Source organism: Suricata suricatta, chromosome 12 (genome assembly GCF_006229205.1).
Source record: "Suricata suricatta isolate VVHF042 chromosome 12, meerkat_22Aug2017_6uvM2_HiC, whole genome shotgun sequence".
Classification (NCBI taxonomy): domain Eukaryota; kingdom Metazoa; phylum Chordata; class Mammalia; order Carnivora; family Herpestidae; genus Suricata; species Suricata suricatta.
Genome location: NC_043711.1, coordinates 14554410 through 14625076, shown reverse-complemented (window position 1 = coordinate 14625076; position 70667 = coordinate 14554410). Strand labels below are relative to the sequence as shown.

The window sequence follows — 70667 nt, the reverse complement described above, 5'->3', positions numbered from 1 at the left end:
GAAATGAACTTGAAAAGACACATACAAGGAAGAGTGGCATAGCAGCATTATTCATATGGGCTAAAACTGGAGATAATCCAAATGTCTAGCAATAGAAACATGGAAAATGTGGCATATTCATACAACAACACATACAGCAACGGGATGCAACGATGGAACAGACTAGTACTGCATGCAACCACATGAGCGAAACTTAGAAACTTAATGCTGAGAGGGAGAAGCCAGACACAATAGAATACATACAGTAAAATTTCATCTACATAAGTTTAAAAAGAAGTAAAACGATGATAGAAGTCAGAGTAATACATACTTCAGGGGAAGCAGGTGAGGTAGTTACTGACTGGGAATCGTGATCTAGGTGGTAATTATATGGATTTATAAATATATAAAAAGTCATTAAACCCAATTCAAAAACTGTTTATTAAGCACCTACTGTGTGCTAAGCACTGACTGAGAACATGGCTGCAAACATGGATTGTTATCAGGGAACTCCCAACTTGACAGAAGCCTGGGAAATATCCCTAATTTTAAGAGGTCAACATCATAGACAGAAAGTATGACTTCCCCCAAAATGTACTTGGTGCCTAGGCACTGTCATTTCAGAGTAGATTAAGTAAGCAAATGATAAACTAATTCACTTACCCATCATCGTAAATGTTTTCCCTGAGCCAGTCTGTCCACTGTAAAAACAAATGTTTTATAATACATTATTTTTACAAAAACTTAAAAGACTATCCTCCTGCTTTAAAAAGGTTTACTGATAGATAAATTTTCCACACAAACATTACGGCGCCTGGGTGGCTCAGGTGACTGAGCGTCTGACTCTGATTTCAGCTCATGTCATGATCTCACAGTTCCTGGGATAGAGCCCCGCATCAGGCTCTGACCTGACATTGCAGAGCCTGCTTGGGATTCTCCCTCTCTGACCCTCTCCCATGCACACACACACACATGCTCTCGCTCTCTCTCAAAATAAATAAACAAACATAAAAAACGTTTCTCCACAAAGATCTTATTTTCCTTCTTTATTAAAAATTTTATTAGACGCTAGGTTGGCTCAGTCAGAGTATACAACTCTTGATCTCAGGGTAGTTAAGTTTAAGCCCCTTATTAGGTGTAGAGCTTATTTTTAAAAAATTATATTAAGGGGGTGCCTAGGTGGCTCAGTCAGTGGAGCACCCGACTTCAATTCAGGTCATGATCTCATGATTCGTGGGTTCAAATCCCACATTCCACTAGAGCCTGTTTCAGATTCTGTGTCTCTTTCTCTCTCTGCTCCTCCCCTGTTCATGCTCTGTCTCTGTCTCTCAAAAACAAGTGAATGTAAAAAAAAAAAAATTATATATGGGGTGCCTGGGTGGCTCAGTCGGTTAAGTGTCCAACTTTGGCTCAGGTCATGATCTCACGGTTTGTGGGTTCGAGCCCCGCATCAGGCTCTGTGCTGACAGCTAGCTCAGAGCCTGGAGTCTGATTCAGATTCTGTATCTCCCTCTCTCTTTGACCCTCTCCTGCTCACACTGTCTCTCTCTGTCTCTAAAATAAATAAAAAAGATTTTAAAAAACTTTTTTAACTATATTAAATAAAAAATGAATGATTCATTTTCTTTCTCTACTGTCCTAATACCAAGAGCTACATTGCTAATTGTCTGGTAATTCTTCAGGATTATACAAACATAGCCATCAGAGTTTTTAATATTCCTTTTTTCTTTTTAAGGGAGCTAGAGCACACGAGCTGAGGAGAGGGGCAGAGGAAGAGAGGAGAGAGGAAGAGAATCTTAAGCAGGCTCCAAGCTCAGGATGAGCCCAACATGGGATTCAATCCCATGACCCTGGGATCATGAGCTGAGCCAAAATCAAGAGCTGGACACTTAACAGACTCAGCCTCCTTCTAACGAAAAGCAATTTTCATTAAATTATTAATAAATATGCCACAAATGAAACATAATTAGTATGACTGTAAGGTATTTAAAAATAATGGTTCTAAAGATAATGTATCTCTGGCAATTGTGGCTGTATTTCCAATTCATTTTTTAATTTTACCACTCAAAATACTCTGTGGGGGAAAAAAAAATCTTTCTTCTCTTAAGAAGACAAATGAGAAAATAGGTCTCTGCCTTACTGATGAAGAGAAAATATTCAGCGCTCCTGAACACAGCTGAAAAAAGCAACGGCAAACTTTCAAGTAAGTATATATGTTCATGTGAGCCTAGAGTTCATACTTCTTAATGTGTTTTTTACTTTCTTGTGTTTTGGGCCAATTATAGATTAAACCAAGGGCACATACACAAAAAGCATCAGCTGCTCAAATATATTAAAATATTTTTTGATGTTTGTTTATTTTTGAGAAAGAGAGAGTGCGAGCAGGACAGGGGCTGAGAGAAAAGGAGACAGCATCTGAAACAGGCTCCAGGCTCTGAACCATCAGCACAGGGAGCCTGACACAGGGTTTGAACCCACAAACTGTGAGATCATGACCTGAGCTGAAGTTGGACACTCAACCAACTGAGCTACCTGGCCGCCCCTCAAATGCATTAAATAATTCACTACATTCTATTAAAAAGCTCTAGTTCTAAATAAAATTTGAGTGTCTATTGTTAAAAAAAATTACACTAAAAATATATTCCCATTAATCTATATATCCTATAAATCTTGAATGATACTAAAATTCACTTTGTACAACTGGCAAGGTCATGATGCCTTCACGACCTCCATCTTACATTTCACATTAAATCGACAGCAGTATTTTAAGGCTGCCAATATTTAGAAACTTCAGGATCATGTCTCACTTTAGATATACATTTAGAAAACAATTTGACAAGTTTCTCATAAGGTTAAGTATAGACTTACCATATGACCCAGTAATTGCATTCCTGGGTATTTACCCAAATGATTTGAAAACTTAGGTTCACACAAAAACTAATATTCAAACATTTGTAGCAATTTATTCATAATCACTGAAAACTAAGATACCCTTTCACAGGGAAATGGATAAACAAATCATGATAAATCCATACAGTAAAATACTGAGGAAAAAAAAAGAGTGAGTTATTATTGATGCATGCAACAATACAGGTGAATCCTATATGCATTTTTATTAAGAGAAAGAAGCCAGATCCAAAAGGCTACATATTGTCTGATTCCATTCATGCGACACTCTGGAAAAGGCAGAACTACAGGAATGGAAAATATATTTGTGTACCCTGGAGGTCAGGGGTTGAGGGAAGGGGGAGTGACTGACTACAAGGGGAACACGGGAAATTTCTAAGGTAAAGAAACGGTCCTTTTCAGTGCCAGGGTGCTCTCTGCATTTGCCAAAACACTACACAGGTGTATATCACAAAGGGTGAACTTTAAAGCACGCAAAGTAAAAAAACAAGCAAAACACATCAACCAGGATGTCAGCGGTCCCAAAATGGAATGCACGTAGCCACGTCACAAATGTGTGACATAACTGCACCGAACTCACGGGCAGCAAGGGAGCTGACCAAGTCCTTTAGAAAAGGAGCCTTTGACTGGAGACTATTAAGGCTTAGAAGGAAGGAAGGAAGGAAGGAAAGAAGGGAGGAAGGATGGAAGGAAGGATGCATGGAAGGATGGATAAAGAAAGGAAGGACAGAAGAAAGGAAGAGAACTGTATACAAACACTGTACTGAGTAAATCTGTTTCTCACGGATACAGGGTAACAACTGAAAGTGCCTCATATGCGCACTGGGGCTGAACGAGTATGTAAAGGGACAGAAGGTGGCAGCCAGGTTTCTCAATGCCAGAGAAGTTACAGATAAACCAGGAAAGAAGGTTAGAACAAATACATATGGATTCTAACCTTCTGGATTACAGTCAGAGACATAAGCACGAACTCATGCTGAACTTAATACGTGTACCAACAGATACAGACACAATTACAGATAAGTCCACATACACAACTTAGTATATGCACACATATTACCTAGCTGTCTGCTGAGAAGCCCAGAAGCAATGACACTCCAGCAGCAACAAACACCCCCAGGGCCCGCGCCCCGGTTTCTAAACACCATTCTCCAATAAAAGGAACCGGGGCTCCTTGTCAGGAACAGCTGGGAGCATCATAAAGTAAGAAAGTGCTCAAGCGAAAGGATGGGACATGTCAAAGGGACATAGACACCAGCCTCCAACAGCTCCCAGTGGCCAAGCTGGGACAATATGAACAAGATAAAAATAACGTATTGGATTATAACCGAAAGCATAATTTTAAAAATGGGAGAGAAATCTTCCTCAGAGAAGAATTTCAAATAATATAAACACTCTCCTCTCCACGAGGTAGAGTTTAAGCCCCCACCTTGATTATCCAGGTGAATCCAATCTAATCGCATGCATTAGAGAACCTGTCCCAGCAGTAGTCAGAGGGACATGTGACTAAGGAAGACGAGTTGGAGGGTTGCATGTTGCTGGCTTTGAAAATAAAGGGCCCTGGGGCCAAGTAACATAAGTGGCCTCTAAAAGCTGCAAAAGGCAAGGAAAAGGAATTCTCCCCTAGAACCTCCAGCAAAGAACACAGCCCTGGACACTTACATATTTTAGCTCAGTGAGACATGAGACTCATGTCAGACTTCTGACTTACAGAAATGAAAGGTAATAAAGTTGTGTTGTTTCAAGCAGCCATAAGAATTGACCAGAAGCACTCACTACTGCCCCCTTGTGTAAGGACACAGTCAGCAACTTACTATGCAAAGATGGTACCATTGTAACCGCTCATGCAGGACTCCACAATGCCCTTGGCCACAGTGGAGAACACGGATTCCTACAAACGTAAGCACCAAATATGTTAACATTTCATAAAAATGGACTACTTTCCTAAACTACATTCCAAAATATAACAATAAAAATAGTGTGCTTTTAGACTTTTCAACACTTGTGATAACGTGAAAATTATATCCAGTATAGAAAAACACTAAAACTTCGAAGATGATAAAACATTAAACATAATTATGTCTACTAACTCCCTATACAATTCTAGATTTTAACCTTACATCTAGAATTTACACAGAATTTTGTTGGCACATTGCATACAAATGGTACCTGGGTATTAGCATCAAATACATGGCCCTATATGTGCTTCAGTGCTTTTCCCACAAGTGTGTACTAAATAGTCAATACCTGATTTTTTGCTTTCATTTTTACATACATAAGTAGATGCAATCTTATCAACAGTACAAGAATTCTTAAACCTGCACTAATACAGTAGCCAGGAGCCACATGTGACTATTTATTGAGCACATGTGACTACTGAAACCTGGCCACTCCAACTTAAGATATATTATAAGTGTAAAATATATACTCAGTTTGAAAGACTGAGCATGAATGAAAAGAATGGAAAATACCTCATTAATAATTTGCTTTATATTGATTACACGTTGAAAAGATATTTTGGATATACTGGGTTAAATAAAATACAGGATTAAAATTAGGTGTGGGGCACCTGAGTGGCTCAGTAGGTTGAACGTCTTAATTTCAGCTTAGGTCATGATCCCACTGTTGTGAAATGGAGCCCCGCGTTGGGCTCTCCGCTGGGCATGGAGCCTGCTTAAGATTCTCTCCCCACCCCCCAGCCTCCCTGCATGTCTCCCCCGTTTGCATGCTCGCTCTCTCTCTCTAAAATAAAACAGCAGGGCTGTCTGGGTGGCCAGTCAGCTAAGCATCCAGCTCTTGATTTCACCACAGGTCGTGGTCTCACAGTTGTAACACTGAGCCCTGCATCAGTCTCCATCCACATTGTCAGCACGGAGCCCCACAGGGCTTGAACTCACCAACTGTGAGATCACGACCTGAGCCCAAACCAAGAGCCAAATGCCTAATCCACTCAGCCACCCAGGCGCCCCCTAAATTTTAAATTTTATTTAATCTTAATAAATTCAAACTTAAGTAGCCACATATGGTTAGGGGCTACTGTAATGGACAGTGCAGATACAGAACACTGCCCTCATTACAGAAAGTTCTAAGGCATAGTGCTGACTAGATCCTAACTGTCCTTAATTAGAAAAACAGTTACTGACATCACAGTAATGATTACTCTCTGCTATGGACTGAATGTGTCTTCCCCAAAATCCCTATGTTGAAACCCTAATCCCCAACACCATGGTATTCGGACTTGGGGCTTCAGGGAGATAATCAGATCACGAGGGTGGAGGGCTTGTGAGGTGAGTAGTACCCTTCTAAGAAGACACCAGAGAATTTGCTTTCTCTCTCTCCACAGTGAAAAATCAGCAATCTACAAGCCAGGAAGCAGGGCCTTACCAGACACTAGATCTCCTAGCCTGGATCTGAGAATTCCCAACCTCCAGGGGTGCCTGGGTAGCTCAGTCATTTGAGTGTCCAACTTCGGCTCAGGTCATGATCTCACAGTTTGTGAGTTTGAGCCCCAGGTCAGCCTCTGTGCTGACAGCTCAGAGCCTGGAGCCTGCTTCAGATTCTGTGTCTCCCTCTCTCTCTCCCCCTCCCCCACTTGTGCTCTGTCTCTGTCTCTCTAAAATAAATAAATGTAAAAAAAAAAAAGAATTCCCAACCTCCAGATTGAGAAATAAATGTCTGCTGTTTAAGCCATCCTGTTTTTGATATTTCTGTTATAGCACCACAACCAAGATATTCTCCCTAAACTAGAAAGTTGGATTATACTTATTATCAATCACCCAAGTGGCTCTGAAAAAATACACCTCCACTAACCTCCATCACTGGATGGTGAGAAAAAAGCAAAGCAGGTTTGTCATTCTGGTACAAAGTTTGATGAAAGAAAAAGCAATAACAAAATTAAATTTAAAATATTTTAAAATTTATTACATCTAAAATATTTACATAATGTTTGAGCTTCCTTATGTGAGATCTATCAAACTAAAGAGATCAGAAATGAAATCCTCACAAATAATAGGATTTTATCCAAATGGAAAGTGAAGTTTCCAAAATTATTATTACCTGAGTGGTGTGCATGTCAGCAACATGATCAAATGTGAAGGTCTTGGGCTCAGGGTTGGAGTGCAGCCGAAGAGTGGTAGAGGAGAGCACAGATAAACATAAGTTTTGCTCTCCATCAGCTGATCCAGAACCTTCTGTAGGTGGACGAATTCGCACAAAAACTTTGATGGCATCACCTTCATTACTAAAGACAAGACATGTGCCAGCCTCAGTTTACTGGAGAAAACTAAGAAAGGACCTGAGTTCCATACTGCCTGCGATGTTTCCATACAGAGTTTCCCCAACAAAGCCCCAAACCTACCCACTTACATTCACCTGTTCTAGAAGTGTTGCACGTGACTCACACCCTTTATGATTTGCTTCACCATACTTATTTTCACAAGCTTTTTTTTTTTTTAACCTGAAAGCAACTCAAAGTTGATTCCATGACACCCCAAGCATTGCTTGTCTGTGATTTCCCTCTTAACAGCAATAATAAAATAGTCACCCCAAGGGAGAATTATGTTACTGATTCCATCTTTTAGCCTGGAAGGTAAAAGGACAGGGGGAGAGTTGGGGAGGAAGGGTGATGTTCCCAGATTTCCAGGTAGCTAAGGACTAAGCTTGATGCTGAAACAAGTATCCCTTGCTATGTTACTATATCCTGCCTGGGTGGGGCGCCTGAGTGACTGACTCTTGATTTCGGCTCAGGTTATGATCTCACATTTCATGGGATCGAGCCTCATGTCAGGCTCCTCACTCATAGTGCAGAGCCTGCTTGGGATTTTCTCTCTCTCTCTCTCTCCCTCTCCCTCTCCCTCTCCCTCTCCCTCTCTCTTCTCCTCCCTTGCTCACACACTCCCCCTCCCTTCTCTCAAAAATAAAAAAATCAACTAAAAAAGAAATACTACATCCCTAATTCTTTTGGTCTCAGCAACAAGATTTTTTTCTTACCTTGATTGGTTAGACTGACAGTTTGTCACATTGCGTAACTCAGCTAGAAAAAAAAGACAAGAAGTTATTATAGGCATTTAAAATTGCAATATAGGAGTGCCTGGGCTCAGTTTCAGTTCAGGTCATGATCCCAGGGTCGTGGGATTGAGCCCTGCATGGGACTTGGCACTAAGCGTGGAGCCTGCTTGGAATTCTCTCTGCTGCTCACACCTCCTGCCCCTGCTCGCATTCTCTCTCTCAAAATAAATAAATTTAAAATCCCATCCTTTTTAAAAAGATTTATTTTGAGAGAAAAGGGGAGCACACGCACATGAGCGGGGGAGGGGTACAGAAACAGGGAGAGAGAGAATCCCAAACTGACAATACCGAGCCTGACATAGGACTCAAACTCACGAACCCTAAAATCATGCCCTGAGCTGAAATCAAGAATTGGCCACTTAAAGGGCACGTGGGTAGCTCAGTTGGTTAAGCAACCCACTTTGGCTCAGGTCATGGTCTTGCAGACCTCTGTGCTGACAGCTCAGAGCCTGGAGCTGCTTTGGACTCTGGGTCTCCCTCTCTCTCTTCCCCTCCTCCACTCACGCTGTTTCTCTCTCTTTCTCTTTCAATAATAAATAAACATTAAAAAATTAATTGGCTGCCTAACCGACTGAGCGACCCAGGTGCCCCTAAAAATCCCATTCTTATCGAGACTACTCTTCTGTTGCTAACACTCCTCAGTCTCCTTGGCTCCCTGACCTCTTGACAGCGGGGCACTCTAGGGCTCAGGCCTCTATCTTCCTTCTGTTCTTTCCACATCCACTTCATTGGTGAGGACATCCAGGCTCATGGTTCTAAATGCTAAGTACATGTTGATGAGTCCCAAATTTAAACCTTTTCCCTGGACCACTCTTTTGAGCACCAGACTCTCACATCCAACTGCCTACTTAACATTTCCAATGGGATGCCCAATGTGCAATGTCTCAAATTTTAAGTGTCCAAAACTAAATTCCTGATCACCCCACCCCAAACATGCTTCTCCACCTCAATTAATGACAACTCCATCTTTGCAGTTGATCAGGCCAAAAACCTTGGAGTCATTCTTCACCCCCTTCTTTCTCATGCTTCATATTCAACCTCTTAGCCAATCTTTGGCTCTATCTTCAAAATCCATCAAGAGTCCTACAACTTCCAGTTAAATCCACTGCCGTGACCACCACGGAATCAAGCAGCAACATCCCTTACTTGAACTATTACAACAGCCTCTCTGTTTCTCTTTCCCTCACTCCCTCAGGCCCCAGTTACCACCTATTCTCAATCTAGCAGGCAGAATGATTCTGCTAAAACAGAAGCCAGAGATCAACTTCCAACATAACCGCAAGAGGAACTACACTGACCCACTGCACAGTGAAAACTGGTGAAATAAAAAAGTAAAAGCCACTCACGGCCTCTAGAAACAGCCAGAAAGGTAAACAGCAAATGAAAAAACATCTAGTCAAAAAGATCAATGGAAATTCCACAAGAGAGGTGAGAGTCTATGGTACTTGAACTGATTGCTCTTTCCCTCCCTCCCTCCCTCCCAGCTCAACGAGGTGGGAGTCTCCACTCCTGACTCTGCAGCCTAGAACACAGGGATCCTCCCCCCTCAGCTCCTACTGGGAGGACTTTCTTCCCAGGAGTGGGTTAACAATTTCTCATCCAGCCTCCAGCCAGGTGCCTAAGGCTAAATCCCAGGTAAATATGATCCAGAGCTGGGAGTTCCCTTCTTCCACCCAGCCTCCACTCGTGGAATGAGGTCCTACGTTGGACACAGTGTGCTGACAACACAGGGGCCCTAATCACCCTTATTCTGGCTCGCGAGACAGTGTTTCTCTACAAGGAGAGGCAAGTCAAGAGGGCTCCAGGCTGCTACACACACACACACACACACACACCCCTTCCCAGCAAATACCCAGCAATTAGACCAGAGGTGTCTCTCTCTCTCTCTCTCTCTCTCTCTCTCTCACACACACACACACACACACACACACACACACACACACACACACACACCCCCCTTCCCAGCAAATACCCAGCAATTAGACCAGAGGTGTCACTCTGAAAGAAGACCATCATTGTTCTCACCCCCAGCTCCAGAGCCTAGGCTGAGAGATTTTGCCTCAGGGAAGACGCAGACCACAAAGCTGAGAGTTCAAAGAAGCTGACTCCATTTCCAACAAAGCAAAGAGAAAGAAGTTCAAGCCTAAGGGCACACTCAGGAACAGTGAAGGTTGTGGTGAGAAGCAATTAGAAGACTCAATACACAAACAAAACTGCAGGCCTATTAATTTGTAGGCAAGAACTGGGACCTAAAACAGGTGGCACCAGCTTACTGGGGTGAGAACAAATATCAAACACAGACCTCAGAAACTCTTCCTTTAAAAGGGCAAGAATCCGGGTGCCAGGGTGGCTCAGGCGGTTAAGTGGCCGACTTGGGCTCAGGTCATGATCTCACAGTTTGTGGGTTCAAGCCCCACGTAGGGCTCTGTGCTGACAGCTCAGAGCCTGGAGCCTGCTTCCTCTTCTGTGTGTCCCTCTCTCTCTGCCCCTCTGCAGCTCATGATCTGTCTCTCTCTGTCTCAAAAATAAATAAATGTTAAAAAAAAATTAAATAAAAAAAAAAGAGAACCCAGTTCTATTACCAGCTGACTTCTCAGCATAACCAATGGAGGCCAGACGGCATCTCGGAGAAATCTGCTGCTAGCAGACCCACGGTTTCAGCTCATGTCATGATCTCACAGTTCTTGGGTCATGGTTCTAAATGCTAAGTGTATGTTAATGAGTCCCAAATTTAAACCTTCCTGGGCCACTCTCTTGAGCACCAGACTCTCACCTCTAACTGCCTACCTGACATCTCCACATCAATATCAAAAACGGGAGTGAGAGGAATAGAGCTACATAGGAGTAACGTTTATATCACTGGAATTAAGCTAATATAAGTCTGAAGCTGATTCCGATAAAATGTGCATACTAGGGGCACCCAGGTGGCTCAGTGATCTCACAGTTCATGGGTTCGAGCCCCGCATCGGGCTCTGTGCTGACAGCTCAGAGCCTGGAGCCTGCCTCAGATTCTGTGTCTCCCTATCTCTCTGCCCCTCCCATGCTCACACTCTGTCTCTCTTTCTCTCTCTCTCAAAAATAAACATTTTTTTAATTTAAAAAAAATGTTGAGGGGCACCTGGGTGGCTCAGTCGGTTAAGCCTCCGACTTCGGCTCAGGTCAGATCTCACGTTCGTGGGTTCGAGGCCCGCGTCGGGCTCTGTGCTGACAGCTAGCTCAGAGCCTGGAGCCTGCTTCCGGTTCTGTGTCTCCTTCTCTCTCTGCCCCTCCCCCTCTCATGCTCTGTCTCTCTCTGTATCAAAAATAAATAAAACATTTTTTAAAAATGTTAAAAAACAATAACAGGGGAGACTTCAATATGCCACTCTGAATAATAGAGAGAGAGCAGTTGTTACTTAGGGCTGGCAGGTGACAGGGAGGTGGGAAGGGTGAGGGCTGAAGGTATGACATTTCTTTTGAGGTGATGAAAATGTCCTAATGGACTATGCTGATAGTTCCACATATCTGTGAATATACTAAAAACCATTTTACACTTTATATGGGTGAATTGTATTGTATCTGACTTACATCTCAATCAAGCTGTTAAAAAAATGTCAGGCATAAGTACTAAATGCAATGAAAGATCTGGTTGTGGAGGAAAACTATAATAGTAGATTATTAGGACAATGAATAAAAGTAAAATATGGACTGTGGATCAGACAACAGTGGTATATCAGTGTAAACTTTTTTTTCAATGTTTGTTTATTTTTGAGAGACAGAGAGAGAGCATGAACAGTGGAGGGGCAGAGAGAGAGGGAGACCCAGAATCCGAAGCAGACTCCAGGCTCTGAGCTGTCAGCACAGAGCCAGATGCAGGGCTTGAAACCACAAACTGTGAGATCAAGTCGGACACTTAACCAACTGAGCCACCCAGGAGCCTCCAGTCTAAGCTTTCTTGATTTTGATCATTGCAGTTTAGTGGTAAAGGTACGTGATATCCCTATTTTACTCTCAAATGGCTCATAAAAAATACACACACACACACACAATTGGGAGGGTGAGGGAGGGCGAAAGAATTATAAAGGACATGTGGCAAAATCGAAAGTGGTTAATATGGGTAAAGGACATTACTATACAAGATTTCTTTGCACTACTGTCACAATTTTTCTATAAATTTAAATCATAGCAAAATTAAAAGATATTTTAAAATGTTTATTTATTTTTAATGTTCATTCATTTTTGAGAGATAGAGAGAGAAACAGAGCATAAGTGGGGTTGGGGAAGAGAGAGAGGGAGACACAGAATCCAAAGCAGGCTCCAGGCTCTGAGCTGTCAGCACAGAGCCCGATGTGGGCTCGAACTCACAAACTGCGAGATCATGACCTGAGTCAAAGTCGGATGCTTAACCGACTGAGCCACCCAGGCGCCCCAATGTTTATTTCTTTTTGAGAGAGAAAGAGAGAGGACATGAGCAAGGGAAGGGCAGAGATAGGGAGAAAGAGAATCCTAAACAGGCTCCATACTGTCAGTACAGAGCTCCACGCGGGGCTGCAACTCACGAACCATGAGATCACGAACTGAGCCGAAATCAAGAGTCTGATGCTTAACCAACTGAACCACCCAGGTGCCCCAAAATTAAAAGTTATTAAATAAATATCATAGCAAGTCACTCCTCTTGTTCACGACTGCAGTGCTGGGGCAAGCCCTGCACTGGGCTCTGTGCTGACAACTCAGGGCCTGGAGTCTGCTTTGGATTCTGTGTCTCCCTCTCTCTGCCCTTCTCCTGGTCAGGTTCTCTCTCCCTCTCGCTCTTTCTCTCTCTCTCTCTCTCTCTAAAAAATAAGTAAAACATTAAAAATAATTAAAAATAAAAATACAAAAGTCTGCGGTGGTTGTCCATCTCAGGCAGAATAAAAGGCAAAGTTCTTAAAACAGCCTACGGGACTGGACATGATCTAATATCCCTCCTCCCCCATCACCACCTCCACAGCTCACTTCCTATTATACTCCTTGTTCCACTAAAACCAAACTGGATTTCTTGTTATTTCTTGAACAGACCACACTTGGGGACCTTTACACATGCTCTACCTTCTGCCTGGAACGTCTCTTGGGGGATTTACTCAAGTACTGTCTTCTCAATAAGGCTTTCCATGACCTTGAATTATGGGAAACACCAGCTTATCTCCATCCACACCCACCCAATTATCTATCTAACTCCCCTTCTTGGTCCTCAAAGGACTTAACGGCCATCAAAATATATATTAGTTTACTCTCTTTCTCTTCCAAATTAACTATAAAGCATTATCTAGAGCAGCACCGTACACACTGTGAACACTCAATAAATCTTTGAATTAATGAATACAAGGACATCAGTTTAAAAAAAAAACCCTTAATTTCTATTCTCAATCTCATACCACAGACCTGCAAAGTAAGTATTCACTGCAGAACAACTCTTCTGGAAACTACCCTTTGCAGCTATACCCCCTCAAGCAAATGAATGTGGGAAATGCACCAGATTGCCCAACTCCCCACCTGCCCTTCCTTCACAGCTTCTCCAAGAGTTGGCAGCAAAGAAACAGTCCCTGTTCGTTTTGGCAAAAGCAAAAGTGGCAGAGAGCACTGTCTGGGTCCCCAAGTCCTGCTCCAGGTCCCTGGACTGCTGGGAATGCGAGCGGCATGTGGGACGTCATCAACCTCGAGGCTGCTAAGAGACCTCAAGGATCAGAAGTGCTTGGGGGGCCTGGGTGGCTCAGTCGGTTGAGCATCCGGCTTCGGCTCAGGTCATGGCTCAGGTCATGATCTCACGGTTGGTGGGTTTGAGCCCCACGTCAGGCTCTGTGCTGACAGCTCAGAGCCTGGAGCCTGCTTTGGATTCTGTGTCTCCCTCTCTCTCTGCCCCTTCCCTGTTCACGCTCTGTCTCTGCCCCTTGAAAATAAATAAATGTAAAAAAAATTTTTTAAGGAACAGAAGCGTTTCCCATGGAAATCACCATTTTCACACAGGAATGTTGTGAATTGTGAATACCCTTGTTCCCATTACTTCTAGAAAGTGAAGCATATAGATAGGACAGAGTCCTTTCATAGACAGTGACACGCAAATGTCACTTTCCATTATGTAAACACATTTTATCACAGGTTATCAACTCTCCTGAGTCCAGATTTACAGAATACCGTGGTTGTGCAGAATGCGCACTGAACATTTCAGTCCACAAATGAACCAATGTTTGTGCTAATATTCCCGGAATACTGAAAACGAGAGAAGAGCAACATTTCAGATGGAAAAAGAGAGCACAATGTGATGACCTAAAAAGTTAACGAAAACAACTCCATCAGAAAACAATTACAACCGACAGCAGCAAGTGTTAACGTTGTACGAAGTCTCATCAAAGACCACAAATTCAGGTTCTTCAATCTTCTAACATAGACCTCTCCTCATTACCATTCACCAAGATCCATCGAATTAGCTCAAAATTTAATCCTTGAAGGATTAGGCAGTGTAAGAGACGGGGCATGTACACGCGAACGCCAAAGGACGGAAAAAAAATCAGTGAAAACTGAGGGTTTATCAAAATCGGCAGTGCTCCTGTCCAAAAGAAAAAGGAAGGAACGGAACGGGTCCCCTTGGGAAGAAAATAGGAATTTGTGATAATATAAAGATATCCTGTGCTTATCCGAGGAGACTGGAAGACAAAGCCGTGCTTGAAACATAAAGAGTTCTCGCATTCAGGACGGTCAGTAACGTGGAAACGCGCAGAAGGTGCTGAGAGCCAGGGCCGACCTCAGGCAAGAATACGTAAACAGCCCCGGTGGGGACACGGGAATAGGGCAGCGACGAAACGACAGAACCGAGAACGGGAAGAACCAGCAGGTCGCTGGGCGTCAAGCTCCTGAGGGAGGGCTCTCCGGTTCCCGGCTCAGCCCCAGCGCCTAGAACTGTGCCTGGCTTGTGGCGTGGGCTCAAAACACAAGAGAAAGGCGGATAGTTGCTCGAGCCGCGTATTGTCTGAGGGTCGGAAAGAGGCCCCAAGCCCCCCGCGCCGCTAGGTCCGCTCCTGCCCTTCACTCCCAGCCGGCAACCCTGTGGGCGGCCGGGGGTTGCCTTCTTTCCCTATTGTATTTGGGGGCGGAGACGGGGTCACGAAGCCGGAACTCCTCACTTACTTTTGCAGCCGGGCGCCATGGCGCCCTCCCTCCTCAATCCCGAGACCAACGCTGCGGATACCCACACTTCCAGCGCCGCGGCGCGCCGAGATTCCGCACGCCCAAGATGGCCGCAGATTTGAATTTGGCGCTCGGATCGGACGTTGACGCCATCCAGGAGGCTGCCATGTTGCCCGGTCTCCGTCCAGGGGGCGGGGACTGCGTGACGTCACGAGCAGGCGCCGTAACCAGTGTGCACTCTCCAGCGGGTGGGGGCCTGCATGGGTTTCCCCGCGACAGCCATGAGCAAACGGAACCAGGTTTCGTACGTGCGGCCAGCTGAGCCAGCATTCCTGGCCCGCTTCAAGGAACGGGTCGGCTACAAGGAAGGGCCCACCGTGGAGACCAAGGTGAGCCCAGGCCAGTCGCGTTACCTGAGAAACGGTGCCCGCCCCGCTACTTCCGGCTTCTGCCAAGACTTGGAGGCCTGGCACTGACGGGTCCCTCCTCTCACCTGCACCCAGCACAATATAGATGGGTTTCAGTCCCCAGGCTGGTCCTCTTCAGCCTACTACAGCCTCTTATGTCCAGGAAAATATTTTTTATTTTCCTAGTGCTGTTGTATTCTTGAAAATGACTTGACGCAGGTAAAGCGCCTCGTCCTTGGTAAGATGGTTAAGAAAGATCGCTTTTCTCTCCCTCATTTGCTTATTCCAAAGCCTGTAGTTAGCAGGATGGGTGGTAGCGTAGTCCTGTTTTCCAGATAAAGGAACTGAGGCCGCTGGATCAAATGACCTGATGTCCTAGGCCTGGAGTTTGGATCTTTGGAAGAATGCCCTGGTCTATTGTTATGCTTTATTGTTTAACAACCGCACCCCTTCGGCCCCCCGCCCCGTTCCCCCCGCCAAAAGTATGTTTAAGAATATCTTGGATCTAAATAGAAGAGGAGCTATAAGAAAGAACAGCACCTGAATAATTTAAGGATGGGGATCGGTGGGAATCAACTTCAGAACCCTCCCAGGCTTCAGCCCTAACTGGTTCACGCCAAAACCTGCCCTAGCTCTTTCAATAGGAAGAGACTATTATGCTTAGGGGATGTGTGGAGAACTAAAGAATTTATTTAACACTCTGTGTCTAGCACTTTCACTAATACCCGCCCCTCAAGTCACTTAGAGTTGAGTAAAGGAAACAAGATTGACTTGTAGGAAGTTACCCAATCCGATGAATATGTGCTAAGCCCAGGCATCGTGAAAGAAAATGAAAGAACAAAGAGACGTATCTCCAAAATGCCATATTCTTTTAAAACCTTTTTCCCTGCTTCATCTCTGCCTTCACAGGTCACCACTGTGAACCTCTTCAAAGCTCCTCCAAACAATGACTTTTCCTCTTTCTCTTCACTTTGTCCATATCTGTGATAGTCATCTGTTAGCATTGGAACTACTTGCTTTCTTGTGTATTGTCACCACTAAATCAAACTCTATCTTAATCCTCCTGTATTTTCCCAGCACCTGGCACAGTGCCTGGACCAGGTAGTAGGTGACCAGTTATATTGACTGTGCTTGTCATCAGGCAAGGCTTCACAGAGGAAGGGATACCTAGTTTGAATCTTGAGCATGGGTAGGTCAGCAGGTAGAAGTGGAAAGAAGGGTGGATAAAGGTGTAAAGATGGTGAGTCAGCAGGGCATCAGGCTGGCTCAGTCAGGGGAGCGTGTGACTCTTCATCTCAGGATTGTAGGTTCAAGCCCCGTGCTGGGTGTAGAGATTATTTAAAGTCTTAAAAAAAAAAAAAAGATGGTAAATCATGGACTGTGTGATTGAGGAACTGATGGGAGGGAAAGCCATATGGACTATTCAGACGGCAACAAGGAGCCATTTTTGGTTAGAGAGAATGTGATCAGGGAGTGACTGATCCCCAGGAACAAAAACAGTGATGATGACAAAGAGGATGAGATTTGAGAAAAGAGATATGGATTCAGCAATGAGGAGAACATGAGACCTAATTTTTAGTTTGCTTGAGGTCCTTGCAGTGATCATGTGTGCATCGTTAACACCCTGGAGATTCTAGCTGGAAATGCTGTTTTAGGAGAACTCGGGGCGGGGGAGCGGTAGTTTCCAATTCATAGCGGTGATTTAAACTTAGGCAAGAAGCTTTTCCGTAGACAAATGTCCCCATGTTTCTGTGTTTGAGAAACCAACTGCACTCTTAATCAGGTTGGCAATATAGTCGTCGTTCTAGTAATCTGTTAACAGAAAGAAGTTTCATGGGAAATCATTGTATGATCAAGTTAAATTACCTTATTCACCTTCTTTAGAATTAGTTCAAGAGTAGCTTAGAGCAGCCGCTGTTTCTTTAACCATTTCTCTTATTTTCCAGCCAGTCATGTAAACAAAAAGAGAAGAGAATCAGAATTAATGATTCTTAATCTAATAAACACCGCTAAGTAATATCTACACCCGTTGTGGGGCTTGAACTCACAACCCCAAGATTAAGAGTCGCATGCTCTACTGATTGAACCAGCCAGGCACCTCAGGATTTACTTTATTTCACTGTCCCATTTCCTTGGTTAAAAATACTTATTGGGGCTCCTGGGGGTCTCAATTGGTTAAGCATCCAACTTTGGCTCCAGTCATGATCTCAAAATTCGTGAGTTTGAGCCCCGTATCAGGCTCTGTGCTCAGAGCCTGGAGTCTGCTCCGGATTCTGTGTCTCCTTCTCTCTCTGCCCCTCCCCTGCTCGTGTTCTCTCTCTCTCTCAATATAAATATTAAAATAAGGCTTAATACTTCTTAACTACCTGCTATTTTGTGATCATTTATTGGAAACTTTCAGAAAAAATATGCAAAATTAATGAATAATCAGTAAACTAAATTAAAGAGAATGCACTTGTGAAGTGACGGACCAGACTGGGGAGGTAGACAAAATGAGTGAATTTGCCTTTGAGTAAGTTGCCAGCCAGGGCGTCTAGGTAGTAGTTCATCATTTCTCATCCAATTAGTCATTCACGAAAAGATCAACAAATACTTCTTGAGCTCCTGCTGTCTGCCAGGCTCTGTGCCTCTAGGTACAGAGATGAAACACAGAACCTCAAAAGAGCTCACCTAACAGAACCAGATAGAAAAATATTGGTAACTCAGTCTGATACATGCTCCCTATGAGCCATGCACAGTGTGAGAAGGAAGACAAGGAAAGTACTTCTAAAGAATCTAAGTCTTAGAAGGCGGCTTGAGCAAGTATGCGTCAGGGGCCGTGGGGCTTTCTAGGCACTAGAAACTGGTTCAGAGCCAGGGGTGGCGAAGAAGCTAATATGCTCACGTATCTGCAGTCGTCCAACCTGGAGTCCAGAGGCCATGAGCGTGGTGTAGGAGAGCTGTGTTTCTAAGCCAGCGGCCATTGGGCTTTAGGGCTCGGTCTGGGAGACCAGGCTCTGTGAGAGGTGGAGTGACAAGTTATTGAAATAATGTGTGGTGAGTGTACATACCTTTCAACCCAGCAACTCCACTTCCAGGAATTTATCTTACATAGAACATGACAAAATTGAACAAAAACAAGTGCATAGTAGAAAAAGTAAGCAAAAATGTGTGCATAGTGGAAAAAACTAGAAACAACCAAAATTTTTATGTATGGGGTACTGGTCAAATAAACCATGAGATGACCATATATATAATTAAAAAGTAGGCAGTGATTTTTAAAATCGATAATTTCATACTAATAGACAATTCCAAAGTACTATGCAAAGATATTTTTTGAGTAAAAACATTGGGGTGCAGGATGCATGGGTAGTAGCTCCATTGGTTAAGCATCTGACTCTTTATCTCAGCTCAGCTCTTGATCTCAGGGTTGTGAGTTCAAGCCCCACACTGGGCTCTGTGCGGGGCATGAAGCCTGCTTAAAAAAAAAATAGTAATAGTAATTTGCTGAGGTGCCTGGCGGCTCAGTTGATTAAGCATCTGACTCTTGGTTCCAGTCTGAACTGGAACAGTTCATGAGTTCAAGCCCCAAGTCAGGCTCTGCACTGACAGTACAGAGCCAACTTGGGATTCATTCTCTCTCTCTCTCTCTCTCTCTCTCTCTCTCTCTCTCTCTCTCTTTCTCTCTCTCTCTCTCTCTTTCCACGCCCCTCCCTCTACTCCTCCCCTATGTGAGCACGTGCATGAGCTCTTTCTCTTTCTGTCAAATAAACAAAAGTTGGGGAAATGGGGCTTTAATGGTATCTTGACATTTTTTGAAAATGAATCAAGTGACCAAGCTTCCCACTTGAAACGTGTATAGGGAGTACAGGGTTTCTGTTGGTATTCTCTGTACTTCATGTTGGGGACATTTCATAAAGAAAAGGAAGCAACTCACATAGTATGTACAATATTCTTTTGCATATAGAATGTTTGTTTTTTTAACATTTATTTGTTTTTGAGAGACAGTGAGACAGAGAGTGAACTGGGGACGGGCAGAGAGGGAGACACAGAATCCGAAGCAGGCTCCAGGCTCTGAGCAAGCATTCAGCACAGAGGCTGACACGGGGCTCGAATCCACAAACTGTGAGATCATGACCTGAGCCAAAGTCGGACACTTGACCGACTGAGCCACCCAGATGCCCCACGGAATGTTTTCTAGACTTACATATTTAGGGGCGCCTGGGTGGCTCAGTCGGTTAAGCCTCCGACTTCGGCTCAGGTCAGATCTCATGTCCGTGGGTTCGAGCCCCGCGTCAGGCTCTGTGCTGACAGCTAGCTCAGAGCCTGGAGCCTGCTTCCGGTTCTGTGTCTCCTTCTCTCTCTGCCCCTCCCCTTCTCATGCTCTGTCTCTCTCTGTATCAAAAATAAATAAAACATTAAAAAAAATTTAGACTTGCATATTTCTATATGCTTAGGAAAGGGCTGTAGGATACCCACCCCACTAAAGCTGTCAGAAGGGAGGAGAGATAACCAGAGGCAGGCACCTTTGACTTGCTGCCTTCTGCACTTTGGTGTTATTTTTTGTCCGACTTTGAGAAGAGATGGAAGTGAAAGCGGACAGAATTGATGTGATTCAGCACTACCCTGGGTGGGCAGCACAGGAAGCAGAGGGCCACTGGGAGGGGCAGGCTAGGGCCCTGCCGGGATGGAAATTAATCCCTTTGGGCAGGCACCTCAGGGTCACCAGCAGGTAGAACTCCTCCCTAGGGTGGCAGAGTTAGACTCTTACGAGTCACTTGGAAATTCACTGCCAAGTACATTTAGTCAATAAAGTTACCCTTCTCCCTTAGTGATTACAGTGTCTCACAGAGACCATGGTTGTATTTGGTTCAAGGTCAGCAGTCTACATTATGGTGTCTGTGTCTTCCCCCTAGAGAATCCAGCTTCAGCTCCCAGATGAAGACAGCGATCACAGTGACAAAGAAGATGAACAGCCCCAGGTGGTGGTTTTAAAAAAAGGAGACCTGTCAGCTGAAGAAGTCATGAAAATTAAAGCAGAAATAAAGGCTGCCAAGGCAGGTATGTCTGAGAGTAATCTGAGTTTTCTCCTAACAGTTTAAGGAGCCTGAAGTATGAAATTATCTTATGTCATAGTAGGGGACGTTTGAAGGAGACAGTCCTAGGTTCAAACTTCGGCTTTAACACTCACCAGGTGTGTGGTCTTGAAAAGTTACTTCACCTCTCAGCCTCACTTCCCTCATCAGTAAAATGGAGACAATAACAGTACCTGCTTTATTGGGTTGTTACAAGGATTAAGTGCAAATTTAAACAAAAACATCCTGTTTAAAAAAAAAATGGTTCGGTTTACAATTAGCCAACATAGATGTATTTATTTCATCAGTGTCTAAAGTGTGGTATGCTCCGTGGTATATTTTTTGTTATTCCTAAATATTTATTATGTTGCTTTAAGGAAAAATGCTAGAGTTCCAAACAATCTCTTTTCAAAATACTTAAAAATACAGCCATATTATCAGTAATTGGGCACTGGCGATGGAATACACCAGAAGTGAGTTTCTGTTAAGTGACTGCACGTCCCGTGGGGATATAACAAGGCAGTGAGAAGACCAGATCGAATGGACTCAGGACATCTTTAAATACCATCTGGGATTTTTTCTTGCCGTTTGACGCTCCAGTAAAGGCAAAATGAGAAAAGAAGGTCCTTTAACTTTGTCTTTGCTGCAGATGAAGAACCGGCTCCGGCTGATGGGAGAATCATGTATCGAAAACCAGCCAAGCGTTCCTCAGATGAAAAACGCTCAGGTTTAACAGCAAGCTCAAAAAAGAAAAAGGCGAATGAAGATGAAATAAATAAGCAGGACTCCGTTAAAAAGAACTCACAAAAGCAGATCAAAAACAGTTCCCTCCTTTCTTTTGACAATGAAGAGGAAACTGACTAACTGTAAATATTTTGGACTTGATCTTCCCTTAAGAGTATGTGGGGTATTTTTTTAAATGACATCTTTTTTTCTATTTAAAGATAATACAAGTTCATTATAGAAAATTCAGAAAAAATATATGATAAAAACTTTCTCTATCAGTACCCCTTTGACATGATGCAAACTCTGTAGATATTACCAACGATTAACATTTTGGGAATCCCACGTGGGGACATGTATGTATGTAAATTATATTTTTTAAACAAAATTGGGATTATGTTGTGTTTTTTTTCTGTCCTGATTCTTACATGTCATTATACTGTATTTTTCCAGATCAGTATCATTCAAAAACTTAACATAATTGCTATTGAGAATTTTTTCATTTAATGACAAAATCTTCACTATCTTCATGAGCAGAAGCCCACTGTAGATGAGGAAGATGATAATGTGGCTAGTTAAGAATACTTCCGGGGCGCCTGGGTGGCTCAGTCGGTTAAGCCTCCGGCTTCGGCTCAGGCCAGATCTCACGTTCGTGGGTTCGAGCCCCGCGTCAGGCTCTGTGCTGACAGCTAGCTCAGGGCCTGGAGCCTGCTTCCATGTCTGTGTCTCCTCTCTCTCGGCCCCTCCCCCTCTCATGCTCTGTTTCTGTATCAAAAATAAAATAAAACATTGAAAAAATTAAAAAAAAAAAAAGAATACTTCCCCAGCACCTGCCAAAAGTAGCCACGTAACAGCTCTGGCGATTTTAGAGATACAAGTGGGTCTTGTACAAGTGGGACCTATACAAATGACCTTGATACAAGTGAAGATCTAATGGTGACGTGGTGACTGTAGGTGATAACACTGTAAGGGCGGGGGGAGGGGGGCATCTGGTGGCTCATTCAGTGAAGTGTCCAGCTTTGGCTCAAGTCATGATCTCACTGCTGGTGAGTTTGAGCCCTGTCAGTACAGAGCCTGCTTTAGATCCTCTGTTCCCTCCCCCGCTTCTCCTCCCCTGCTCATTCTCTCTTTCTCTCTCAAAAATAAACATTAAATAAATAAACAAGCAAACAAAAAAATAGAGGGTGGGAGTACCTGGATGTCTAAGTTAAGCATCCAACTTCCGGCCCAGGTCATGAATTCACAGTTCGTGAGTTCAGATCCCACATTGGGCTCTGTGCTGACAGTCCAGCTTAGAGCCTGGAGCCTGCTTCGACTTCTGTGCCTGTCTCACTCTCTGCCCCCCCCCCCCAAAAATAAATAAACATTAAAAAACAGAGATACAAGTGAAGTCTACTTAATAAAGCTTCCAGGTGTTTGATACAAAAAAGATTTGGCAAGCATGAACCTTTCTCCTTGCTACATGCTGTCAGGAGCACATACATGGAACGTAGGAGAAGCATTTTTTGGCCTAAGGAGGGCAGCCCTTTGCTCTGGGTCGTACAGTGGAGGACTCCGGCACTTGGGTCCCGATGCATGCCTGGGGGAGCTGCTGCGCAGCCACGGACTGCCAACCTCTGGACCCGTTGACCCATGAGAGGAATAAACCAGTTGTTGCTCAGTGGTACCTCTTGCTGACACCTGAGAACTCCATGTCCCCTACCCTCCTGTTCCCTTAAGAGGCCCCCTTTACTGTCAATGATCCTAGATTTTATTAGCTTCAAAAATAAAAGTCAAGTTATTTTACAAGCAAAATGAATTTATTTGAAAACAGTAGACGGTTGCAATTCAGGACACACAAGCAACTATAAAACCATAGGCAAATCAGGAGAACCAAGGAGAGGACTGCTCTTTTACAGAGGAAAGGGGCAACTGGGAGTTGTTATCAACAAAATCCCATTAGCAGACGCTGGGTGTTTGAAGCGTAATGGCTTTCCACTGGCCGAGTTGAGACAGACAGTGGCGTTGGCTGGGCCGTGAAGGAGAAAAATCTGCCTTCCTCCCCCGGGGCGTTAAGAGTAGGCTTCTTCCTGGTTGGGAATGCAAGGTATGGCTTTCTTTTGGTTCTGTAAAGGGCTGTGAGGTGTGACTGTGAGCTCCCCCTTCTGGCCTCCCAACTCCATTTTAAGGGAGGTTGTTTTTTAATGTAATTTTTTTAATGTTTATTTATTTCTGAGAGAGAGACAGAGCACGGGCAGGGGAGGGGCACAGAGAGAAAGAGAGATACAGACTCTGAAGCTGGCTCTAGGCTCAATGCTGTCAGCACAGAGCCTGATGCGGGGCTTGAACTCACGAACTGTGAGATTATGACCTGAGCCAAAGTCGGATCCTTAACCAACTGAGCCACCCAGGCGCCCCTAAGTGACGTTTTCTTTATTCAGTTTCACAAATTACAAGCAAGCACAGCCACATACTAATCAACATGCTATTTCCACCCCTCTTTATTTTCATAGAACTTCTCCTCACCACCCTCCCACCAAACGGGAGTCCCACAACAAAAATGTTTATGCAGTTAGTGTCAGCAAGGCTTTCATATTCATGGAAAAGAGAAATCTAGAGATTGAAGTGACTTAAGATCCAAAAGTGAGTGGTAACAAAATCAAAAGAAAGCTCTTCAAGTACCCAGGAGTCCACTCAAATCCCAATAATTTTTTCTGATTAAATCTGAATTGTCCCAAGTATAAACTAGTCTTATATTGTGTTCTCCTATTTAAGTCTCAACAGTTTAAATAACATTGTATAGAGTAAGCATGAAATCATAGTCCAATTTTAAGAATGTTAAGGGGTGCCTGACTGGCTCACTCAGAAGAGCATGTGACTCTTGGTCTTGGGGTTGAGTTCAAGCTCCATGTTGGGTACAGAGGTTACTTTACAAAAAGAAAAAAAATGAATGAAATCAAGAATGCTCCTAAAAAATATATCAGGAGGCGCCTGGGTGGTTCAGTTGGTTGATCGTCTGACTTGGGCTCAGGTTGTGATCTCAAGGTTCATGAGTTTGAGCCCCACGTCAGGCTCTGTGCTGAGGGCTCAGAGCCTGAAGCCTGCTTCAGATTCTGTGTGTCTCTCTCTCTGCTCCTCCCCTTCTCTTGCTCTGTGTGTGTGTCTCTCTCTCTCAAAAATAAATGAAGATTAGGGGCGCCTAGGTGGCTGAGTCGGTTAAGCCTCCAACTTCGGCTCAGGTCGTGATCTCACGTTTGTAGGTTCGAGCCCCACATCACGCTTTGTGCTGACAGCTCAGAGCCTAGAGCCTGCTTCCGATTCTGTGTCCCCCTCTCTCCACCCCTTCCCGCTCATGCTCTGTGTCAAAACTAAATAAAACATTTTTAAAAAGTTAAAAAATAAATGAAGATTAAAATATATATATATATATTGAGAACCAAAAGAAAGTAATGCTGAACATTGCTTGTTTTCAGTAGCCAGATTTATGTACGTTTGGAACGTCTATCATTCAAAACCAATTAATGGCAGTTATTTATTATATACAACTCATTTTATTCTCAAGATAAATATTTCATTATTCTTTTGAGGAGGATGGGGCAAACAGGCTCAGAGAGAATCAGGTCATATACCCACTGAGTGGCAGAGACAGCATCCAACTCAAGACTATAATTCTCAGTCTGCTTTCTTAGCTTTCAGGACACATTGCCTCTTGCTCAACATGGAGAACATTCAGCCCAGCTGAAGCCCTGGTCTTCACGCCTAAGAATCTGGAGCGGGGGCGGATGGCATTTTCATACAAATCTTTCCACACAGGTCATAGGTTACATCCCAAGTTTTATTCTCCAACATGAAGCCTCTGATGTCGAACGAGTGCGGAACTGTGCCTGAAGGATTTCCCACATCCAACACACTCGTAAGGTTTTTCTCCAGTGTGAATTCTGTAATGTTCGCTAAGGTGTGCCTGCTTGCGGAAAGTTTTTTCACACTCGCTACACTTGTAAAGTTTCTCTCCAGTGTGAGTTCTCGCATGCTCAACGAGGGAAGAGTTCTGAGTGAAGGCTTTACCACATTCAGTGCATGTGTAGGGCTTCTCTCCTGAATGAATTCTCTGATGCTGCATGAGGCATGCACTCTGATTAAAGGCTTTCCCACACTCACCACACTTATACGGTTTATCTCCAGAGTGACTTCTCTGATGACGAGTAAGGCATATGCTCTGACTGAAGGCTTTGCCACATTCAGTGCATTTATAAGGTTTCTCTCCAGTATGAATGCGTAGGTGTTTGATAAGGGAAGGGCTCTGACAAAAAGCTTTACCACATTCGGTGCATTTATAGGGTTTCTCTCCAGTATGAATTCTCAGATGCTGAACGAGGATTGCTTTTGTTTGAAAGGCTTTCTCACACTCATTACATTTATAAGGTTTCTCTCCTGTGTGAATCCTCAAGTGCTGAGTAAGATTTGACTGTTTACGGAAACAAGTTCCACATTCGCTACATACATAGGGCTTCTCCCCTGTGTGAATCCTCTGGTGCTGAGTGAGAGATGATCTCTGAGTAAAGAATTTCCCACATTCACTACACTTTGAAGGTTTCTTCTGCATGTTAAGTCCCTGACGGTTCATTTGCAGTGAAATCCGGTGGGCACTTGTGCTGCTTGTAACACGGTGAAGGACTGTCTGTCCAGTAGGTTCAGGTTTACAGGAAACTGTCTCTCAAATTCATGACACTTACAAGGTACTTTCTCAGAGATGATTCTGGTTACAGCAACACTGTCCTGGGAAAGTTCTGTGTGTAAGCGCGCACGTACTGTGCCCTCAGGCATGCCTGCGGGAAGCCCCTCCTCCTTGTCCAGCACGCATCTTCACCTTCTCCAAATACAAACGCCTGCTGACCAGCTTCCCTGACCCTCCACATCTTCTGCAAGTCACTTAACACTGTTTGTTGCATCAGGCTTGGTCTTCTTGCCTGAAAAAAAGAAATCATGAAGGAAGATGATCTGTGCAGAACAAGGGACCTGCATTGCGGAATCTTGATTTTTATCCTCTTCTCAATAATAGAGATAGATCACAATGACCTGGGGGAAAGACTAGATAAAAGGGAGAAGAGGTTAAGTAGTGACAGGTCTTGGGAAATCTATAAAACTCCCTATCATGATTGATTCTGAAACACTCAAATACTAAGAACTGATCCAGGTAATTTAGGATCATCCAGAGTGATAAATAGAATGTGAAAGGGGTAAGTATACTAATCCTGGGTAGACTGTTAGGGGAAATTACTACTGTTATAGTCTCTACTCCTCAAAAAAACAGATGAAAAGTAATTCCATTTCCTGAGGATGCCTATAAGCAGTATCTTGCTCATGGTGCCTACGAAAGTACAAGCTCATCATTGTCTACTGACATTTAGAGTTTCTCTTTTAAGATTTCAGTGATATTCCAGGCTGTTACTTTTGCTGGGTCCATCACCCCATCCTTCCCATTCACTCACCTTGATACGTATCTCTTTGGACCTCTCTCCAAAACATTCAGCATCTGTAGCTCTCCCCCTACGTCCAACTGGAAGATCTTGAGGTTTTAAAACTAGACCCTTGCTTACTGAAAGCAAGTAAGATATTGTTTTGTTTAGAGAAAAATTAGGATGGGGTGGTCCTTGGGGAAGAGATTCCCATTGGCCAGTAACTTGACTATACCATCATGGTCCAGAATCCGGCCTCACGTTTGACACTACTGAAGTGCTTCAGAATCTGATGTTTACTAATCAAATTCACAAGATGATGTAGAAAACAGAAAGTCCTTTGCTGATATAATGAGAAACTGATGGGCTCAGTGTGCAGCTGGTTGACACATTCTCTCCACTACAGAAAACCTGTATGGGAACCAAATCACTGTCATCAGGACACTCCTTAGAACTGGAGAGAGAGAAAGACTTAGATGATCTTAATGGCATCGGACTTTGAAATACTAATGCTCTAAGGGCAGAGACTAAGAACAGATATTCATGTGCCACACATCAGCAACCTGCTCCCTGGATGGTGCTGGAGACACGGACACATTCTTCTTCTCTGAGACCCCTCTTTATTTTAATTTTTTTAATATAAGTTACACGTGAATATATCCTCACTTTAGGGTGGCTCAGTCAGTTAGGTGTCAGACTTTGGCTCAGGTCATGATCTCACAGTTTGTGAGTTCAAGCCCCACATCAGGCTCTGTGCTGACAGCCTGGAGTTTCCTGATACTGTGTTTCTCTCTCTCTCTCTCTCTCTGCCCCTCCCCTGCTCACACTCAGTCTCTCTCTCTGTCTCGCAAAAATAAACATTTAAAATTTTTTTAAATAAATAAATGAAATACTTAGATAACACAGAAGTACGTAGGATAAACTATCATTTTTTTTTTTATCACTACCCTACCCTACCCAAACAAACCCAATCCCTTTACAGATTATCATAAGTTTGGAGTAGATTCATTCAGTCTTTTTACTATATATTTTTATACACATACCATTTGATTCTCTCTGCATCAATAAAATTGTTACATAGGTTCTGCTGTGCTCTTTCCTTTTGTCCCCCCCCCCCCAGTAAAGAATGTGTCTTCAAGATCATTTTTGGGGGGAGGCGATATATATGGATCTACTGAGGCTGAGAATTGGTACACACTGGTATCTCTGCACAAACTGTACATAGAGACTGATCTGACTGGGCAGTACTGTACCACATTGGTGGCTAAATATATTGAATATTTCTCCTGACTGTATCATCTCTATCTTCTGTATAAACTTCCAGTACAGATATGCTGTGAACAGAAATGAACTCCATGTGGTTTAAATGGCTAAACATAAAACCCAAACTCTCACCACACTTTTCTTTCCTTTACTTTTATTGTCTCAAAACGTTTTGTTTTGTTTATTACAGTTACAAACAATGTATGCTCATTCTAAAAAACAGCCCAGAAAGGAAATGACTTGAAATCCCACCACCTAGTGAAAATACAGTTGGTTTTTGGATGACCTTTCTTCTAGGCATATATATGTGTACATATATGATGCATACATATTAAATTACACTGAATACTTCAGACCATAAATAGTCACAATCTGTTCATAGAGGTCCCATAACCTACGAATCCAGTTCACACAGTGCTTTTCTTATGGAATTTAACAGATCCCCAGGGCTCCATTTTGCCTTCTGATGCACAGTAACAACGGAAAAGTTACTATTACTTAGGCTCTTGTTCCAAAGAGAGCCAGGAGCCCATTCATATTCTCTGAGAAGACACTTAAGTCACCTTTGTGATGGGTCTTCCAGTAATTTACCACCAGTTTTCCCACATCTGACTGCCCCACCATTAAGGCATTATACTCAGCAGCTCAGCGAAGTTGCCAGATGTTCTACCAGATAACTGCAGAGGGGGTAGCTACTCTTGCTACAGTTTAAATAGATGTGATAAACAATAAGTACATTCTGTGATCTGTCCTGTAAGCAATTCCTTCATTGCCTGCTTCCACAATGAGCCACACTCACTCCGATTTGAATAAGGTGGGGTCATTTTGGGGTGCTTCTGTGTTTTCAGTCTGCAGAGTTTAGGTGTGATGGTCACTGGTGGGTCCCACTGGTGTAGGTCTGCCACCATTTCTGAATGAGCACCCCGTAACAACCCATCATGGGCTCTCTACTTAGGTTTTACTTACCCAGGGATAAGCTGTTAGGAACACAAGTGACACTGGTTTGTCTCCTGGAAACTTCCCTTGAGGAAGGGCAGGAATCTAAGGCATGGAGGAAGGAGGAAAAAGCTCCCATAAATTGTCAGCTTCTGGATTCAGAGGAACTCAGCAATAGCCCATCCCTAACCAAATAACTGTTTTAAGTCTGGATGAAGAATATCATTATTCTCCTAAAAAGAGTATCACCAATGACAAAAATCATTAAGTGGGCAGTCTTCCGAGAGACCTGACAAAGAACAAAGAATGGGGTCAGGTGCTCCTAAGGACTATCCTGGGGTATCCTGGAGGACTATCCTCCACAGGAGATATGGTTGGAACCAAAGCCCCCTGCCCCCGCACCCCCACCCCAACCTACTGGAAAAGCATTGACTTCAAAAGTCAAATAGCTGTGAGGCTCAGTTAGAGGGTATTAGATCAAACACCGGCCTGAGTCAAGAAGTCTGGATTCTAGTCTGGGCTCTGCCACTAACTTGTTCAATGACCTGAAGCTAGTCACTTGGTTTCATCTGTGATTTGTTTTCGTATCTGTAAAATGAAACTGGAAAATCATTACCAACATACAGTGACACTTTGATTCTAAAAACAAATGGGAAAAGAGCAAAAACCTCAAGTCCAGTCCATCATTGATTGAGGCTATTTATTGAGTTCATTTATTTGGAAAATACTAATTGAGCAGCTACTAAGCATTAAAAAGTGAGACAGTCTCTCTTCTTGAGACTAGGCGGAGTCAACAGCAAGGAAACTCCTCTACAGTGATCTTCCCACAATCAGAGGTAAAGGGATTTCAGGAAAATCAGACTGCATCTATATGAAGCAGAATAGCAGAATCTCCAAGAAAGGACGGGGGGTGGGGGGTGGGGGGAGGTCGTCTTTTAATTTTTTTTTATGTTTTTATTTATTTTTGATACAGAGAGAGACAGAGCATGAGAGGGGGAGGGGCAGAGAGAGGAGGAGACACAGAACAGGAAGCAGGCTCCAGGCTCTGAGCTAGCTGTCAGCACAGAGCCCTACGCGGGGCTCGAACCCACGAACGTGAGATCTGACCTGAGCCGAAGTCGGAGGCTTAACTGACTGAGCCACCCAGGCGCCCCGGAGGTTGTCTTTTAGAAGATGTTCAGGACCCCTCTTCGGAGGAAAGGTTTTAGAACTCCCTCTGAACGGAAAGTAAGAACACTCAAAAAGGCACAGATCTGGTTACCAGTCTAATCCATCCCAATCCACCAGCACCTCCTATTTATTTGACTCTAAACAAATGAATTCTTTCCAAACTGCAACTCAACTTTAATATTCAGCTAAAACGTGAACTACTATAATTCTCGGTGGGAAATTTTTTACTTGCAATGCCCTTTCTCCTCAAGATTCTCTAAGGATTTCACATGGCTCTACTGTAGCACTTTCCGCTGTTTTGATGCTCTGATAAATGCCTTCCTCCACTAAACATTAAGACAAGTAGGGGCATGGGCTCCGGGGCCAAGACTCTCTGGGTTTGAATCCCTGTTCTACCATTTCATCTTGGACAAATTACCTAACCTTTCTGAGGTCTTTTTTCAAATGTTATATGGCGTGGATGCCTACTTCATAGGGTTGTGATGATGCACGAATGAGTTATACGTGGAAGTATTTAGTTAAATGCCTTCAACAAATAGTACCTACCATAAATAGGTCTTCATCTAGTACTATTTTGTTGGTATTAGAGACTAATAAAAACAAAGGAAATTGCTCTCACATATACTCATTCAACCCACGCAACTTTGTCAACTGGAAAAGCAAGGAATAGCATTCGCTTCTGGAAATCAGAATACTAACGCACTCAGATGCGATTCCTCCCTCAAGTATGGAACCCCGGTCTCCCGACTCCCAGACCAGGGCTCTCGAACAGCCTTCTCCTGTCCCTTTTCGGGGCAAGCTGGCCCCCACTCGCGGCGCCCGACCCCTGCTCCAAGATTCACGCGCTGCAGGGGACCGGCCCCGGCTCCGACGGTGGCGCCGCGACTAGATCGCCGCAGCCCTGAACGGCCGACTCAACTCCCCGGGTGCTGGGCCCCGGCACCGCCGCCCACACCTCGTGCGCCCCTAGGGCTTCTGGACGCTCGCAAGCGGCCTGGACCCCGCCAGGCTGCCGTGACGTCAACAGCCCGCGCCGACCCCCGGCAGCGGTCTCCTCTCTAGGAAGGCGGGAGCGGCTTCCTCTCGATGCTTCCTCCCCAGCTCAGCTCCACGCTTCAGCCCGCCGCCAGCCGCCGAAACAGCGCGCAAACCCACCGCACCAGACTCCCCTCCCAGAGTACGGACACCAAACGGATGGGAGGCTGGTGGCCCGCCAGCAGGCGCTCTTGCTACTCATCTTGCAACCTAGCTACAGATTCTCAGCTTGTCAACTTGAGCTTTATTTACCTCTCTGTGCCTGCTTCCTGACTTAGAAAATAGAAATAATAGTGGGACTGTAAGGACGCAGGTCTGATTAAAGTTTCCCCTCTGACCTTGGAGGCCTAGGTGTCGGCTCCTCAGAATCATTAGACAATAGAAGGGCACACGTTGCCCAAGGAAGGAGGGACCACCCTTGTAACACCCAATCAGGAAAGGCCAGCTAACATCTTTAACATTTTTAAGGGTGGGCCTAAAGATGGAGGCTATAAGATAATCACCTATTGCTTAAGACTAGTTGTGCCCTACATGAGGGTCCTGGGCCCACCCTGTGATTGGTCAATACTCTAAATGTTGTGATTGGCTCCCACCAAAAGTATCAATGAATGGTTAAACCTGCTGTCAATGGTATTGTATAGTAATGATTGGACCCCTGTACCTGTGTCACAATTTCCTGTAACTCCCCCTTCCCAAAAACTCATAAAAGCCCTACCCCACCATGTTTCGGGCTCTCCGCATGGATCCACTGTGTTGGTGAAGTCTGTGAGCCCGAGCTTATAAGTCTGTAATAATAATAAAGCCCTTTGCTTTTGCATGCGTGACTCGGTCTCCCCAGTGGTTTCTGGTTTTGGGGAAGATATTGAATTCTTGGGATAACAAATGGTGCATTGGCTGGGAAATCCTCTCCCCCCCCCGCCCCCCAGCCCCTGGTACCCCGACACATTGGGCCTAATCGCCGGCTGGTGAGTGCACTCATTTTCTTGTCTACGGTCCCGCGGCACCAAGGTGGAATTCGGGTCCGGGGTGAGGTCTGAATTCCACGGGCAAGTGTCGTTACCTGTTCACATTCGCGGAGATACGAGTGGCAAGTGCGGCATCTGTTGGAGATACAGGTGTAGGTAGGGCACTCACTCGCATTTGTGTAAGGTTTGAGATAGGGTTCCAGTCCTGCGGCGCTTGCAGGGACCCCAGAGAATAAGTTGGAATCGATCGTACTGGCGACAGAAAAAGACTGGGTCCCCTTGTCTATCTGTTAGGAATCCTGCTGGTGGCAGCAGTAGGGTTTTGGGGGTTTTTTAAATATTTTTTTAATGTTTTATTTATTTTTGATACAGAGACAGAGCATGAGAGGGGGAGGGGCAGAGAGAAGGAGACACAGAACCAGAAGCAGGCTCCAGGCTCTGAGCTAGCTGTCAGCACAGAGCCTGACTCGGGGCTCGAACCCACGAGTGTGAGATCTGACCTGAGCCGAAGTCGGAGGCTTAACTGACTGAGCCACCCAGGCGCCCCTGTAGGGTTTTGTTTTTGTTGGAGACACTTGTGTATGTTTCTCTGTGCGTTTGTTTGTCTAAGTATAATTTTTGTTGTGACTACATTTAGGGATTTCCTTATGGAAATCTGGGGTCTTTACCCTACATAATTTTCTTTGGAAAGCGCGCAAAGACCGTCATCTTACTTTCATTTTCTCCTCCCCTGGCCAGGAGGACTAATTCTTGTGTTCTGTGGCTTAACTCTGTCTTTTGTGCTGTTTTAGTTTGTTAGGACTCACGTCATGGGAAAGTCCGCTTCAAAACCTCTAGACCTGGTTCTGTTTCACTTCAAGGAAGTCAGGGTTCGAGCTCACAGCTTATCACTGGATGTCGAAAAGGGAAAGATGACTATATTCTGCACATCTAAATGGCCTGCTTTCGAGTCAGGATGGCCCCCTGAGGGTACTTTTCACCTTGCAATCATAGAAGCAATAGAAGAAAAGAGTTTTCCAACGTATGGGGGGCCATCTGGATCAGATCCCATACATTGCTGTCTGGAAGGATCTGGTCACTAATCCGCTCGTTTGGGTGAAATCCTTTCTCCCTCCAATATCTTCTCAGGTTCTTGTGACTCGAAACCCAGAAGAAGAAAAGCCGAGACGAACTATGGCCTCGCCCTCAGCCCCCCTCTACTCGGTTTTGCAGGGAGGAGCGGATGAGGATCTCCTCTTTCCCCCTCCACCTTACCAACCCCCCCCCAGTTCCTTCTGACCCTGCTCCTAATGTGCCATTGCCACCACAGCCATCCTCCTCTGCTCCATCCCCTTCTGTTGAAAGGGGCCCAGCATATGGGACCTGTGGCCGAAGGGGCACCACCCCAGACTCCACAATGTTCCCCTTGCGAGCCACAGGACCTATAGACAAGGCAGGAAATCAGCCTCATCATTATTGGCCTTTTGCCTCTTCTGATCTTTACAATTGGAGGTCTCAAAACCCCCCCTTCTCAGAGAACCCCAAAGGCCTCATTGGGTTATTAGAAACTGTACTCTTTACTCACCAACCCACGTGGGATGATTGTCAGCAATTGTTACAGGTTCTGTTTACAACGGTGGAATGAGAACGGATCCTGCTGGAAGCATGAAAGCTCATTCCTGGCCCGACAGGGGTCCCCACCATGAACCCCGCTGACATCGATGCCGGATTTCCCCTCGTCCGCCCCAATTGGGATTATAACACAGGAGAAGCTAGAGAGCGCCTCAACGTCTATCGCCAGGCTCTATTGGCAGGTCTCAAAGCGGCTGCTAGGAAGCCCACCAATTTGACCAGGGTATATGATTTAAGGCAGGAGGCAAATGAAAGTCCCGCCGCTTTTCTAGAACGGGTGATGGAAGCCTTCAGGCAGTTCACCCCATTAGATCCAGAGCATGCAGATCATAAATCAACCGTGGCGATGGCTTTCATTAGCCAGGCTGCACCCGACATTAAGAGAAAGCTCCACAAAGTCGAGCGCCCTGGAGAAAAGAGTCTCCGAGATCTGGTAGAAATAGCAGAAAGAGTATACAACAATAGGGGCCGTGCAGAGGGAAAACAAGTAAAGGCAGAAAAAAGAACTCTCCTCAGATCTTTAGATCTTGTCACAGAACGTGTTTCTTCTTCGAGGGAAGTTGTAATAAGGAGTTTTGGGACAAATGCAGTATTGACATCTTTTAAGATTAATACTAAAATGGGTAGAAACTTCCAGAGCTACAAGCTGCATTGAAGCTGAACAAAAATTAGAAACATGGGAGATTATGGTTTTGTAACTCTTGTTAAAAACATTGCTGGTCCTTTAATGCTGCCTATCCAGATTAAGAAACTTTCTCTTAAGAAATCTATGGTATTCAGAAATGTCATAAAGTATTTGTTTGTCTAGAGCATTTATCTTTTCTACTTAAACCGTCTGCAATTCAAAAACTCACAGTGAGTATTCTTTCATGGCAATTACAATTGTTTGCATAAATTCAATGAGAATCTGTTCGTTTTATAGTAGGACACCATTGGAAATACTAGTTGTTTGACCAAGGCTTTGACTGGAATGTCCTATTTGAGAGCCGTGCATAGGCTCAGATATGACCTGACAGCTTTAAGGAACTAATAAGGTTGACTTTATGGAACATGGAGCCATAAAGCCTCGTGGAAATGTTGGCTGGATACCTTGCTCACAAAGTTCCCAGCAGCCTTCCCAGGTGAGTAAAGAAGGTCACTTCCTGGCGGGGGCAGGAACTTCAGCATATGTTGGGGGCCCTCGGGAAGAGGAGTCTGCCCAATTTAACAGGTATTGCAGGTCTGTCTAATGGAAAGTGCTGGCTTGGCTTGGCTTCTGGCCCAGAGAGGCTACTAAAAGTTCAACCTGGAGATTCCTTATAAAAGGACCCAGCAAAGCAAGCCTTATAAAGTCCTCATGAACAATCTTTATTCTTGCTGAGCTTATGTAAATAATTAGGCCAGGGTTGTTAAGACTGGACCTGTTCCACCAATGCATTAGTCTCGATTTGGCTATCTCTGATACTGGAGGTTTTTTTAGAGAGAAAAACTATGTTTCAGCAATGCACTACTGTAAATGTAACTCTAGTTCTGAGTGTCTTTGAATATTTGTTGTTGGATCTCAGGCTTGTTAGTCTGTGAGGATGATATTTAAAATGGGGGTCACACCTTTTCAAAAGACTTAAAGGTGGAATTCACAGATATGCAACTAATCAAAAAGTTCAGCCCCTATTAAAGTTTCAGGAATCACTCTGGAGTTAAGTAGGCCAGCTCTGAAGAACCCTCAACCTGGTGAGGTGATCCAGATCCAGTCCATCAGCTTAAACTGACCCTCAAAAAGACTGACTCCAGGGATCTCCGGCCTTGCTCCAGCCCCACCCCGGAAGCTGGCTGGTCTAGCACAGCAGAAGCCTGAGGAATCAACAGTCCTATAAAATAAACTGTCCTATATCTTTGCCATCAGACTGGCAAATGTTGCCCCAGAAAGCTGGGGAAAAAGCAAAAGTTCCTGATAGGATGTTCTGTTGGTATTAAGTGCCTCTGATCTGGGCATGGGATTTCAACCCTGCAAAAGGTAAGGGGAGCCTACGCCTCTACCGCCAGACTCTAATGGGGGGTCTTCAAGTGGCCACTAGGTGGCCCACCAATTTGGCTAAGGTTAGTAATGTAGAAAGAACCATGGAGGTGTATTGCACTTATACACCCAAGGATCCTGAAAAATGAGATAACAAAGTGGCTGTCATTCTTCCTTTTGTAAACCAGGCAGTGCCAGATATTAGAGACCCTTACCAAATTAACCATGGAGACTGGCGGAAATTGGGTAGTTCTCCTTCTTTCTGCCCTTTAACATTTGGCTCTTGTATCAGTAATAAGATCATAGCATTTGTCAAAGAGCATGTAAATGGTATTCAGTTAATGGTCTTAAGAGCATGTAGCCTTAAACCAGAACAATGGTAACATAGCTGCCCCAGGATTGGGTCAGTTGTAAGACAGAGGGGGGAATGTAAGGACTCAGGTCTGATTCAAGTTTCCCCTCTGACCTTGGAGGCCTAGGGCTTCTCAGAATCATCAGACAATAGAAGGGCACACGTTGCCCAAGGAAGGAGGGACCACCCTTGTCACCCAATCAGGAAAGGCCAGCTAACATCTTTAACATTTCTAAGGGTGGGCCTAAAGATGGAAGCTATAAGATAATCACCTATTGCTTAAGACTAGTTGTGCCCTACATGAGGGTCCTGGGCCCACCCTGTGATTGGTCAATACTCTAAATGTTGTGATTGGCTCCCATCAAAAGTATCAATGAATGGTTAAACCTGCTGTCAGTGGTATCGTATAGTAATGATTGGACCCCTGTACCTGTGTCACAATTTCTTGTAACTCCCCCTTCCCAAAAACTCAAAAGCCCTACCTGGCCATGTTCAGGGCTCTCCACATGGATCCACTGTGTTGAAGTCTGTGAGCCCGAGCTTATAAGCCCGTAATAATAATAAAGCCCTTTGCTTTTGCATGCGTGACTCGGTCTCCCCAGTGGTTTCTGGTTTTGGGGAAGATATTGAATTCTTGGGCATAACAGAACCAACTTTCATAAGTTAATATGTGCAATTACTAAGACCTTCTGGCACTTGAGAAAAGTTTAGGAAACATTCATCCCATTGTGCTTTGCAAATCCCAGCAGTCCTTTGTTCAGCATTGGCTTCAGGGGACCTCGTCAGCCCTCAAGGCCCCATCCCCTCTGCTGCAAAACTTCAGATCTTGCTGCGACTCGTTCAGGAAATACTTGCACATACAGGCTCCTCTTGACAGTGTATTCCCCGGCGGAAGGCATGGGTAGCAGGGCACCTAATCCACCTTTGGACGGGGTAATAGGGCACATGACCCACTTCCAGGCATGCTTAATGATCTGCAAGCTCTGGAAAACGGCTGTCTGCCCACAATACCTAGTGTTTAATCCAGAGAGGGCACTCCGTAAACACTTGAAAACAACGAAGGAGATGCAGCAGAGAAGTTATCTGCTCAAACTTCCAGACTGGCTGTTTGACCAAAATGAAGTCCCTCCAGGAGGCTGACCTTAGGAGTGCAGATGCCGCAGACTAAGGTCATCACTAACCACGCTCAGCTAAGGAAGAACGCTTGGTAGCACTGTCAGCTGAACAATGACGTTGGGCTTATCTTACTTGTTACCAAGTGTCACATTCTCAGCACTTGTTTGAGATCGGATAGCAAGCTCTTCCCCTGCAAGCCCTAACATCCCACAGGCCACAGAGCCTAGGCCTAATTGGTTTTTCCCTTTTAGGCTTCAAAGAATCTAAGTCAGCAGGCTCTGCCGTGTGGGAACTAACTCTGGAGCGGGGTACCCTAGGCAGAGCAATTTACTATATGAATCTGGGGCTTAACATAATGCAGGCTGAGCTTCTTCAAAGAGGTAGAAAATGGGAGGGGGTGTGGGAGTGGGCACCAAAAACATTCCACAAAACTAAAATGACCTTAGTCCTACGGTGGCCAGTAGCTGAAGGGGAGCGAAACTGAAGCCACCTGGGGTCAAGGCTAGACTTCTGCATTATGGAAAGGCGAAATCAAAATGCAAAACCATTTTATTTCTCACACTCACACACAGGAAGGTCTGAGGGCAAAAAAGCTTTTTCATCTAAAATGAGCTCCCAGGGGCACCTGGCTGTCTCAGTCGGTAGAGTATGTGCCTCTTGATCTTGCGGTTGTGAGTTCAAACCCCATCTTGGGTATAGAGATTACTTAAATCTTAAGGGGCACCTGGGTGGCTCAGCCAGTTGAATATACTACTTTGGCTCAGGTCATGATCTCATGGTCTGTGGGTGCAAACCCCACACTGGACTCTGTGCTAGCCTGCTTGGGATCCTCCCTTCTATCCCTCTCCTCTGCCTCTCCCCCTACTTGTGCTGCCTCTCAAACTAAATAAATAAACTTTAAAAAGTAAATTAGGGGTGCCTGGGTGGCTCAGTCGATTGAGCGACCAGCTTTGGTTCAGGTCATGATCTCACGGTTCGTGTGTTCGAGCCCCATGTCAGGCTCTGTGCTGAGAGCTCAGAGCCTGGAGTCTGCTTCAGATTCTGTATCTCCCTCTCTCTCTGACCCTCCCCTGCTCGCACTGTCTCTGTCTCTCAAAAATAAAAGCCATTAAAAATTTTTGTTAATAAAATTTAAAAAATAATAATAATCTTAAAATGAGCTCCTCCCACCCTCACAAGCAGGGCAAGACTGGAGCCCTAAGTGGTCAACTCTATAATAAACACAACTAAAGAGGCATCATGGAACAGAGGCGTGACCAATAAAGAGAAATCTGAAGGAAAAGCGTGAAAGGATACAGGAGTTTAAATTTCACGTTGACACTTACTAGCTGTGTGACCTTGGGCAAGTCCAACCACCTGCTTTCTCTACTGTTTTGAAGATCTGATGTGGCCTCATCCCATGTCCTTCTGCAATCACAAATTAAATTTCAGCACACTGACAACAGGCAACACATTCCAGCTCGTCGTCCGGAGCTGAGGAAAGCCGTGAGCTCAGGAGGCGCTTCCACAGTTGGGACTGCCACTCAGCTCCACCGCTCTCCTGCCAGGCCAGCATCACTGTTCAGCTCCTGCCCATTTCATGGATATGCCAGCTGACGTGGTGGTGTTGCTACAGCGGCAAGCTTTTGCTTCTTCCTGGTGACCCTGTCATCAACATGATGTCTGAAAGCACTTTGTTAAACTGTGATGGGACATGTAAATGGCTAATCTGTAACAAAACAAGTGGTTTTTTCTTTTTTTTTTGCTACCAAATATTACTTTCTCTTAAGAGACCCTCTGTTTAATACAACCACACAATCTATATCCTGGGGAAAGGTCTGGAATTCTCGCAACTGGCAAATACTTTATGGACACACTGGTATACTTACCACACCTCCTTTCTGCTGCTAACTGTGGACCTAAGTTATAGCCTGCAGGTAGGCACGGAGAAATGTCTGACTCAATTTTTTAGTTGAGCTGAACAAATATTTACTGAACAAGTTCTAAGTTTCAGGGACTGTGGATACAAACATGAATAAATATCGCAGGGCTCCAGCTTTGACAGAGCCGAGTTGAGTGGGAAGAGAAATATCTGAAAACAAGCTATTACAATGTAACATGATAAATAAAATGAAGGTACAAAATACAGAAATTAAAGGTATGTGAGGTCAGACACAGCTTCAAAGGAGATGTTGCATGAGCGCATTCATAAGTGACAAATGGCAGCTTCCCAGGCAAGCAGGAGGAAGGAAATTGAGGCAAGGCAATAAGAACAGGATATGCAAAAGGTGCCAAAGTTGAGTCCAGCAGTGATATGAAATCACAGAATTTGCCACATGGAACAGCATGCAATGCAGGGAATGGCACCTGACAATGATGATGTAGGAATGGGCCAGGGGAGGAGACTTTTAAGGGTCTAGAATATTCTGAGGTAACAGCAGAGATGCCAGCTGTGTCCTTCAAAGCCCATCAAGAACTGTGAAAGATGACCATAGGGTAACTGGAAGACTGATTGGAAAAATAGGAAGGAAAATCGTCTAGGAAATAAAATGGGGAGTGAACTAAAGCAGTAGCAACAGAAATGGCTTCTAGATTTAGGAGATGTAAGCAGAATACAGTGGTTGCTTGGATCCAAAGACTGAGTACAAGATTGACAGAGGAGGCGATCCCAAGATTTGGGGCCAAGCTAGAATGAGTAGGCACATGGTTGGCCAGCAAATGAGAGAAAACCAGGAGCAAATATTTGCAAGTGTGAGAATACGGGATAAGGAGAGTGGAAAAGTGACAAATTCCTTTCCTTCCTGTTTTCCCAGGGAGTGAAAATGGTACCAAAAAGTGGTACCATTAAAAAACAAGGTGTTGGGGCGCCTGGGTGGTTCAGTTGGTTGAGCGTCCGACTTTAGCTCAGGTCAAGATCTCATGGTTCATGGGTTTGAACCCCGCATCTGGCTCTGTGCTGACGGCTCAGAGCCTGGAGCCTGTCTCAGATTCTGTGTCTCCGTCTCTCTCTACCCCTCCCCTGCTCGCACTGTCTCTCTCAAAAATAAACATTAAAAAAAAAAAAAAGAGCTGTATCTATTCTATTTTGGAAAATCTTTTGAACAAGAACTTAGAGACATTTCATCCTTAGATTTCCCATTTCTTCCTTAAGGAAACTTCCAGGGGCACCTGGGTGACTCCATTGGTTAAGCCTCTGACTTTGGCTCAGTTCATGATCTCATGGTTCGTGGGTTCAAGCCCCGTGTCGGGCTCTGTGCTGACCGCTAGCTCAGAACCTGAAGGCTGTTTCAGATTCTGTGTCTCTTTCTCTCTTTGCCCCTCTCTTGTTCGTGCTCTGTCTCTCTGTGTCTCAAAAATAAATAAAATGTAAAAAAATAATAATAATAAACTCTTCCGAATCTCTCTAATCTCAACTCAAGACTCTAACGATAGTAGTGTATAAATAATACTCTAAACACCTGCATAACCCAAGAAGTTGCTAAAGCTTCTGATGGGCAAAGGTTGATTAAAATATATTAATTCAACAAATATTTATTGAACATTTACTAGGTGCCAGTAATGAATTCTATATGTTATTTTCATTTAGAAAGTACAAATACATCAATAGTTCCTTTCAATAATAATTTTTCATAAATGTAAAGTTTTAACAGGGTTATTTTTGTCCATAAAGTATTGATTTACTCAATTACTAACTGCCCTGTGGCAGGTTTTGAAAATATAATCTTTACAACTGTGGAGGAAGAGAGTGCTATTTTCTGCCATGTTTCTATCAATGGTAATTATTAGCCCAAACCACTACTTACAAGAAAGCTGCTCTGGAAAAAAAAATTAATACTGTGTTTGAAGTAACCAACCATTCCAGAATCAACTTTGTTTTTAACAGTCATTATTCTTAAAACTGTATAAACTTCCAGGCATAGGAACTATTCCAAATACCAGTCAAGGCTATCCTCACCTCGTCTCTCAGAGCTTAAGCTCTGGGTAGCAGTTAAGAGCATGAAAAGGAATAACGAAATAAAGGGGGGAAAACATGCCTTTTCTCTTAAAATAATAAAATACCACCATAGTCAGTGGCTAACTGTACTGTCTCAATATTCAAGGAGTTGAAAAAGAGGTAATTATCTCTAGAACACTTTGCAAATTTTCCCCTTGACAGTGTTTCCCTAACTCCACCTAACCTGAAGGGAAAGGTAAAATACCCAAGAATAAAGATAGTACCAATAAAAATGGAAACATCGGAAGCCTAACTAATCTGATTATAGCCACCAATGGCATAATTAAATGAAACCTAGCCCTCCCCCACAGTGACCAACATTCTCTTAAGGACTGCTCCAGCAGCCCCGAATCTAGCCAACCTCAAAGGTGGTCTTTATCACTAATGGCTTCTCCTGCCTAAATGTCTATTAACAGTTGTTTGGACGTTGTCCCTCAGCACCTAGCACACAGATTTCCCTCCTGGGTAAGTCGGTGTTCCTCTGGGACAGAGGTTGGACCCTCCTCTTCCCGGCCCTCTGAGCAGACCTGACTCCCTTTCCCCAAGCTGGCCTCACTCAAGGGAAGTTGCTCCTGACCTCCTACTTCCATGTTAGCTGTAAATTACCTTCCAGCTTGAAAGGCTCAGGAAAGATCTCCTTCACCCTGAGAAAAGCCTTCTTCACTAACATATCTGTAGACACGAGCCCAGTTCTTGCCACACACCCCCTTATTTGTTGAGTGAAGGAATTGAAGTATTGTTTTCCCTTATATCTGCCTCCCCGTCACGAGACCACATCTACAGATGGCATGTCCAGAGCAGCTCAGACACCTGGAGGCCATGTAGCACAACCTCAGGACTCTTGCCACTTTCACACTGAATGTTTGGAAAAGCACCTCAGCCTACTGGCCAGAGGACACGGGTCACAAGCTGGGGAGGTGGGGCAGGAGTGCAGTAAGGGAAACACAAGTGCTAACTTGACAAATGGCACCTCGAGGTATGACAGTCACAAGGAGGAGGAGTGGCAAGCAGCAAGGATTTATCTGCAAAGCAGGAACTTCCTCGCTACCCTGAATTCCCAGATGCCCAGCTGCAGGCTGTGCATTCTCCAAGCTCCCGCCTCCACAACTGGAAACACTCTTCTGAGTGTAACAGTCAGTACTCCCTCCAGGAAAAGTGCCTGCCTCTCTGCCCCCAGCCAGATTCCTAGGCACTATCTCTAGAGAAGCTGTGATAACCTGAATGCCGGGGTTATTCACCACTGTGAAGTTTCTGGTGTCTGAAAAGGACTGAACTATGCCTGAAGAATTTTCCACATTCAATGCATTCATAAGGCTTCTCACCCGTGTGGATTCTGTAATGTTCACTAAGGTGTGCATACTTGCGGAAAGTTTTCTCGCACTCACTACATTTATAGAGCTTCTCACCAGTGTGCGTTCTGTGATGTTCAGTAAGAGATGAGCTATGCGCAAAGGCTTTCCCACATTCTTTACATTTATAGGGCTTCTCTCCAGTATGAATTCTCATATGCTGAGTGAGGCACGTATTCTGATTAAAGCCCTTCCCACACTCATTGCATTTATAGGGTTTTTCTCCAGTGTGACTCCTCTGATGCCGAATGAGGCAAATGCTCTGAATGAAGGCTTTACCACATTCACTGCATTTGTAGGGTCTCTCCCCTGTATGAATCCTCTGATGTTTAGTGAGTGGGGTGCTCTGAGTAAAAGCTTTGCCACATTCCTTACATTTATAGGGTTTTTCTCCAGTATGAATTCGCTGGTGTTTAATTAAGGATGGGCTCTGACAAAAGGCTTTGCCACATTCCTTACATTTATAGGGTTTCTCTCCAGTATGAATTCTCTGATGCTGAGAGAGGTTTGCCTTCGTTTGGAAAGTTTTCCCACATTCATCACATTTGTGGGGTTTTTCTCCAGTGTGAATTCTCTGATGCTGCGTAAGATTTGAGTGTTTACGGAAAGAAGAGCCACATTCATTGCACAAATAAGGCTTCTCACCAGTGTGTATCCTCTGATGATGAATGAGGTGTGTGTTCTGATTGAATGCCTTCCCACATCGATTACATTTGTAAGGTTTCTCTCCAGTGTGGATTCGCTGATGTTCAGTGAGATGTGAATGATTGCGGAAGGAATTCCCACAGTTGTTACATTTATAAGGTTTCTCTCCAGTATGGATCCTCTGGTGCTGAGTAAGAAATGATCGACACCGAAATGTTTTCCCGCACTGCTCACATCCATATGGTTTTACTCCAGTGTGAATTCGTTGATGTTGAACAAGGAAGGAGCTACGACTAAAGGCTTTCCCACATTCCTCACATGCATAGGGTCTCTTTCCAGTATGAGTCCTCTGATGCTGGGTAAGGGATGAGCTCTGAGTAAAAGTTTTTCCACATTCATTACACTCCCAAGGCTTTTTCTGCATCGAGAGGGTTGGACATTTACTCTGGTCCGAAGTCTCATTAGTGTGTATGCTACTGGTCTCCCACTGATGTAGGCTCTCTTGTGTAGAAACCCTGAGGTGTGTAACAAAGCTGGAGGTCAAAAGCAAGCTTCTCTCAAAATTATATTCTTGGCTAATCGTTTCAGGAGATGCTTCCCTGTGGATAAAAGTTATTCCCCCAAAACCTCCATCTTTGAAAAGGCATGGTCCAGGAAGCGCTGCGGAAGGGTTCTCCTTCATGCTCTCACACACGTAGTTGTCTTCAAATGTAGAATCCTGGTATGTATCCTCTTGTGACCTGTCTGCTACTACCCCTGGTGAATCAATTTCAGAGACATCCTGCTCTGGAACAGACTTGCTCATCAGATCTGAAAGAAGACAACAGAGTGAGTATCTCCTGCGCAGGGCAGAGGGGAAGCCCCTGAAGTTACAAGGACCTCATTCTGACACGTCTCAGTAATGGCATCTAAGTAAGGGCCAATAAAAGCAAGCAGAGCAAGAAATTCAATTCTAAGTGGTGGAAGAGATCTGTGATAGGGTAACGTGTTCACACCATAATAAGGAACCCCACAGAACAGGAAGTGAGAGAACCAGAGACAATAGAAATACAGGGAACACGATGAACAATACCAAGCTAAGGTCAGGGCATCATTTGCATTCAGAGTGGACCGTGGGCAAATGTACAAGTGAATGCTGGAAAGGAGACAAAATGAGCACTGGGGGAAAGTTGGCCCCAGGAGATGCTCACCCACATCTTCCCCCAACGTCCCCCAACATCCCTCAAGGTCAGGGTGATTTTCCTTCCTGAGCTTCAGTCAGTTTCTCTTGCACAATTTCTGAAGCCCCGCTGTCTCTCCCCCTGGTTTTCCCTTGCTCACTCACCTGGACAAACCTCTCTTCCAAGCTCTTCAGTTCCTTGCATAGTCAATATCCACAAATCTTCCCTTTGCTTTGATTGGAAAAACACTTCAGAGTTGGAAAACTGGGAGCCCTGCTCATAGGGGAAAAGAGGGTGGGGGAGGGAATATCACTGTCCCAGCAAACAGGAAACTGAGAAAGAACTGTTGCCTAGGAATCCTATCTAATAACTGACACAAAGTCTCTAGATAGCACAGTGACTGCCTTGGCATGAATGGCTGCAGGCTTGCAGCCTTCTAGCTTCACGAATTTTATTTGTCCCTGTGTGAAAAGTGGCAGCCAGACGGACACATTAACAAACACTCAAGCAGTGGACGAATAAATCTGAATGTTATTTATAATGATAAAAATACCTATGAAGAGGATAGAAGTATTCATGTCAATTAGTGCACTCTGTCTTTATACAATAATCTATATGAAAAGTCCAAATAATCAAAAGTTGCATAGAGAAACAGCCTCATAGCAAAGCTAATGCTTTATGTCTGATCCACGCATCTCCACATATATGCTGTGGAGCTGGACAGTAGTGAGGGAACTCTCTGTTTGTATAGCTCAGAGGTAACACTGACTGCCCTTTCTTCTAAATGTCAGATCAACTAAGCAGTTTCTCTTCAGGCACAGCTCAACATTAGGAGAGTAGGCTGCAGTTTAAAAGAGAAAAAAGTTTTTTTCATTTAAATTATGAAATAATTTTTGACTTACAAAAAATCTGAAAAAATAGTACAGAGAGTTTCTCATGTAACATTGGATCACAACTGTTCATCCAAAAATGTCTCTCCATCTAACCCTGAAGTGAAGAGTAGAATCCACAGCATTATTTCAAGGAAAAAGGAAGACAGAGAGATGATTTTACCATAACCAAGTGCTCAAAATGCATGTATGAATGGCATGAGTCTACGGAAATACAAAAGGCTGTTACTGTGGTATTCTCAAAGTCTGTGCCTCTGTGTTACATTTTAAAGGCTTAAGAGGATCCTATCTGAGATTTCCAGATCTTATTCTATAAGAGGGACATAGAAATAACTCACAACACAATCCTAAAGAGAACCATTAAGTAGACTGGGGTTTCAGTATAATCAGAGTTAAACAGTGAGGGAAAAATCAGCAGTGCCCTCACCTGCCCAGAACTTACACTACAGCTGGATAAAGACATTAAAGTGTAGTTACAACTATGGGAATTACAGAAGTAGAAATATGAGATGCTGGAATGTAGAGCAGAGGGGCCCTGATGTAGTCTGAGAAAGAAAGTTGCCCTGAAAAAGAAATAAATAGTAATGAGACAGGGGAGGACAGAAAAAATATACCAAAGATATGAAACGATACACAAAAAGGAATCGTGCTCAGTACTTTGGAAAAATGAAAAAAAGATCCAATAAGACAAAGTATTAAGCACAAAAATAAGACATGAATCCTGAGGCAAGCAAAAGCCAGATCAAATACAACCTTGCAAACCATTTTAAGGAATTTACCTTAAAGTGAGTAGAAAGCCACCAAGGGAATATGAAAAGGTTTAGGGGCAAAAAGTGATACGGGTATATCTGCTGTTTAAACAAAAAACACATCCTGGGACACCTGGGTGGCTCAGTCAGTTAAATTTCTGACTTTAGCTCAGGTCATAATTTCACAGTTCGTGAGTTTGAGCCCCGCTTTGGGCTCTGTGCTGACAGCTCAGAGCCTGGAACCTGCTTTGAATTCTGTGTCTCCCTCTCTCTCTGCCCCTGCTCATGCTCTATCTCTCCCAAAAAATAAACATTAAAAAATTTTTAAAATAAATAAAGGTTAAAACAAAAAAACACACATCCTTCTGCCCATAGCACAGAGGGAAACTGTATGAACGGTGGGAGGTGGAGCGGCAAGGCGAAGGCTGGAAGCCTCCGTGGGAGCCTGTTTCAGGACTCCTGTAAGGAGACTGGACCAACTAAGAGACCGAATACACAGGACTGGATGAATATTCAGGAGAGGTGTGAGGTCAAGGGAGAAGTCAAGATTTTGCCAGTGTAGGGCTTGAGTGATGACAGTGACCTTCACAGAGAATGGGAACACTGGTCTGGGGAGAAAGAAAATATATTTAGTTTTCAAATATCCAAGTAGAAAGTAGACATACATATCTGGAATACAGGAAAGAGGTGGCATGAAGAGAGTCATTAACATCCTGGGAGTAACAGATAAAACCATCCAAGGAATCTGGCTAGGAAAACCTCAACAATGAGTTCACATATTTAAAAGAAAGTCTGGGGTGCCTGGGTGGCTCAGTTGGTTAAGCATTCGACTTCAACTCAGGTCATGATCTCACAGTCTGTGGGTTTGAGCCCCGCATTGGGTTCTGCGCTGACAGCTAGCTCAGAGCCTGGAGCCTGCTTCAGAATCTGTGACTCCCTCCCTGCCCCTCCCTCGTTCACGCTCTGTCTGTGTCTCTCAAAAAATTAAAATGTCTAAAAAAGAAAGACTGGCAAAGGTATGGGGAAAGAGAGCTTCTCATACACCAGCAATGGGAATGTAAACTGGTACCATCCTTCTAGAGATACTTTGGCAATATATATCAGGCCTAAAAGTTGTCGACTAAGTTGCAGTTAGAATATTGGGATCACCATTTTGTGGGTATAGGAACTCAGAAAAGAAGATTCACTAAGTGTATACGACACCTACAATGTATCTCAGAAGGTCCTTAAAGTCCTCAGTATGTGTATAAAATGCCTATATTCTTCAACCTAGTAATTCTACTATTAGAACTTTCTCAGGGCACCTCCTGGGCTCAGTCTGTTAAGCGGCCAACTTTGGCTCAGGTCACGAACTTGTGGTTGGTGAGTTTGAGGTCTGCCTCCGGCTCTATGCTGACAGCTCAGAGCCTGCAACCTGCTTCGGATTCTGTGTCTCCTCTCTCTCTGTTCCTCTCCCGCTTGCACTCTGTCTTTCTCTCTCTCAAAAATAAATAAAGATTAAAAAAAAAAAAGAACTTCTCAGAAAGAAGAAACTTCTCAAAGAAGAAAAACAGCTGTATTCTTTTGTTACCTGTAAACAAAAAATACCCTGCAATGTTGTTGGAAAACACAATCTTTCCACTAATGGCCACTGATGCTTAGCAAATCATGGTACTTTCACGTGATGGCAATTATACAGACATTAAAATAATTAAAAATGAAAATATGTGATCATTTGAAAAAACATGCTCTATGTAAATGAAAAACATGCAGGGTATTAAATTTTCAAGTACATCATAACATTACGTATATATTAAAATGTGTATTAAAAACATTAAAATATATATTAAAATGAATAAAATCAAGAAGGAAAATTAATCCTCAATCTCTATGGTGATATGGTATATTATGAATGCTTTTCCCTTCGACTTCCCAAATTTCCTCTATTATCTTCATTTTGCTTTCTTTTTTCAAAACTAACTTAAATCTCTAAGAATATGTATCAAATTGTTAACTACAATCACCTCGGAAGAATAGGATTATGGTAAACTTTTGTCTTAAGGCCTATCTTTGTGTAATGCTTTAAAGTTTTTCTCTAGGAACAAACAGCTTCTATAATCAGAGAAAAAAGGGAAAAATGTAATCCAGATATGGGCACAGAAACTTATGTACAAAGATCACACTGTTAATAAAACTATAAAACAGGCAAATAAACATTGATAGCATTATGATTTTGTAACTATTAAAAATCATACTTCCAAAAAATATTCATGAGAAAATACGGTATGTTAAAAGGGAGAACATAAAACCAAAAATCAAAAATACAAGAAACAAATGTTGAAGACAATGTGGAGAAAAGAAACCCTCATGCACTGTTGGTGGGAATGCAAACTGGTGCAGCCACTGTGGGAAACAGTATGGAGGTTCCTTAAAGAGTTAAAAATAGAACTACTCTATGATCCAGGAGTTATACTACTAGGTATTTACCCAAAAAAACCACAAAAACACTAATTCAAAGGGATACACGCACCCCTATGTTTATTACAGCATTATTTACAATAGCCAAATTATGGAAGCCGCCTAAGTGTCCATAAATAGGTGAATGGATAAAGACCTACTACATATACACAATGGAATATTATTCTGCCATAAAGAAGAATGAAATTGTGCCATTTGCAACAACATACAGTTAGACAGTAGTTAAGTTTAATAAGTCAGAGAAAGACAAATACCATATGATTTCACTCATGTGGAATTTATGAACCAAAACAAATGAGGGGCACCTGGGTGGCTCAGTCGGTTGAGCATCCAACTCCTGATTTCAGCTCAGGTCATGATCTCACAGTTCATGGGATCAAGCCCGCATCAGTGCAGAGCCTGCTTTAGCTTCACTCTTTCTCTCTTAAAAATAAATAGGGCACCTAGGTGGCTCAGTTGGTTAATCGGCTGACTTCAGCTCAGGTCATGATCTCACAGTTCATGGGTTTGAGACCCACGTCAAGCTCTGGGTCGACAGCTCAGAGCCTGGAGCCTGCTCTGGATTCTGTGTGTGTGTCTCCCTCCTTCCCTTCCTCCTTCTCTCTGCTCCTTCCTGACTCATGCTCTCCCACTCTCTCAAAAATAAATACCCAAAAAAAAAAACAACGGTACACTTATCAACTTATCATGATGAGCACTGAGTAATGTACAGAATTGTTCAATCACTCTATTGTACTCCTAAAATAGAACAGTCTGTGTTAAAAATACCAAAATTAATATTTAAAACTTTTAAAAAGGGGGGCACTTGGGTGGCTCCTTTGGTTAAGCATCCAACTTCGACTCACGGTTCATGAGTTCAAGCCCCATGTCAGGCTCTGTGCGGACCACTCAGAGCCTGGAGCCTGTTTTGAATTCTGTGTCTGTCACTCTCTGCCCCATCCCTGCTCATACTCTCTCTCTCTGTCTCTCTCTTTCTCAAAAAATATATGTTAAAAATTTGTTTTTAACTTTTAAAAAAGGAACAAGAGAAAATTACATAAATTTGATTTTAGAAAAATTTTCTAAATGCCTGCTTGATGTTGACTCTGCTAGTCTCTTAGGTGTCATGAAGTCAAGGGGCTTGTTTGTCTTGTTCACTACAAAATTCCTAAATGCTTATCATAATGTCTGGTTCTCAGTGATTACAGAGAAAGATTGATTCTCAATGGTTACTGCTCTGGAATAGGGGTGAGGGCAGAGAAGCAGAATCAGGCCAACTTCATAAACTTTTGTGTATGGTCACTGGAGAACCTTTTTAGTGAATGAATCTGCAGAGAAATGCAGCATATAATTCTCAGGGCTCCTGCCTTAGTTCATGAATGAAACTGAATCCACGGTTAGGGGAGACAGGGTATTATGGTGAAAGGTAAAAGGAAAGAAACTTTTAACAGCTTAATCCTGTTAAAAGTAATAGAGAGCTAGCCCTCTCCTCAAACCCTGTAAGCTTTCTCCTCGCTGCCATCTTCTTACCTCTCTATAATTAGCGAAAGGATTATGGGCAAGCCAGGTGGAGTTTTCTACAAATTTGAAACCACAGTTCCTTCAATAAGACGACACTTAAATGTACTTCTCTCTGTGAAGCCCTTCTTGGATTTCTCGGCTTGCCAAAAGGAACCTACTCATGTAGGCTGCAAGCAGCATAGTCGATCTCTCTTCTGCACCTTGGGTCACTTAGTAGCAACGTGTCCGTAGACAGTCATCTATTCTTTCCGCACCTCAACATCTCATTAAAAACTACAGATAATACATCGTTGTGAATGTTAAATGAGCACAACTGCTCCGAACAGTGCCTGATACACGTTAAGTGCTAAATAAGTGTGGTTTAAGATATCATCACAAAAATCTGCTCACATCCGTATCTTCCAGCACTAGACTGGTCGCATCTTCGCACAGATAAGGCTCCAACGTCAGTCATTTTGTAGCCCCGCCCCTGAATTCTGGATCCTACTTGGCAAGTAATGGAGAGTCAAATTTTGTAGCAAGACACTGACGTTACTATATGTGCTGTCAACTGACTACTAGACAGTCCAACTTTATAGATCAAGAAACAACCTCTGTAGCCTCAAGAATGATAACTCAGAGGTTCGCGACTAGCCACCTGGTGCCCTTTACACTACTGCCGTTTCCTATAACGACGGTCCCTAAAAATGTTTCTAAGTTACAAGATTCATGGCGGAGGGAGTAGCTCGTACTCAGACGGAGAAGTCTGAGCCCCGGGACTTCGTTTCCGAACACGGGTCCTAGCTCTTGATCACCTGTCTATCCAGCACTCAGTCAACCCTCATTCATTCATCCCCTCCACATTTCCTTAGACGTCTGCTGGGTGCCGGCCCCGGTGCCGAGGCCGCTGGGAGTTCCGGGCGGCACGCGCAGGACGCAATCTGGGGAGGGGGGGATGGAGGGAGATCGGGGCCAGGGCGGGCTTTCTACACAAGCCTCCGCCCGCCGCCCCGGCCAAGGGCGCCAGGAGCAGCTCCCTTCCCCTCCCGAAGGCCCCGCCCGCTCACCGTGAGGTCCGGGGACTCCCCGCGGGCGGCAACTACTGTCCCACAGGTGAGCGCGAGCCCAGGGAACAGATTTCCCCTCCAGGCCGGAAAAGCAGTGGCGCGGCCGGTAGTGCGTCATCAGCAGCTCCTCGGCCCCTGTCGGGCGCATCCTGCTAATGCTTCTCTAGGAAGCGGGCCTAGCATCTCGATGAGGCTCTACAAGGCCACGATTAGGGCCTGGTTTCCCTCCAAGACAGAGCCGAGTACTTGATGTCCCTTTAAAGACTGCCTCTGCCCGGAACACAGTGACCACTTTATCCCTCAGGCAGACTGTAGATGGGGTCATTAGGGTTGGAAAGACTGCTGGGTAGGAGTCGGAATGGGCTGTCTCCGCAAGGCGCTAGTATATATAGTCCATCTGCTAAAAATAGCCCCTGATTAAGAACCTTGAATGATCCATTGGTTAGAATAATAGATTCCCAGTCGAGGCCCACACACACTGACCTTACCCAACAATATCTCTTATTCTGCTATCATTCACATTCTTTTCTCCTACATGAATTCCCATCGGCACCCTGAAATGCCTGGACTGTTTGTGGACTCACACTGACCCTGGATCTGTTTTCTGGTATTTGCCCCTCTAGGATCCTCTCCCTCCCTTCTACCTGCTCTCTGCCACGTCCACCATTCAAGTTGCACTGGTTCTTCAAAACCCAGTTCAAATCGTTACTTGACCTTCACTAGTGTTTACACTGCATAATCACCCCTATGAGTAATTCCAGCTCTAGCTGCCTTCCTAAACACACACACTTGTCCACTTTCACAGGTTATAAGGGAGATATACACAGGTAATATTCCACCCATAGGCAACTACAGAGGACCCAATTCATCTCCACATCGTGACCTGAGCCAAAGTCAGCCGCTTAACTGACTGAGCCACCCAGGCGCCCCATTTTGTTTGTTTTTCACCAAAGCAGGTCAAATGAACACACTATTTAGAAATATATATTAATAGAAATATATTTTAATAGAAATATATACTAGTAGAAAAAAAATTTTTTTTCATCTAAGTGAGATACCCTTATTAGTAACTCAGGGCTCCTTCCCAAGAGGGCAACAGAGAATACACAGTCAGTGCTAGATTTTAGAATATCTTTTGAGATACTAAGTATTAAAAGTATTAAAACCTCAGTACACAATTAAAAGGTAATAACCGTGGTGGAAGGAGGAAAAATTAGAGCAAGATGGTCAAAGAAAGAATGACACATTCACAAAGATATATGTTACTTTTCTATATGAGAAAGTATTGCACCTAACTTTATTCCCCTCAGCAGGTTATATAAAGAAAACAGGGCACAGAGTTGTAAATTTATCTCTGAAAAATAAAGAGCTATTATCACACATTTCTTCCCACATCAGGATACATGTAGCACCCAATGCACAATATTATAATGCTTTTCTCCATTAAATATAACTGCTCATCAATCAGCTTTCCTCCTCTGCAGTTATATGAAATGTACAATACAGATGTGCATGTTGGGTCATAGCTGATTGCATAAAATGCACACAATGCAGCATTACTCATTGCTTCTCTCATAGAAAGGTTGGGAATCTATTTCTTACAGGCCAGATCTAGCCCATTGTTTTTATTGGAACAAGTCATGCCCATTCATTTACTTTTTATCTTTGGAGGCTTTTACACTACAAGGGCAGAGTTGAAAAGTTGTGACAGAGGGGCGCCTGGGTGGCTCAGTCGGTTAATCCTCCGACTTCGGCTCAGGTCAGATCTCACGTTCGTGGGTTCGAGCCCCGCGTCAGGCTCTGTACTGACAGCTAGCTCAGAACCTGGAGCCTGCTTCTGGTTCTGTGTCTCCTTCTCTCTCTGCGCCTCCCCCTCTCATGCTCTGTCTCTCTCTCTGTATCAAAAATAAATAAAAAACGTTAAAAAAATAAAAAAAAATTGTGACAGAGACCATATGGCTCATAAAACCTAAAATACTCACTGTCTGATCCTTATGGAAGAAGTTTGTTGACCCCCTGTTCTAGTGAAATCCATGCTTTGGTTACCCATCTACTCTCTCAAGCAGGCTCCATGACATTCTCACTGCACAGAAATGTATGTTGCCTCTTAAGAAACATGCATTTAATGGTAGCTTAGTCTTCCTTCTTTTTTTTTTTTAGTGTTTTATTTATTTTTGAGACAGAGAGAGGCAGTACATGAGTGGGGAGGGGCGGAGAGAGAGGGAGACACAGAATCCGAAGCAGGCTCCAGGCTCTGAGCTAGCTGTCAGCACAGAGCCCGACGCGGGGCTTGAACACACGAACGTGTGATCATGACCTGAGCCGAAGCCGGACACTTAACTGACTGAGCCACCCAGGTGCCCCTCCTTCTTTTTTTTAATAATTTCATTTATTTTTGAGAGAGAGACAGAGACAGAGTGGAGTAGGGTCAGAGAAAGGGAGACATAGAATCCGAAGCAGGCTCCAGGCTCCCAGCTGTAAGCACAGAGCCCAATGTATGGCTCGAACTTGTGAACCACAAGATCATGACCTGAGCTGAAGTTGGACGCTTAACCAACTGAGCCACTCAGGTGCCTCTTAGTTTTCCTTCTTATACAGAGATGCAACATAAAGCGCAACCTAGAGGGGCATCTGGGTGGCTCAGTCTGTTAAGCGTCAGACTTCAGCTTAGGTCATGATCTCACAGTTTGTGGGTTTGAGCCGTGCCTCAGGTTCTGTGCTGACAGCTCAGAGCCTGGAGCCTGCTTCAGATTCTGTGTCTCCCTCTTTTTCTGCCCTCCCCTGCTCTCTCTCTCTCTCTCGCTCTCTCTCTCTCTTCCTCTCTCTCTCTCTTTCTCTCTCTCCCTTTTGAAAACATATTTTTAAAAAACATTTAAAAATTCAAGAAGTTAAAAAAATTTATCCTATAGATTTATCAGTAATGGAATAACACAGGCCTAGGTTATGTCTTGCAGCATTGTTTGTGATATCAAAAGATCATTGAATATTAGTGTTTATTCCAACATGGACTCAAGAAATGAATTATAGCAAATCTATTTGGCAGATTGCCATGCAAAAAAGGGTAAAGAAGCTGTGTACTGACAGAATGCTTAGAATGACTTATAAGACGTTGTCAAATGAATAGGAGCAAGATTAAACATGATGCCTAGAGGCACCTGGCTGGTTCCGTCAGTTAAGCGTCCAACTTCAGCTCAGGTCATGATCTCACAGCTTGTGAGTTCAAGTCCTGCATCGGGCTCTGTGCTGACAGCTTGGAGCCTGGAGTCTGCTTTGGATTCTGTGTCTCCCTTTCTTTCTCTGCCCCTCCCCTGCTTGCAATCTCTCAAAAATAAATAAACTTTTAAAAACAAACCAAAAACACTGTGCCTGTATACTACCATTTGTACTGTTTCAGAGAGAGAGAGAGAGAGAGAGAGAATCTCAAACAGGCTCTATGCTCAGCGTGGAGGCTGACTCAGGGCTTAATTCCATGATCCTGGAATCATCATGACCTGAGCAAAATCAAGAGTCCGATGCTCAGTCAACTGAGCCACTACTATTTGTACTTTCATTTTTGTATATTTTTAATGCTTATTTATTTATTTTGAGGGAGAAAGAGAGAAGGAAGGAAGGGCAGAGAGAGAGGGAGAGAGAGGATCCCAATCAGCCTCCCCACTGCCGTGCAGAGACCAGTTTGGGGCTCAGCTCCCAAATTGTGAGATCATGACCTGAGCTGAAATCAAGAGTCAGCTCCTTAACCCATTGAGCCACCCAGGAGGTCCACCACCTGTACTTTTGAATGGGAGAGGGGTGAAGGAGAAATATATGTATCCTATATGCATATGTGTATATGTGTGTATGTGTATTTACTTGCATATACATAACAACCACAGGGGCTAACTATGAAGGGTAGGGGATCCTGGGCAAAAACAAGAGGTGGTAAGTGTAAGATTTAATAGACGGAGGCAGAGATGAGAGGAAAGAAAGAGACCAAGTTATGGAGCCAAGTAAGCCTTTATTGGGATCTGCGATTCCCGGGTGAGGTCCAATGACCCCGGGAATGAGGAGTCAGGGAAGTCGCACCTGGTAGGTGATGGGCGGGGATTTTTATGGGTGAGGGGGTTCTGGGTTTGAACTTGGGAGCGCAGATTATCAAATAAGGGCATTTCAGGGACGTGGTGGGATGGAATAGGTTGCCTCCTCTGTCAGGGTGATGGGAAGCTGGAGCTTCGTGATTGGCTGTTTTCAAACTGGCGCGGGACATTCCAGGTCTGCAGGTGAAAGGGTGGGGGTCGTCGGTGCACAGAGTTCTTCTCCGACCCACAGCAGAATGGCCACTCGGTTGCCACCTTAAGGTAACTCTTACAGTAAGAAGCCCATCACCATGTCTTTTTATATTTTTGGTTCTTGAAACATGCATATATATTACAACCTTTTCAGAAATTTCAAGAAATTAAATTTATTATTTTTAAACCTTCAAAGATTAAAATAAATAGGGAAGGGAGGATGGGCTAAATGGGTAAAGCGCATTAAGGAATCCACTCCTGAAATCATTGTTGAACTATATGCTAACTAACTTTGATGTAAATTAAAAAAATAAAACTAGTAAAATAATAAAATAAAATAAAATGCATAGTACTCTTTCTACCAACTGAATGAATCTACCTTCCTTGGACGGGCCCTCCTTGAATTCCAGGGCTCCGGAGAGGTTTGTCCCTAGGCTTGAGGGCAGTTCCTACCTCCCCATTTCTGGTAGCAGTGGAGCCTGATTTGCAGCCCTGAAGGCTAAGCCTTTCTGGCCCTGGGAAGTTTCTACTAAAGAGAAAAGCATTTCAAGGAAGGCAGGTCTTTTTGTTGTTGTTCTTATTTTTAAACAAAATGTATTTCTCTCCTGGCTGCATTCTGGCGTCTTAGTGCTCCTACATCAGAATGGCCAGTTTGAGTCCTCTGCAAAGGGAAGATGGTCTTCACTCCAGAGTGTGCTGGTGAATTCCTATTCCTCCCAGAACCAGACACCAGTTTCAAGTGAAGTTACTCCAGGCAAAAAATAAAAATAATCTCTTTAGGGGGCAATGCATTAAAAAAAAATTCCCCAGCTTGCTAAAATCCAAATTTTGAGTTGCAGTATCTATTCTAGAAGCAGATTGCTTTTCTTTTACACAAACATGTAACCGGGGAGCTGGGGGAGGCACTGCTACATGAAGCAATGAGTTCCTTTTGCCATTTCTCTGTACAATCATCTTACTATGACACTGGATTTGATTGTTTCTTTCGTGTTCATCCCTCACTCCCTCCATGGCTTATGGGTGTCATTAGCCCTAGAACAAAGTCTGCTTTGCCCCTTGTTCATATAAAGCAGATGAAAGTGAAGCTACTCCAGGAGGAGACACCCGAGGAGACATATTTGGAAAACATCTGCTCTACATCATGGAGACAATTCAGCAGCAACGCTCCTAAGAGTCGTCAATAACTGAACATAGAAAGTATGTTTCCATCACGTGTCATTGCCCACAAATCCTCAAAAGGTGGCAGAACTGAAGTAGCCTCCTGTAAGTTGTCTCCACTTCAAGAGCCTTTCTAATCAGTTGTCTGACTCTGTATCATTGGCACACACCGTGGTGTTTCCTTTCTTTTTTAATCTAATGTTTATTTTTGAGAGAGAGAGAGAGAGCGTTAACGGTGGGGGGGGGCAAAGAGAGAGAAGGGGACACAGAATCCAAAGCTCACAAATCTCTAAGCTGAGAGCCTGAGCCAGAGAGGGGCAGAGAGAGAGGGAGAGAGAATCTCAAGCAGGCCATGCACTATCAGAGCAGAGCCCAACATGGGGCTTGATCTCACAAACCAGGAGATCATGACCTGAGACAATATCAACAGTCAGTCACTCAACTGACTGAGTCACCCAAGTGCCCTTCTATAAATTCTTTTGTTAGACTCATTTAGTTTGTGGCATCCCTGGCAAGAAGCCTAGGAAAACTAAAGGAATCAGAAAACCCCCGAATTTTGGAGGTCTTTGAGGGGAATCCATGCCTATGATGTAGGCGGAGAGAATTGCATAGAAGGCATCAACTAGGGCTGCTCCCACCTCTCCTATAGGTCCCCTGTTACTTGGTAAAGAATGACTGTGGGTTTCCCAGGTGTCCAAGCAGAGCAGGGGCCCAGAAAGCCAGGGGCCAGCCTCCTTAGCCAACTACCTCTCTTTGGCCCCAACCCACCAAAACATTATTGCTTTGCTTACACTAGGATGAACAAATGTTATAACTTCTCCAAAGGAAATAAAGTGTGTGCTGCAGGAGAACTGTCATCTACCAAATAGGGACACACATCTCAAAATGACATAGAGATACATAGATACATAGAAATACACTGATAGGCCGCAGTTTTAGACTATAATGCATGTAAAATTTAGGAATATATAATATTTAGAGAGTATGAGTAAGAGGAGGGCAGAGAGAGAATCCCATGAGGTGCAGAGAGAGAGGGAGAGAGAGCTCAGAGCCTGGAGCAGAGCTTGCGCTCCCCGGCAGGAAGGCTCAAGTTCACCTGACGTGGGGCTCAAACTCATGCACTGTGAGGTCATGACCTGAGCTGAGGTCAGATGGTTAACCGAACGAGCCACCCAGGCAGGGAAATATAAATTTATGTTAAAGCTTTTTAGCGCTTAGCTTTTATTCTTTTGTTTGTTTGTTTGTTTGTTTAATGCTTCATTTTGAGAGAAAGAGTGCAAGCAGGGGAGGGGCAGATAGAGGAGGGGGGTGGACAGAGGATCCAAAGCAGGCTTTGCACTGACAGCAGTGAGCAGGATGCAGGGCTCGAACTTAGGAACCATGAGATCATGACCTAAGCCAAAACTGGACACTCAACTGACTGAGCCACCCACTCCCTCTTCCCCCACCCCTGCCTTTAGCTTTTACTCTTAAAAGTGTCTGCAATAAACAATTTATCAATCTTAGTATATTTGGCACTAAAATCATAACATTGGCTTTTGATTTTTAAATATTGCAGTTTTCTACTTTACCAAAACAATAACTTTTAAACCCATGTTTAAATCATCCAGTGGCTTTCTTTTAAGTTTATGTATTTATTTATTTGGGGGGGGGAGGAGAAAGAAAGAGCAGGGGCATGGCAAAGAGACGAAAAGAGAATCCCAAGCAGGCTCCATACTGGCAGCATGGAGCCCAACTAGGGGCTCAAACTAACAAACCATGAGGTGACCTGAGCCAAAACCGAGAGTCAGACACTTAACCAACTGAGCCACGCAGACACCCCTCATGACTGGCTTTTTACCCAAAGCAGACATTTGTCTGCGTCTTCAGAGACACTCTCAGAATAGTCCCTAGAGGACAGGGAGGAGTTTGGGGGAACATAGCCCTTCCCCTGTTGCCAAGCCGTGAGGGTGTTTATTTCCAAATGTTAGCATTGAGAGAGCATAGTGGCTGGTCCAGCTCATCTGGATGCAGAAATAGTTTGTAGACCATTGAAATTCTCTGGGAGGTGCACCAGTTGAAAACAGTCCTAAATCCCAGTAGACCCAAGCAATTCCCCTGCCCCACTGCTACCCCCTACCAGAAACATAGGCCCACAGGATGCCAGAAGGGGACTGGACCCTCCAGCCCTTCAGGCCACTTGTCGCCCCCCACCCGTCCCCACTCCTAGGCAGACAAATCAAGCTACTTGCGTTGGTTCAGGTACCCGAGTCTCCTGAAACTCAGCCCAGAAGTTGTGACTTAATTGGTCTTGCGTGCAGCCAGGCATCAAAATTGTTTTAAGTTCTCCAAGTGATTCTAAGATGCAACACAGTTTGAGAACCACTTCTTCACGCCAGAGGTTAGCCAATGTTCATCCCAATCTGATTTTAGTAGGTAAAGCGGTTGAGGAAGACAAGCACAAAGAACAATGGAGTGTGAAGAGCATTTTACTCCTGGGTGCAAGGTCATGTACAGGCTGTGTGACGGTAGGCAAGACACCTGGCCTCTCTGGGCTGAGTCTCCTCATGTGTAAAGTTGAATGGGTGCATTCAATGTCAGAGCCCTGCTCCACTGCCAAGTTCTGGGCTTTACCCTAAGGCCTAAAGCCCTCAGATGATTGTTGTCACCTACTCCAAGTTGCTTCCTCAGAAGAATGGCTCAGCTGGCTTGTCCTGGAGACCATTTGAAAAATCTCTACTGGGATGCCTGAGTGGCTCAGTTGGTTGGGCGTCCGACTTTGGCTCAGGTCATGATCTCCCGGTTCTGGGGTTCCAGCCCCATGTTGGGCTCTGTGCTGACAGCTAGCTCAGAGCCTGGAGCCTGTTTTCAGATTCTGTATCTCCCTCTCTCTCTGACCCTCCCCTGCTTGTGCTCTCTCTGTCTCTCAAAAGTAAATTAAAAAAAAAGAAAAATCTCTGCTCTTTTCTGGGGTACAAACCTGGGGTGAATGTGGCAGAAGACAGGACTTTAGAACAAGCCCAGGTGGACTTTAGAACAAGCAGGGCATGGACTGGAGAAACTTGCTTATGGGAAGAGAGGTCAGTAACAGTATCAGGGACACCACTAAATGGGCTCAATGAGTGAGATTTGAGAGAAAAGAGCTTCCTGAGGGGGGTTAGAGACTGAACTGATAGAGCTCTTGTCCCTGGGATGTCTCTCTTCAACTCATCTGTAGTTCTACTTCCATCCATGAAGTATCTTGTGATATGCAGGTCAGTAGGGCCTTTCTCTTTCTCCAGAATTAAAAACCTATTTCCAGTAGATAAGGAAGTGTCTCCACTTGGACCGAGTCCTCTAAATGCATCTGCAAGTTGCCCAAGGCTCTGAGCTCCAGCCATCATCCCTTGTCTCTGTGGTCCTTGCACTGGGTCAGGGACTGGTGGGGGGAAAAGTTCCTTTCCAACCATTGTGCTAATGTGTCCCAGTCTCCACGAACGCTATGCTTGCAAAGAAGGAACATGAGAGGTTACAATTCTCTAACTACACCATGGCCTTGATATATAGAAGTGACCGACTCCTGGGGCACCTGGGTGGCTCTGTTAGTTGAACATCCAACTGTTGATTTCGGTTCTGATCAAGATCTCATGGTTAGTGACATCAAGCCCCAACTCGGGCTCTGTGCTGATAGGGAGGAACCTGCTTAGGGTTCTCTCTCTCCCACACTTTTTTTCTCTCTCTCAAAATAAACAAATAGACTTAAAACAAGTAACTGACTCCTTAACCACATCTGTGACTGCAGTGAGCCAGGCCATGTTTTGGACACAGGTGGGAAAGATGAGCAGGAGCAGGTTCTCAAGGTCTAGGTGGGGAGGCAGGTGGGGAGGCAGGGGACTTTAGTCAGTCCAGGGTTACAGTGCCAGCAGGAAGTCTGTGCAGAATTGAGGGAGCAGGAGAAAGAGAGGTGCTTCTATAGAACTGGGCTTGAAGGGACAGTGAAGAGTCACTTTTTACTGGGGTGCCTGGGTGGCTCAGTTGATTAAGCATCTGACTTCGGCTCAGGGCATCTGACTTCGGCTCAGGTCATGATCCTGCGGTTTGCGCGTTCGAGCCCTGCATTGGGTTCTGTGCTGACAGCTCAGAGCCTGGAGCCTGTCTCAGATTCTGTGTCTCCCTCACTCTCTTCCCCTCCCCCACTGGTGCTCTATCTCAAAAATAAACAAACATTAAAAAAAAAGTTTTTCTTTTTCTCTTCCAATTTTAATTCTGCTTTCTTAGAATACAATAGAATATTTGGTAAAACTCTAAAAAATAGGAACAAAATGCTTCTTTTTATCCTTCTTCCAAACCACCCATCACTGCCCTTTTGTAAATAATCTTTGTTCTGAAACTGGAAATAGTCTATAGAATGTATTATTTCCTTACCTTTGGACGTGCATCGAGGAGGAATATAGCAGACAGGGCAAAATTTAGAAAACTGTGGCCACTGTTGAAGGAATAGAGAGACCTGAATTCATTGCAAGGCTTCTGCTACTCCACGAGCAGAGAGATAGGACGAAGTTATAGGAGAAACAATAACAATGCAAACCTGGGAGGTCCCAGAGAAAACTGGAGGGAAAGAGACCTCATCCTACAGGAAGGGCAGACTAGGACTGTCCTTCAGTGCAGCAGTCCTGGGAGCCTCTGGCGTGTGAAGCTACACCTGGCTGTCCTCAGATCTGTATCGGATGCCAGATTTGTGCTGAGATGATACAGGCGACGCCTACTGGCCCCATGTTTGGGGACATAAACGTGTTTGGTTGTTCAGACTGCTGGACATTGCATCAAGATTCTCTGACATTTTAATGAATAATGTCCCTGTAGCTTCAATTTTTTGGCTTCTTACTCTGTAAGAAGGCACTTTAACTAATAACTCACTTAATCACTTAACACTCCCGAGAGATTATTAAACCATTTCACACTCGAGAATTGTGAGGTTCCGGATGAAAGCAGGGAATGGCACTGGGAAGAAGGATAAGAAGATTTCTTTATTTTTTTACTGTTTCTTTTTATTTTTGAGAGAGAGAGAGAGAGAGAGAAAGCAGAGGAGGCGCAGAGACAGGACACAGGATCTGAAGCAGGCTCTGCACTGACAACAGTGAGTCCAATGTGGGACTTGAACTCACAAACCATGAGATCGTGACCTGAGCCAAAGTCAACACTCAGCTGACCAAGCCACCCAGGTGCCCCCAAAGATTTCTTTTTATAATTATCTGAGAAGATTGTACTCATGTGCCTGAGTGACAGCACTCATTCTACCTGCCCCCTCTCCTCTCCACACACACACTGTCTCTAAAATTAAAGAGAAGAAAGAGAGGAGGAGGAGGAGGAGGAGGAGGAGGAGGAGGAAGAGGAAGAAGAAGAAGAAGAAGAAGAAGAAGAAGAAGAAGAAGAAGAAGAAGAAGAGGAAGAAGAAGAATGCATGCTTGGTAAATAGGATTCTGTTCAATTTATACTTTTAGATATGAGATTTGAGTTTCCTGATATTTAAACACAATGCACATATTTCATTTATAGTACTTCCCAAAAAGAAAAAAAGTACCACTTCATACAATGTGTGGCCTATTGCTAATGTCCAATGATTGACTGTTGAAGCTGGAACAAATCTTAGATAGGATTTGAATTCAGAGATGGTCACCTTTTTTGTCCACACCCCATTTCAAAATGATATATTCTGCAGAACTCCAGTATTTAAAACAGATCATAACTTGTTCCATAGAATATTGCTATTTTCTTAAGTGATATAACTGCACAAAATATCCGGGGAAACAGGACAGGAAAACGAGCAGTTTGTATTCAATAAATATATTTAAGCTCTCCTTTTTCTTTTCCCAAGGACAAGTACTTGGCAATAGAATTTTTCAGCAACAAAGTTACTTTTTTAGTTTATATATTTGGCAAGGGAGGGGAGGGAGGGACACAGAGAGAGAGAGAGAGAGAGAGAGAGAGAGAGAAAATTCCAAGCAGGATCTGTGCTGTCAGCACAGAGCCCAACATAGGGCTCAAACCCACCAACTGTGAGATCATGACTCGACCTGAAATCAAGAGTCTGGCGCTTAACCGACTGAGCCAACCTGGCGCTCCAATAAACTTTTAAAAAGGCCTATCAGTGTCCATTGTATTAGCAAAATAGATTTCAAAATAGATGAAAAGGATAATGTCAAAGAGACCAAAGATAAGATGCCCAGTTTGTAAGCGGCCCCAGATGTATGAGAATGAAAGGAGCTACAAATAACTAGGATTCTTCACAGCTCCATTGGAGAAGACAGACATGAGAGCGACACGTCGGTAGCTATTGTATTTATCGTACATATTGGCTTACGTAGTGAGGGTAGAATTCCTAAAAACACTGCAAGATACAGAAACAACCAAAAAAATTATTGCAGCACATTGGAATGGGAATGGGGTAAGCAAACTGTCATACCCACAAAATCTAAGCAGAAGACCCTGAACCTCAGTAAGCACCCAACCTCGGGCACACCCTGAACTGTAGTCCTACAGCCCTGCAAGCAGCCTCAGTCTCCTCCTGGGAACGAGAGGCCCCGCCCCCCCCCCCCCCCCGCAACTCTAAAGGCGATCCGGACCCGATCTGCGGAGCGCAGGTCTCCCTCGAGCCCCGCCCCCCAGAGACCCGGCGCGGGGACAGCCTGACTCGAGCTGTGATCGCGATAGAGCATCTTCACGAATTTCCGATGGCGCGATTTGTTGTGGCCAAAGCTGGATTTCTCGCAGAGCAGCAAGTGCCACACCTCTGGAAGCCTGAGACGAGTTGGCCTGGAGTACAACCTGGCCTCCTGGACCTTAGCACGCGCGGACCTTCCCACCGCCTCACTCCCCGCCTCCCACTCGCCACGCCCCCCTCGGCCCCGCGGGCGGGGGCGGGGCTAGCAGCTCGCGCGGGGCTGGCGGTTGGTGAGGCCTTTTGGAAGCCACGCGGAAGTTCCTAAGCCGGTATTTGAAACGTAAACTCGTCGGCTAAAATGGAAATAACCGGCACCTGGAAACCTGGACTTGTCTTTTCGGAGCCACCTTTCCCGCCATCACCTCTGTGTCTCCGGGCTCCCATAATCGTCCCTATGGTCTGCCGGTCGTGTGGTTGCCTGCAGAGCGCCTTCTGGACCCCCGGCTGCTTGAACCGCCAATACCTTGTCATTCCTCTTAGAGGGACCAGTGCGGTGCTGTGAATAGAACCATCACAGTGGAGACGCCCAGTGCTGCACTGTACCCATAGGAAACAACTCTGGCGCGCAGGTCAGTGATCTCCTAAGGGGTTGGGGGACCACACCCAAGCCACTTCTCCGACTCCCAGCACGGGCTGAATATTCTATTTCGGACGTCTTGGCCCGATTCACACCGGCCAGCTGGACCAGAGGCTTCCATTCATCCTTCCCAAAACGTCAGGAAGTTTGTGGAGGAAAGTAGTATACAGTTTCTGCCCTCCTACTGAGCTCCTTTGAATATTTTTTAAAGCTTATTTATATACGTAATTTGACAGAGCGAGCATGAGCAGGGGAGGGGCAGAGAGACAGAGAATCCCAAGCTGGCTTCGGGCTGGCAGCGCAGAGCTAGACAAACTGAGATCGTGCCTGAGCCAAAATCCAGAGTCCCACACTTGAGGGACTGAGCCACCCAGGTACCCCTCTTTTTTTTTTTTAATGTTTATTTACTTTGAGGGGGCGGGGGGAATCCTAAACTGGCTCCACGCTGTCCGTGCAAAGACGCACAGGGGCTCAATCTGAAGAATCCTGAGATCATGACTTGAGCCCAAATCAGCAGTCTGTGGCTTAACCGAGTGAGCCACCCAGATGCCCCTAAATGTCCCTTTTTAAATATCCCTTCAGGACTGCAGAATCACTGTAACAATGTTGCTGTTGGGGGGTGTAGTGATCATTTTCTTAAGTCATTTTTCTATTTAGATTTTCTCATTAACTCCAATGACGACGTCGCTGCACACATCTCCAACCAGTTTATGCACAGCTCCAATTCTGTGCAGGGAGGATGCAAAACAGCAAACTCTCCGCGGTAGGACTTTCTGGAGCATCAATACTACTACAAGATTTGGAAGAAATGAAGTCATTTCCAAGGTAAGTAATTGAAAACTTAAACCTAAGACAAGGCTACAAAGTCATATGCCATTAGGGATTATTCATAATCTGAAGCATCAGACTTTCTCTAAGAAGAAACTCTAAGGAGAACTTATTTCCCGTTATTTTAGATAGAAAAAAGTATAAGGCATAGCAAGTCCATCAAAAAAGCCTACCAGTTTTGTGCCATTGGCTGGCTCAGTCGCTGGACCCCCTTGATCTCAGGGTCAGGAGTTAGAGCCCCACATTGGGAGTAGAGTTTACTTAAAAATTAAATCAAGAAAATAATATAGTCATTAGCATACAGTTGCTTTGCATGCAGTAGCAGTGGCTACCTGTAGACCAATAATATCAGATATCGTACACCTTGCCAACACTCCAAAGATTTGCAAAATGACTAGTGTGATTGGCCTATTGGGAAGCGACGTGAAACTTTTTCTAAAACCATTTAAAATCTATTTTTTCGAAGACTCAATAGAAACTTTATATACATATCAGCTAAAAATGTTGAGAGAGAAAGAACTGCTATGCTGTGTATTAAAAATGAAAGCATTCTTGCAGGAACACATTAATTGGGGATCTATTCTGTGAGTATGCTTGTACTATGAAATAGATGGCAAAAATCCCATTTTATATTTTTAATATATTTTTTAAGTTAATTTATTTTGAGAGAGAGAGTCCATGCAACGGGAGAAGGAGAGGGACAGAGGATCAAAGAGGGCTCTGTGCTGATAGCAGAGAGCCCGATGTGGGGCTTGAACCCACAAACCGTGAAATCATGACCTGAGCCGAAGTCAGGTGCTTAACCATCTAAGCCATCCAGGTGCACCCAAATTCCAGTGATTTGAAAAAAATTTTTTTTAATATTTATTTTTGAGAGAGAGAGAGAGTGAGCAGGGGAGGGGCATAGAGAAAGGGAGACACAGAATCTGAAGCAGGCTCCAGGCTTTGAGCTGTCAGCACAGAGCCCAGTGTGGGGCTCAAACTCATAAACTCTGAGATCATGACCTGAGCTGAAGTTGGAGGCTTAACCGATTGAGCCACCCCGGTGCCCCTAAATCCCAGTGATTTTAAAAACTTTAAAGATTCCAGCTCTAACTTCAAGTAGACTTGGGGCTGAGAAGTCCTTTCAGATTATGACCCCAGAGTTCTGTTGTCCTGTGTCAGTAAAGATCCCTTGAGAACATCAGCATACAAAGGTGCCCTACTGTGCATTAAATGCAGACCTCCTTTGAACCCAGAGTCCTCTCCATTGCCCATTTTCCTCTGCTCCATTCAAGCCACCCCTCTTCTCCTCTCCTGAACCCATTCCATTCCAGCTTCTCTCCACACCACTTTGCTGAAATGGCTTTCATAGGGTCACCAATGATTTCCATTTTGCTAAATTCAAGATTCAGTTTTTTTTCTCAGTCCTGTAGCTGCATTTGAAACATGATTGGGCACTTCTTCCTCCTTCCCGCTGGATTCCCAAGCCCTTACACCCCGGATTCCCTCCCATCTTACTCTATCTTCCTCTTCCTGCTCCTCCTCCATCACATCTCTGGGATCCTCAGCCCACTTCTCTTTCTTGTGGGCTCCCTTTTCTCAGAGCAAACCTGCAGAGGTTCTCACTTTGAATACCATCTATCTGTCAAGAACCCCATGCCTGGGTCCTCTTTTCTTTTTTTTTTTAAATTTTTTAATTATTTTTGAGAGACAGAGAGAGACAGCACAAGCAGGGGAGGGTCAGAGAGAGAGACACACACACAGAATCTGAAGACAGGCTCCAGGCTCTGAGCTAGCCGTCAGCACAGAGCCTGATGCGGGGCTCGAACCCACGAACTGTGAGATCATGACCTGAGCTGAAGCCAGATGCTTAACCGACTGAGCCACCCAGGCAGCCCTGGGTCCTCTTTTCTGAGGGGAACACTCAGGAGCCATCACTGAGTCTCTTTCCCTTCTCACCTCCCCATGCAGGCCTCCAGCAAGTCCTTTTGGCACGCATCCTGACTGCAGCCTCTTGTCATTGCCTCCATTTCTATAACCAGTTTCAGCCACCATCCTCTCTTACTGGTCTTTTGCAAAGACCACCTTCCAACCTAGCTTCCTGCTTCCCCCTTTACTCTCCTGCAATCCATTCTCCAGTCAGCATCCACAGTGCTCCATTAAAACAAAACAAAACATGAAAGACAAGGGCGCCTGGGTGGCTCAGTTGGTTAAGCCGCTGACTGTTGATTTGGGAAGGTCATGATCTCATGGTTTGTTGAATTGACACCCACATCAGGCTGTGTGCTGGCAGTGCGGAGCCTGCTTGGATTCTCTCTCCCCCTCCCTCTCTGCCTCTCCCACACGCTCACACGCTCTCTCTCTCAAAATTAAATAAATGTAAAAAAAAGAAATATATATGTTAACACCAACCCGCACCCCACACACATCCCCACTCCCCCTCCACTCCCTACTGCCCCCATTAAACTGTCTCACTGACTTCTCATTGCAGTAAAATAAAGGCTTAGGTACCAGATAACCTGGCAGCTACAATGGAAAAAAAGTGATGGCCCTCATGTGAGGACTCAGGATCCTGAAAGTTCTGGTCAGGCCTCAGCTTCAGATCTGCCTCATCCACAAAACATTCCTGACCTTCACCTTGTCTATACATAGCAGTCTCTTATGAAATTTCCCTGCAATTCCTTTTTTGTAACTCCCTTGCAGGAAAAAGAGGAGAAACACTATTTGTGGAGCACTGTTATGTGCCAGGACCATGACAATTGAGAAGGCCTAGGGGGCACAGGATGGTACCGCCATCCAATGGACATGCCAAAGAAGAACTGCCACCAAATTGTCTTTTTTTTTTTTAATGTTTATTTATTATTGAGACAGAAACAGAGCATGCGTCGGGGAGGGACAGAGAGAGAGACACACACAGAATCCGAAGCAGGCTCCAGGCTCTGAGCTATCAGCACAGAGCCTGACACAGGGCTCGACCCCACAAATCATGAGATCATGACCTGAGCCAAAGTCAGTTGTTGAACCAACTGAGCCACCCTGGCGCACCCCATCCACCAAATTTTCAATCGAGAACCCTTCCAGAACTCTTCAGTGACCTCCCCAAGCAGTGTACCTCTAGAAAAAGCTCAAATCTCACCCTAAATGAGACGTGTGTTTCCCATGCCTGAGAGGACAGAGGATAGATCTGCTGTAGCAGCAGGTGCCTAGGCAGAGGTGCGACCCAGCAGTTCTGGGTTCTCAGGCGAGTTCTAGTTAATTTGTACATGAATATAAAGGACTGGGATGGGGAAAGGGCTCGAATCCAGTAAGTGAATTTTAAATATACAGGAGTTCATCCACAAGACATCACTCACTCTACATTTGCTCTCTAGCTTGTAAGATTTTGACACGAGGCAGGAGAAGACCGGGAAGGCCACCCTTCTAGGCACCACCATAGATCTCTTTAGACCTGGATCAGGTTCCCATGCCAGGGGCCCCACTTGTGTGCTAAAGGGCCTACAAGGTACTGTCCCTCGGGCTGAACAGGGCTCCATGCAACCTCAGTATTTCCAGCACTCTGGACAACTTCATTTTTCTTTCACATTCTCTGAGGTAGAATTGTACTCAGGACTGTGTCCTGCTTATGGAGAGGCGTTAGGGGCCTGCAAACAAGTGAATTCACAAGTAGCTCTAGAAATTACTACACAAGTGGTTGGTTTCATCTCCTACATTACTGAATTATCCATTAAGAGAATCGGTGTGGCAACCTCAAAAGGATGTCAAAACCAGGACTGCAGAGGCCCCAGACCTGAGCCAAGGGAGGCCACAGACCCGAGATTCAAAGCCTATGCTCCTGATGCAGGCTTCACCGCTCAGCAGCTCTGCGACTGTACCAACTGCTTAACCCCATTCAACATTCATTTCCTAGTCTGGTAAATGGGCACGTTTACCTAAAAGGAATTGAAATGGTGTAGAAAGTCTGTGACTAGTAATGCTACTGTTATGTTAGTGTCAATATTACTATTACCAAACCTGCTGAAGGAAGTGACAACCCTGTGTTCTCTGAGACCAACATGAATGAGAACCAGTCATATCAATAATCACCTCCCACAATCCAGCAGTGAAAGCAACTCAGGGGCACCTGGGTGGCTCAGGTGGTTATGGATCTAACCTCTGCTCAAGTCATGATCTCATCATTTGCCAGTTTGAGCCCGTGTCAGGCTCTGTGCTGACAGCTCAGAGTCTGGAGCCTGATTCAGATTCTGGGTCTCCCTCTCTGCCCCTCCCTCGCTTGCAGTGTCTGTCTCACTGTCTTTCTTTCTCTCTCAAAAGTAAATAAACATTACAAAAAAAGAAAGTGATCATGTCCATTCACACCAAGTTGCAGAACAAGAAGCATGTGATTGAGGCCCTACGTAGGGCCAAGATCAAGTTCCTTGGCCACCCAAAAATCTACATTTCCAAGAAGTGGGGCTTTACTAAGTTTAACACAGACGAGTTTGAAGACGTGGTGGCTGAAAATTGGCTCACTCCAGATGGCTGTGGTATCAAATATATCCCTGATCATGGTCCCTTGGACAAATGGAGGGCTCTGTGCTCAAGAGAACCTCGGCACTGTTCCTCCCTATTCATGCCCACCAATAAATCCTATTTTCCATCTTTTTTAATTTAATTTTTATTTTTTAAATGTTTTAATTTAAAAAAAATTTATGTTTTATATATTTTTGAGAGAGAGAGAGAGACAGCATGAGCAGGGGAGGGTCCGAGAGAGAGAAGACACAGAATCTGAAGACAGCCTCCAGGCTCTGAGCTGTCAGCACAGAGCCCGACGCGGGGCTCGAACCCACGAACCGTGAGATCATGACCTGAGCCGAAGCCGGACGCTCAACCGACTGAGCCACTGAGACACCCCAATCCTACTTTCCATCTTAAAAAAAAGAAAATAGATGTTAAATCCTTTCCCATTAAATTTTTTTAAATTGTCTTTATGTCTACAGGAGCATCTCCTCTCCCTGATAAACATGAAAGACGAGAGAAAAGAGCAGGAGGGGAGAAGTACCCTGGGACAACAGTCCGGTCTCTGAAGATTCCCCCAGGTTGGGACAGAGGACCTGCCTGCCGCCAGGACCAGCCTCTCCTCTTAATCTCCCAGTGGCACCGAGCCATCCTTTAAGCTCACCATTTAATTTTTTTTTAATGTTCTTTGAGAGACAGGGAGAGACAGTGGGAACAGGGGAGGGTCAGAGAGAGAGGGAAACACAGAATGTGAAGCAGGCTCCAGGCTCTGGGCTAGCTGTCAGCACAGAGCCCAACGCGGGGCTCGAACCCACGAACCGTGAGATCATGACCTGAACCGAAGCCGGACACTTAACCGATTGAGCCATCCAGGCACCCCTAAGCTCACCATTATTTTCTGATTCCGTACTTTTGAATTCTGTGGAAACGCTGGTACTCCCTTGATTTGAATCTTGACCACCGCCAAGGTGGTCCGCACCTGCCATCCTTGCCTGCCTGTGGTCCTTGGCGTCCCTGCACACAAGCCATAAGCTCCTTACACCAGTCCCGTGCTCACAACTGTCTGCGTCAGCCCTGGCCCACCTCCCACACTTGCCACTGGGCTCTGTGGAGCTCAGGATCTTTTTGCTCCCTATATAAAAACGGTCTTTGGTTTTGTCCCTTATTTGGCTATCCACCATGTGAGCTTTCATTGGCTTCACTGTGGTTTAAGGGCCACACCAGTTTTTTTCTGGACAGCCTGAAACATGGGTGTCTGCCTGAGTAGGAAGTTGAAGAAGCTCCCAGCAGCTGGGGGTTGCCAGTGGGATAGGCTGGGGTCCCATCACTGGGCCAGTTGTAGGACAAACCCGGGGGAAGCCGGTTCCACGTGGGGTGTTACCACTGCTGCTGATGCTGTGGGTGGAGGGAAGGCCCCAGTGCCGCGCTGGGGAACCCGCTGGGGAAAGGGATGGTGCTTGTCTCCTGGTGGGGGGCTGGCAGGCACTTTGGCTGGGCTGCTGGCCTTCCACTGAATCCCAGTCCTCCTTAGGCCACTGACTTTCTGAGTTACAGAACACAGCAAAGGTGGGAACGGCAGACTCACCAAAAGCATCCTCCTCTGGGTTGGCAGAGACCCTGGGCTGAAGCGTGTGGGAGGGGGAAGGACAGCAGCTATTGGCAAGATCCCCTGAAGGCAGAGGCTTCGCAGCAATGGTCCACCCTCTACCTTGGGGCTCTTGCAGCCTAGGATCAGGTAGTTGGCCATCACTTCCTCTTAATT

The 70667-nt window shown here is 44.6% G+C and overlaps 3 protein-coding genes and 2 long non-coding RNA genes across 13 annotated transcripts in view; 2 read left to right on the top strand and 3 right to left on the bottom strand.

Annotated features, from left to right (window-relative positions):
* KIF15 (kinesin family member 15) overlaps positions 1–15175 on the bottom strand; it is a 64626-nt gene extending 49451 nt beyond the window's left edge. Inside the window, exons 1-5 of the mRNA XM_029917862.1 lie at positions 15094–15175; positions 7876–7918; positions 6943–7126; positions 4701–4777; positions 643–680 (exon numbers count right to left, since the gene is read on the bottom strand). Of these exons, the coding sequence (XP_029773722.1) occupies positions 643–680; positions 4701–4777; positions 6943–7126; positions 7876–7918; positions 15094–15112 (361 nt within the window). The 5' untranslated portion in view covers positions 15113–15175. The remainder of the gene's footprint in view (positions 1–642; positions 681–4700; positions 4778–6942; positions 7127–7875; positions 7919–15093) is intronic.
* Positions 15176–15319: 144 nt separating this feature from the next.
* Positions 15320–21665, top strand: KIAA1143 (KIAA1143 ortholog). The gene is made up of 3 exons (XM_029917529.1): positions 15320–15482; positions 20396–20540; positions 21204–21665. The coding sequence occupies exons 1-3, from the start codon at positions 15354–15356 to the stop codon at positions 21416–21418; spliced, it is 489 nt and encodes a 162-aa protein (XP_029773389.1). The 5' UTR covers positions 15320–15353; the 3' UTR covers positions 21419–21665.
* Positions 21666–25073: 3408 nt separating this feature from the next.
* On the bottom strand, positions 25074–32842 carry LOC115275278. Of its 8 annotated transcripts, none has more exons than XR_003901463.1 (5): positions 31455–31487; positions 30019–30127; positions 28942–29016; positions 26746–27123; positions 25074–26223 (listed from the first exon to the last, which is right to left on the bottom strand). It is a non-coding gene; the product is annotated as an uncharacterized LOC115275278 (long non-coding RNA). The 8 variants fall into 8 exon arrangements; XR_003901462.1 differs by lacking the exon at positions 31455–31487 and adding an exon at positions 30781–31421; XR_003901465.1 differs by lacking the exon at positions 31455–31487 and adding an exon at positions 31369–31410.
* A 7625-nt stretch (positions 32843–40467) lies between these two features.
* Positions 40468–50999, bottom strand: ZNF502 (zinc finger protein 502). 2 transcript variants are annotated; one of them, XM_029918894.1, is made up of 3 exons: positions 50923–50999; positions 44445–44553; positions 40468–43930 (listed from the first exon to the last, which is right to left on the bottom strand). In XM_029918894.1, exons 2-3 carry the CDS (start codon positions 44482–44484, stop codon positions 42357–42359), a joined length of 1614 nt encoding a protein of 537 aa, XP_029774754.1. In that variant the 5' UTR covers positions 44485–44553; positions 50923–50999; the 3' UTR covers positions 40468–42356. The 2 variants fall into 2 exon arrangements, with proteins under 2 accessions (XP_029774754.1, XP_029774755.1); XM_029918895.1 differs by lacking the exon at positions 44445–44553 and having other exon boundaries at positions 50923–50995.
* A 12266-nt stretch (positions 51000–63265) lies between these two features.
* LOC115274951 lies at positions 63266–69640 on the top strand. Its single transcript, XR_003901341.1, has 3 exons — positions 63266–63593; positions 64259–64426; positions 69388–69640. It is a non-coding gene; the product is annotated as an uncharacterized LOC115274951 (long non-coding RNA).
* Positions 69641–70667: the final 1027 nt, after the last annotated feature.

Coding starts and splice junctions, on each gene's coding strand:
- KIAA1143 (XM_029917529.1), top strand. CDS start 15,354: ATGGGTTTCCCCGCGACAGCCATGAGCAAACGGAACCAGGTTTCGTAC. Junction 15,483..20,395: donor GGCCCACCGTGGAGACCAAG/GTGAGCCCAGGC, acceptor TCTTCCCCCTAG/AGAATCCAGCTTCAGCTCCC. Junction 20,541..21,203: donor AATAAAGGCTGCCAAGGCAG/GTATGTCTGAGA, acceptor TCTTTGCTGCAG/ATGAAGAACCGGCTCCGGCT.
- ZNF502 (XM_029918894.1), bottom strand. CDS start 44,484: ATGCAAGGAACTGAAGAGCTTGGAAGAGAGGTTTGTCCAG. Junction 43,931..44,444: donor TGGAAGAGAGGTTTGTCCAG/GTGAGTGAGCAA, acceptor GTCTTCTTTCAG/ATCTGATGAGCAAGTCTGTT.